The 70,485-nt window shown below is 48.7% G+C and overlaps 2 protein-coding genes across 4 annotated transcripts in view; one reads left to right on the forward strand and one right to left on the reverse strand.

Moving 5' to 3' along the window:
• Window positions 1-15,175: 15,175 nt before the first annotated feature.
• On the forward strand, window positions 15,176-49,063 carry Slc36a1 (solute carrier family 36 member 1). Of its 3 annotated transcripts, none has more exons than XM_050157699.1 (11): window positions 15,176-15,309; window positions 26,713-26,857; window positions 32,498-32,588; window positions 33,053-33,141; window positions 33,941-34,036; window positions 35,523-35,607; window positions 36,818-37,036; window positions 38,769-38,867; window positions 39,816-39,982; window positions 41,895-42,064; window positions 45,458-49,063. In XM_050157699.1, exons 2-11 carry the CDS (start codon window positions 26,718-26,720, stop codon window positions 45,727-45,729), a joined length of 1,428 nt encoding a protein of 475 aa, XP_050013656.1. In that variant the 5' UTR covers window positions 15,176-15,309; window positions 26,713-26,717; the 3' UTR covers window positions 45,730-49,063. The 3 variants fall into 3 exon arrangements, with proteins under 3 accessions (XP_050013656.1, XP_050013657.1, XP_050013658.1); XM_050157700.1 differs by having other exon boundaries at window positions 41,956-42,064; window positions 45,458-45,655; XM_050157701.1 differs by lacking the exons at window positions 15,176-15,309; window positions 26,713-26,857 and having other exon boundaries at window positions 32,498-32,647.
• Window positions 49,064-53,640: 4,577 nt separating this feature from the next.
• Window positions 53,641-70,485, reverse strand: part of Fat2 (FAT atypical cadherin 2) — a 55,981-nt gene continuing 39,136 nt past the window's right edge. Inside the window, exons 14-22 of the mRNA XM_050157670.1 lie at window positions 69,589-69,726; window positions 68,990-69,133; window positions 67,916-68,113; window positions 64,368-65,178; window positions 61,297-61,442; window positions 59,449-59,890; window positions 59,058-59,211; window positions 56,491-56,948; window positions 53,641-55,507 (exon numbers count right to left, since the gene is read on the reverse strand). Coding sequence (XP_050013627.1) covers window positions 54,975-55,507; window positions 56,491-56,948; window positions 59,058-59,211; window positions 59,449-59,890; window positions 61,297-61,442; window positions 64,368-65,178; window positions 67,916-68,113; window positions 68,990-69,133; window positions 69,589-69,726 — 3,024 coding nt within the window. The 3' untranslated portion in view covers window positions 53,641-54,974. The remainder of the gene's footprint in view (window positions 55,508-56,490; window positions 56,949-59,057; window positions 59,212-59,448; window positions 59,891-61,296; window positions 61,443-64,367; window positions 65,179-67,915; window positions 68,114-68,989; window positions 69,134-69,588; window positions 69,727-70,485) is intronic.

A 70,485-nucleotide genomic window follows, 5' to 3' on the forward strand; every position in this document is an offset into this window, starting at 1 on the left:
AGCCATAACTAAAACTCCTCCTGAAGGTATAGTCTATGCAGTCCAAAGCTTTGGGGCTTGGGGTATTACCCAATTCTCCAAATAAAGTTTAAGAACAGCATAAATGGCCAAGTTCTCATTGCTTTCTCTAAGAACCTTTTCATTTTTTTTTTTGTTCTTTCTCCTCCTCTCCTTTCTCCTCTTCCTCTTCTTCTTGGCAGGGTTTTGTGGAGCCCAGGCTGGCCTCCACCTTGCTATGTAGTCAATACTGGCCTTGAACTCCTGATGCTATCACCTCCAACCCCCGAGTGCTGAGATCACAGCCATATACCACTGTGCTGGGCTTATTATTTTATTTTTATGGCCATGGATGTATCTGTGTGTCTGCCATGTGCCGGAAGATTGCACTGGATCCCTTGGAACTGGAGCTTACAGGTGACAAGAGCTGCCCTTGGTGATGGTGTCTTAGCAAGAGTTCCTATTTCTGTGAAGAGACAACATGACCGTGGCAACTCTAATAAAGAAAAAGACATTTAATTGGGGTGGCTTACATTTTCAGAGGTTCAGACCATTATCACCATGGTGGGGAGCATGGCAGCATGCGGGCAAACATGGTGTTGGCTACATCTTGATATGTAGGCAACATGAAGGGATTTGAGACACTGAGTGTGGCTTGAGCATACATGAGACCTCAGAGCCTGCCCATGAGACCTCAGAGCCTGCCTCCACAGTGACACACTTCCTCCAGCGAGGCCACATCTCCTAATAGTGCCATTCCTTTTGGCACTATCTTCCTTCAAACCACCACGGCTGGGATCCGAACCCTGGAAGAGCAGCCAGAGTGCTCAGCTGCTGAGCCATCTCTCCAGTCTCACTGTTATTATTTCTTAAAAGGAAGGCTGTTTCAGTCTCCCAGAGCTGGGAGGAGCAGGGTAGAGGAGGGGCAGAGGGAGGGAGAAGTGACAGCAAAGAATGATACTCTCAGCCACTAGTGTCCTTCCTTTGGGGGTCACCACGTGCCATGCCAGTTATAAAATAATGATGGGCAAGCCTATCAGCAGGTGTGAGATGGGTGTGACATTGGTTTTCTGCCCAGAGAGGTCATCAGGGTTTGCGTGTTTGTTTTATGATTTGTTTTTCCATTTTCGCGTGTGTGTGTGTGTGAGAGAGAGAGAGAGTGTAATGTGAACGTGTGTATACATGTTTGCCTGTGTGTATGCATGCAGAGGGCTGAGACTGATGTTGAAATCAGTCTTGATCACTCTTCCGCCTTTTTCACTGAGTCAGGGTCTCTCCATCTAACCTAGAGCTGGTCAGTATGACCAGTCTCTACAGCCAGCTTGCTCTGGTGATTCCCCCATCTCTTCCCTTTTTAGCTGGAATCACAGGAGGGCCTCCATGCCCACTTGGCACTTACGTGGTTTCTGCAGCTCACGTCTCCAGTCTTCATGCTTATACAGCCAGGGCTTAGCCACTGAGCTGCATCCTCACCCAGCAACAACATATGTGTGGTCACTTTTGACTGGAGAGAACTTGGGGTCGTTTTGTTGAGTTGTACTGTGCTGGGGAAACTGAGGCCCAGAGACAGAAAGGGATGCAGTGGCTGAAGAGTGATTCTATGGTGTGTCAGAGGTGCTGGGATAACGACAGCTCACAGCAACAGTGGTCTGTTGTGTCCTTTTCAGAGACTGCCACACAGTTGAAATAGGTTTGTGTCTTCAACGAGAAGAGCTCCAAGGCTAGCCAAACAGAGCACAGTTTGGTTTTGTTAAGAATATAGAGAAAGGGCCTCAGAAAAGAAAAGAGGATCCGAGAACACAGGGGTCATGGCTGTGGTCTCTCAAGGGAGAGTTACAATGAGGTCTCACTCTTTTTAAAAATTATTTACTTTTATTTTATGTGCATTGGTGTCTTGCCTGCAAGTATATCTGTGTAAGGGTGTTGAGTCCCCTGGAACTGGAGTAATAGACAGCTGTGAACTGCCATGTGGGTTCTGGGGATTGAACCCAAGTCTTCTGAAAGAATAGCCAGTGCTCTCAACCACAGATCCCGCTCTCCAACCCCATGATGTCTCTATATAGAGGGTTTTTTGCAGCTCTTAAGTTGTATCTTCAGAGGTGGCTAAGTATCCCCCTCCTCCTCCTCCTCCTCCTCCTCCTCTTCCTCCTCCTCCTCCTCCTCCTCCTCCTCCTCCTCCTCCTCCTCCTCCTCCTCCTCCTCCTCCTCCTCCTCCTCTTCTTCTTCTTCTTCTTCTTCTTCTTCTTCTTCTTCTTCTTCTTCTTCTTCTTCTTCTTCTCTACTCCCTCTCTTAGTTGAAAATAGATTTTTTTCCCCATAAAATACATCCTGACTATAGTTCCCCTCCGTCTACTCCTCCCAGCAGATTCACTCCCCTTCCATTTCCCTTCAGAAAACAGCAGGCCTCCAAGAGAAAACAACCAAACATGATAAAACAAGATACAATAAAATGGGGCAAAAGCCCTCATATTGAGGCTGGACAAGGCAACCCAATAGGAAGAAAAGATTCCCAAAAGCAGGCAAAAGAGTCAGAGACACACCCACCCCCACAAAGGGAGCTAGGAGTTAGGAGTCCCACGAAACCATCTAGCTAACAGTCATAACATACATGCAGAGGACCTGGCGCAGACCTCTGTGGGCCCTGGGCTAGCTGTTTCAGTCTCCGTGAGCCCATGTGAGCCCTGCAGAGTTGATTCAGCGGGCCATGTTCTCCTGGTGTTCTCCATCTCCTCTAACTCCTACAATCTTCCCTCCCCCTTTTCCCTGGGGTTGCCCCGAGCTCTGAGCGGAGGGACCCGATGGAGACCTCCAATTTAGACTCTCTCTGCATAATGTCTGGCTGTGGGCTTCTGCATCTGCTCCCACCTGAAAGCATTTTCTTTTGTAGACAACATGTTAAGGTGCACTTAGGGGGGTATTGTTTAGGTTTTGGGAAAGGCTAGAAGCTCATTTGGGCACCAAGTGAGTTCAGATGTCTTCTGGGAAAGATACACTATCACCTTGTATAATTAGGGCATTATCATCAGTGTCAAAAATCTTCTGCCTTTCTCAACAGAAAAGCCCCACAGGGATGAAGGGCCATTCTCTTTCCCATGCTTTCCTTCACATGTCCATAGTGTTTTCTGTCTTTCTACCCTGGGAATTGTGACCCCGCCCTGGGCCCATTCCTACTACCCAAGCGAATGAGGATGCATGGTTGCCTTGTGACTTGCTGCAGGGATGAGAAGAGACATTCATCCATCTAGGACTGACCAAGTCTTCCTCAGCCTGGAGTAGGGGAAGGAGTCATGTGGCTGTCTCTTGCTTTCTTCAATTTAGCTTTCCATATTTCCATATTTAGCCTGATATCACCTGGATTCCTCAGGTCTGGTGGGGGTAGTTTGGGGTCTGGATAGGGTTCTGTGGGCAAAGATTGCTGGAGGAGCGGCTGGCGCTGTGCCCTCCTTGCTCTGTTTCTGCTTTTGTGTCGATGTGCCTTGTCTTCTCTCATGGGTAGACAGGCACCAAGGGTTACATCACAATTCTGCAACAACCACTGCTGAGGCAATGTCTGTGTGCTCAAGCCCAGGTACAAAAGCTCATCCCAGAGAAAAGCCAGTGCCCCAAAATCCAAGGGACAAACACTGGGGTCAAAAAGGCCTTTATTTGCTGGGCGGTGGTAGTGCGCACCTTTAATCCCAGCACTTGGGAGGCAGAAGCAGACGGATCTCTGTGAGTTCAAGACCAACCTGGTCTACAAGAGCTAGTTCCAGGGCAGGCTCCAAAGCTACAGAGAAACCCTGAAACCCTGTCAACAAAACAAAAAAACGTAGAGCAGGGGCGGGAGATGGGGATGGGGCTTGCTTAGGAGTTAACTTCTAAGCCAGCAGTTTGGGGAGTTACAGACAGGGTAAGAATAGGGTCAGGCCAGGCTAGTGAAGGGGAGGGATGGGTATGCTTGCTCCTTCTGGGAAAAGGTGGAGACCTTCCAGAAAGTGGACACTACCTTTCCTTGCTTTCCTCCTGGTGTTTACAGTCACAGTGGCCTATAAGTGGTTTGAGCCTTGGAGGGAAGGAGGTAAGAAGTTAGACAAGTCTAGGTGGAGTTAACCCTGTATTATACTTTGGGACAAAATATTTCTCAAATGGCCAACCTGTCTACAGGCAGGGCTGAGTGGGCGCTAATGTGACATTCAAGGAAGATGAGACAGATACAATATGATATGTGTTATTTTCTCGTTTTGTTTCCTCAGGCTTCTGCAGGCCAAAATATAAAGTTGTTATTTAAGCAAAAATGGCCTTCGAGACTCCAAAGAACAAACTAGATGATTGTTATTTCCATAAGCTACATGGCAGGGCTAGTGAGATGGCTCAGCGGATAAAGGTGTTTGTTGCCAAGCCCAAAGACCTCTGATTTGCAAGATGGCTCAGCAGATATATGGGCCCGCCATGCCCGTCCAACAACCTGAGTTTGGTCTCCAGAGTGGAAGGAAGAGAATCATTTCTGTAAAGCTGTCCTCTGGCTTGCGCATGTGCTCTGCAGCAAGCTCTTCTGCACACTCACACGCATGCACATGGGTGTGCGCACACACACATACAAATGAAAACTAAAAATAAGAAAAATCGTGCCTGTGAAGAATCACCAGCTTGATACAAATACACACGGGTGTATCAGTTATGCACATAAACACAGCAGTATATCAATTATGCACATATACACACCAGTGTATCAGTTACACACATAAACACACCGGTGTATCAATTACACACATACATATATGCCCTGAAGAAGCAGGAGACTTCGTGGAGAGCTAAGTTGAAATTTCACATTAACTTTGACACTTTCGACTTTTGAAGCCATGTGGAGTTTTTTGTTACACAACCAAAACCTTTAAAGGACAGATTGAGAATACAGGGAGGCCCAACAAAAGACTGTGGGAGAAAGAGAGGGGCTGGAAGGGCTTCTGTTCTCAGGCCCACCTGGGGGAACCACTGATGTTTGCAGGAGGTGAGATATGTTTTGATCACCTCCGCTTATTTCCTTTGCTACACACTCCTCCTCTCTAGTCCCCGCTTCTTTCCTACCCTTTACTTTTTGAGACTGAGTCTCATGTAGCCCAAGCTATCTTGAACTCCCCTGCAGCGGAAGATGGCTTAAGTTTTCGATCCTCCTGTCTCAGCCTCCCTGGTAGAAGGTCTTTAGGAAGCTGGGGATGTAACCCAGGGATTCATGTGTGCTAGGCAGACACTACCCACTGAGTTCCATCCCCAGTCCTCCTTTTCCTTCTCGGTGTTGTGTCTGGTGCACACTGGGTGCCTTTAATGTGCTGTATTATTCTCCTGAATTGATTCTTTCAAGAACTGGTTGTCGTTCTGAAGTCTACAAAGGAGAATGCCAAACACTGAAGCCCAGATTTGAGCCCCACCCTCCCACCCACTCCCAGAGACAAAGATGGAAGGAGTTCAGAAAATCCTCCCACATCTAAGTTCAAGGCTGAGAAGCATGTACTTGGACAGAGAGCTCCAAGAAGTTAAGCAAGGGATAGGCAGCTGGAGGCATTTTCCCCCTCACCTTTAAGCACAGACTGAATGTTTCCTTTTATTTTGAGTTTCTTTGTTCAAAGATGCAGACCAAATAAGGGAAGGGGGAAAAAGAGAGGTTATTTGGGATCTAAGGAAAACAGCAGACAGACTGTGCCTATAGGTGCTTGGCTACTTCGGTCCCCAGTGTCTCCAGGTGTGCAAGTCACCCAGAGTCCCATGGACATCCACCCTAGGAGGAAGACAGGTAGGGAGTGTGGTTTTCCCAATACAGATGAGGACCATGAAGCCAGAGAGGTGTGACGGCATGCCCAAGAGAGGTGGGGAAAACCTGGCAAACGGGTATGCTCAATGCTGGTCCATCTGACTCAGGATGCTGCCCAGGTATCGGGTGCTGTGTCTCTGCACTTATGACATCTTCAGCCAGAGTGCCAACATTCCTCTCAAGAAGCTGGCTCATTGAGCTGAAGCCTGGAAGGAAGCTAGCACTGGCCCAACAAACCATGGCCAGGTCAACCTCCCGCTAAGAAGTGTTTGAGACTAGAAAAGCAGAGGTGTTGGAACACACGCACACACACTCACACACTCATATATGCACACATATGTACACACAAACAAATAAACGTAAAAAAATAAAGGGAAAAGACAACTGCGATTGTGCAAGCCTCCTTGCAGGGGTTGCACTTTGTGCTCAGCCCAACAGAGGGCGCACCCTCAGGGTTAAGGCTGAAGGTGACTCGCAAGCATTGTGTGGAGAGACTATCTTAGCCACGAGACGATATAACGTCTCTCTATCAATGCATGGAAAAGCAGCAGAAGCTACCCTGACCCAAAGACTGATGCAAACCTTCCAGTCCTTATTTGTGATGTTGGCTGTTTAGAAAACTCACCATGCTCGTCTTTGTTCCTGGATGCCTGCTGTCTGCGCACAAGTTTCCAAGAGGTGATGTTGAGTATGAGTCTGGCTCACCTCCTGCTGCCAAAGGAGGACCAAAGGAAGCTGTTGAAAAGGAGCGTGAGGGGCGGACACTGCAGAGCACAGAGCACTTGCCATACATGCGTAGGATCCTAGGCCCAGCCCCCAGTCAGACCTTAGAAGGAGCAAGAGGAGGACAGGAGGACCTGCCAGGGCCAGCATGCGGCCTGCACCCAGACAGTGGGACTGTAATTCCTGGTTTTGGAACTGAACAGCTTTGTTGTCTTAGACAGTGCTTCACTTAGAGTTATTTATGCGTAGATGGGGCGGCCTCCAGGGGCCACGGTTCTGACACAGCGCTGGATCCTACATTCCCACTGTCAGCACTCAATAGTTTCTGTGGGTATGCATTTTAATGTACGTTGCTATTACATATGTTCATATATATTAATATATATTCTCACACATATTTTCTGTGCCTAGCATTTTTTTTCCTTTTTGTCTTGGTTTTTTTTTTTTTTTTTTTTTTTTTTTTTTTTTTTTTTTTTTTTTTTTTTTTTTTTTTTTTTTTTTTTTGAGACAGGGTTTTTCAGCGTAGCCTTGGCGGTCCTAGAACTTGCTTTGTAGACCAGGCTGGCCTTGAACTCACAGAAATCCGCCTGCCTCTGCCTCACATATGCACACATATGCTGGGATGAAAGGCATGCACCACCACCGCCTGGCGTGTCTAGTATTTTTTGAGTCATGTGAGAACACCTCTGATGAGTTTTATTACTTATTAATTTACTATTATTCTAAAACGTATTTGTATTTTTACTTGCATGTATGCGTGTGTGGATATGCACATGAGTGCGGGTGCCTGCAGAGGCAGGAGAGGGCATCAGATTCCCCTGGAGCTGGAGTTACAGACAGCGTGGACACTGATGTGGGTACTGGGAGCTGAGCTCAGGTCTCTAGAGAAGCTGAGAGCTCTCAACTACAGAATCAGTTCTCTAAGCTCCTCTCCACTGTTATTTTTAATCTTTTATTTATTCTTTGATAATTTCATATATGTAATACAATGTATTTTAATCATACTCCCACTCCTAACTCCTAAACCTCCTGACCCCTCAACATGATACTCCTTAATTTCCTGTTCTCCCCTCTCTCCCCTTTTTTTTTGTAATCCACTGAGTCCAGTTAGTGCTGCCTGCTGGAGTGTTGACTGAACTCATGCAGGTAGCCAGAGATGTAATGTGGTCATGGTGCAATGGCCTGTCATGTCCGGAAGGCAGGGTTTCACAGCACCCCTTCCCCCTCTGGCTCTTACATGCTTCCCATTGTGTTGACCAAGGTTTCTGTCCTGCCCCATTCTCACAGTTATTAAGTCCCAAAGAAATCACACAGAGGTCTACATTAGTTATAAACTGATTGGTCCATTAGCTCAGGCTTCTTATTAACTCTTATACCTTATATTAGTTCATAATCCTTGTCTGAGTTAGCCATGTGGCTTGGTACCTTATTCAGCAAGGCAGTCACATCTTGCTTCTTCTGTGGCTGGGTCATGACTGCAGAAAAACCTTTCCCCTTCCCAGAATTCTCCTGTTTTTGTCCCCCCCCCTCTACTTCCTGCCTGGTTGTCCCACCTCTACTTCCTGCCTGGCTACTACTGGCCAATCAGCATTTTTATTAAAATACGATTGACAAGGTACAAGCCATTGTCCCACAGCACCCTTGTACTTTCATTCAAAAGGTTTATAGATGAGAAAGACTTGAAGCCGATTTTGGACTGCCTTCCAGTGCTGACTTCTTAATTAACGTTCTCATGCCAGTGTCCACATATGCCAGTTGAAGATGTTCCAAAGTCTATAGAAACTTAGTTTGAATACCACGGTGCTGAAACTACCACACAAGGCCTTTCCTGTCTCCTGATCCACAAATGGATAAAAAGAAGACCACTAAGAGATGTTCCCAGCATCCCACAACTTTCTCTTACTTTATTATTAATGCCCCACTAATCATAAAAGTTATTAGGGTTCACTGTCTTCACACACACACACACACACACACACGCACAGCATGTGTGGATCCTGTCCATTCATTCTCCCACCCTCGTCTCCCCTTTCCCTCCCTCCCTGCCAGCATCCTCCCTAGTCTCTAGAAGTCTGTCCTAGTTACTTTGTGCTGTTGTGATAAAATGCCACAACACCTACACACGTGGCAGAGGGAAAGATAAGACCCACACAATGTGTAATAGTGCGTCCTGATTACTCAGCCAATGAGGAAATGGAGGGAGGGGCTTGGATTAGGGCTGTAGCTCTCTGTGCTAAATCAATGCCTATCATTCTGGCCTGACACCTGGCCTTGCTAAGATAAACAGCCCCAGTGTCGCTTTTCTGAGTCCTCAGTCACTTCTTATGAAGTCAATGTCTTTGTCACCATTGTGAGGTAATGCCAGGTCTGCCAAGCCCACAGCTGGGGATTTAGGGCTTGCTCTACGTTTCATAACCCACCTGGACACGACCCCTGGAATGGTCCTCTTCACCAGTATTTTTTTTTTTCTGCTAGTTGGCCCAGAAGACTGAGAGTCAGGAAGCCGTGGGCTGAGTAAGAGGTGAGGGAATTGGAGGGACAGAGGGAGGGACTAAGCGTGTGAACATTTTCAGCTACGGTGTGTCTAGACCAGGGGAGATCCTGAGACACACAATATGCTCTTGGAGATGTGCCCCAGCACAGCCTGACTTTAAAGACGTATTTTATTATTCAGGTGTCTGTGCACATGAAGTACAGGTGCCCTTGGAGGCAGAGGGGCAAGTTGGATCCCCTGGAGTTAAGTATGGATGATTGTGAGCCTTCGTACATGAGTTCTGGGAACTGATCGTGGGCCCTCTGCACACACACTTAAAAGCTGAGCTATCTCTCCAGTGCCCAAACTTGTAATAAATAGAACTTGTTTGAGTTTCCTATTCTCTCTATAATAACTACATGCAGATTTTGTTTATTTATTTATTTTTGAGGCAGGGTCTTTTTGTGATTTGTTTTTTTTATTGTTTTTATTGTGCTATACACTTTTCTCCACTCCCTTCCTCCCCTCTCCCCTTCTACCTCTCCCGTGACCCCCCACACTTCCAATTTACTCAGGAGATTTTGTCTTTTTCTCCTTCCTATTTAGATCCATGTACGTCTCTCTCAGGGTCCTGTTTGTTGTCTAGGTTCTCTGGGGTCGCTACACACAGATTTCTAAAACACAAGTTTATTCACTCACAGTGCCAGAAGTTGGGCATCCAAAAGCCATGGTGTCCTTGGGACTCAGTCATTCTGAGACTTTAAGGAAGATGGCACTGCTCTTCAGCTTTGAAGGCTCCCGTAGACACTAGGCTCATGGCTCCTCCTCCTAGCCTCCCAACTGGTAGGAGACCATCTTCCTATTCCACACTCCTCCCTCCTATACGCCTAGATAGTTATGGATAATCTCGCTACAAATTCTTTAATTGAGTCATGTCCACAAAGCCCCTTTGCCGTCTAAGAGAGAACCTAGAAGGTTCTGAGGTTAGGAGCCAACTCTGGAGGCCATCTTGTCTACGTTAGAGTTTCTTAAATTTCATGTCAACTCTGACCCTCTAACTGCTTTCTGCCCGTGAAAGTTTGTGTGTGTGTGTGTGTGTGTGTGTGAACTTGGGTATACAGGCATCTGAAGTAGATATAAGCATCAAATGTTTACTAGTAACAAATCATAAACACATAAAACTGTTCTGTCTCTGGGCATGGTGGCTCACGCCTTTAATCCCAGCACCCAGGAGGCAGTAGGTGAATCTCCATGGGTTTGAGGCCAGCCTGGGCTACAGAGTGAGTTCCAGGACAGTCAGGACTACGCAAAGCATTGCTTCTCAACCTGTGGGTCCCAACCCCTTTAGGGGCCCGAATAACCCTCTCACAGGGATTGCATATCAGATATCCTGCATATCAGACATTTACATTACAATTCATAACAGTAGCAAAATTACAGTTATGAAGTAGCAACAAAAAGAATTTTATGGTTGAGGGTCACCACAACATGAGGAACTGTATTCAATGTTTGAAGCATTAGCAAGGTTGAGAAATGACACAGAGAAACTGTTTCAAAAAACAAAACAAAACAAAAAAAATTGTTCTGCCAATCTTACAATTGTCAATTCTGAGAATGTTGCTTTGGATGAATCCGTAGTGTGAAATGGTAGAAGTATGTGTAGGGTCACTTCAGAAATTGTTAGAAAATTTGTTTTATCTCAAGATATTTAATACTTTTTTAAGATGACACTTATGTCAGCAACTAAATCAGTTTGAGAAGTTAGAAAGAATTACATGCATGTGTGTATCTGCTTGCCTATATATGGACCACACGTGTGTGCAGGAGCCATGGAGTGTTGCAGGCTTTCTTGGACCACCAGGCCCCAAACCATAACACAGAGGCTTATTATTAAATATGAATGCTTAGCCTTAGCTTAGGCTTGTTTTAGCTAGCTCTTAAAAAAAAACTTTAAATTAGCTCATTTCTATAATCTGTGTGCTGCCCTGAGGTTCATTTGCCTCATCTGTATACTGTCCATCCCGCCTTCCTGCTTCCTCGGTGTCTGTCTGTCTGGCCCTCACCTGGCTGGATGACTCCTTTCTCTCTGGTCACCAACCCTGCCTATCCCTCCTTTGCTTAGCTTTTGGCTGTTGAGCTTTTTATTAGACCAATCAGGTGCCATAGGCAGGCACGGTAAAACAGCAACACATCTTTACATAGTTCAACAAATGCAGCATCAACAAAAGCAGCACATCTTTACACAACGAAGCAAATATTCTATTCCACAACAATGGAGGGCAGAAAAGAGCATGGGGTCCCCTGGGACCGAAATTAGTGGTAGCTGTGAGCTGCTGTGGAGGTGTCGGGAACTGAGCCTGGGTTCCCTTCGAGAACAGCAAGAACTTTTCTTAGCTATTTCTCCAGTCCCGAAAACCCAATTCTAAAAATTAGATCTCCTAGTCCAATCCAATCCAAAGACAGACTGATCTGACACTCACATGCTGAGGAATGACCCTAGGAAAATATTAAAAGTCTTTTCTTTTTTTTACTGTTAGCATTTTTTATGGAGTTTTACATTTTTCTGTGCTCCTTCCCTGCCTCTCCCCTCTCCCCTTTAACCCTCTCCCAAGGTCCCCATGCTCCCAATTTACTCAAGAGATCTTGTCTTTTTCTACTTCCCATTTAGATTAGATCCATGTAAATCTCTCTTAGGGTCCTCATTGTTGTCTAGGTTTTCTGGGATTGTGATTTGTGGGCTGGTTTTCTTTGCTTTCTGTTTAAAAACCACTTATGAGTGAGTACATGTGATAATTGTCTTTCTGTGTCTGGGTTACCTCACTCAAAATGATGTTCTTTGCTTTTCATAATTCACCTTACGTTTCTATAAGAGTAGTAACTGAATGTACAGTAAGAACATTGCCATTCATGACATACGCCACAGACACGTGGGCTATAACTGAGCTGTTTCAGGCTATGTGCAGTGATGTTGTGTGCCATGACCAGGGACACGGCACGCATGTCACGTGCTCAGAGCTCATCCGTTCGATATAGCTATGGGGAGCACTCCCAGAAGTGATAGCTATGGGGAGCACTCCCAGAAGTGATAGCTATGGGGAGCACTCCCAGAAGTGATAGCTATGGGGAGCACTCCCAGAAGTGATAGCTATGGGGAGCACTCACAGAAATGATAGCTATGGGGAGCACTCACAGAAGTGCCCCAGATTCAGCATAAATTTGAATTTGAAGTACTTTTTTTTGTCATTGCACACTTAGAAACCTTTGACCAGTTCTAAGTTTTCACAACCCCCCACAGTTAGTTACATGATGTCATACAGGGCCGTAACCCACAGTTTAGGTAGCTGTGTTTCCCCCCATACATCCCTGATTACCTAGGACAATTCCATTATAATCCTGATGGTCACACAGCCTCTTTGATTCTCCTGTCGCCACTTGAACAAAACATACTTAGGATATTTCCTTTACACAGGGCTTTCCTGACTTGTCAACATCCCAGCAGGCAGAAAATGACAACGTTTTGAGAGCTCTTGATGTAAAAAAACAAGGCTGATGTTGGCTAGGCATAACTGTCTCAGGAGCTCCAGCTACCTTAGGACCTGTCAATTGTGCCAACCTTGGTTTGGTGCCAAGGACAGGATGGCGCCTCACCTAGGTCCACGTGCTCTGACATTCCTGTCATTTGATGCCTGCCCCTTGGCATTTTGGCATCATGCTCCCTACCCCAGGCCTCTGCTCCTACAGGATTCTTCTTCATATTAAGTGGGGGAGTGTTGGGGTTACTGCCAGGACAGGCTGATTTAACCCCAGAACAAATGGAATCTTGAATAGTTGGCATTTTTCCTAGGACCTTGATTGCTGTGTCTGTAACTTTAATAGCTTAAAAAGAAAAAAAAACAACCCGGCACTAGAACCCAGGTGCTTCTAGTGACACTCAGCTGTGTTTTATCACATGCCATGGTGCTGCACACACACACACACACACACACACACACGCACGCACACACCAGGCAGACTCTCAATCCTTGAGTGGCAGCCCCAGCCTTGACTGTGTCTTTTATACTTTGCCATAATGTATCCTCAAATACTTTGCTGCATTGTCTCCTTTCATGGTTCTCAAAAACCATAAGAAAAGAGTCAGAACAGGTTAGGGAGATGGCTCGGCTGAGAAAGTGCTTATTGTGCAAGCTTGAAGCCTCAGGTTTGATCCCCGGCCCCTGTGTGAAAAAGCTGGCCGTAGGGGCACTGGTTTGTAACCCAGTACTGGAAAGGTGAAGATGGTCTCACTGGACGCCCAATCTAGTTTACTTTGTGAGTTCCAGGCTGAGAGACCCTCTGAAGGCTGGTGGAAGGGTTGACCAGGTAACTGGGGGCAGACACCCCCCTCCCCCCGGTCCTGCCATGTCACCAGCTCACAACGTCCTCATGGTGCCTGGCCTTCTCCATGACCATTTTCTCTTTTCTCATTGTTGTTCCCAAATGAAAGTGTGTCTACTTCATTCACATCATGTAATGAGCTTTTCAACCGTGTTGTTGTGGCTTCCAAATATTTGAAACTCGAGCAGTGCTGAGTGCTCCTGCTATAGCAGAGGTCCACGAGTGTGAACAGTGACTCCGCTCTTGGGACTCTGACAAAGGGCCTGGACGTCTGTGTCCCGGCCACAGCGGTTACTGTCCTGCAATAGCAGCATAGCGTTCACTGCCGCCAGGGCCTGGGAGCTTGCTCTGGGAAAGTGGACGACGCTGGATTGACTGCTGCCAGTGTTCTGGCATGTATCATGAGGGTCCACACGGTGATCAAATCAGTTAATGTACAAGGAAACTTTGCATGGGCCCAGGCCACTGTGAGATACAAGACCTTCAGCGGAGAGGATGGAAGCTGAGTGTACCCAGATGGACCAGAGAACCGTGGACCTGAGAAGGAGAGCGGATCTGAGCAGAGTTCAAATGACATTTCAGGACGCATCGCCCTTGAGGGTGGGGTTTGGGGGAGAACAGAAGTGACCCCCTACTGTTAGGGGCAGAAGGGGTTATCTCCAAAATCTCTCTGTAGCATGACCCCTTTAGGTGACAGATCTTATGTGACCAGCAAACCACCAGGGGAGGGGAAGAACTGAGCAATGCTTCCATCTGAGCTTTCTAGATGGGGAACCCAAAGGGAGTTCTAAAGCCACCCAGCGGGAAGAGAAGGGGATCAGGCCTCGGGGTTACTCTCTGCCACACTGTAGGAAGTGCTAGACAACATATAACACATCAAGCCAGTCCTGTGATGTGGGGCTCTCAGCAGAAGGGGAATCCCAATCTCCCCATGTCTTTGCAGATATCACTCCTGGGTGATATCCAGCAAGTGTGGAGAGGGACTCTGGAAGTTGTATTGCTTTTTCTTTTCCTTTCTTAAAAATAGTCTTTCCCATTTATTTATTAAATACTGAGTGTGTAGGGAGTATATGCATGTGTGTATCTCTGTGTGGTATATGGAGCATATGCTTGTGTGTATGGTGTATGGAGTGTATGCTTGTGTGTGTATGGTGTGTATAGTATATGCATACATGTGTATGTGTGTGCATTTGTGTGTATGGTGTATGTAGTATATGCATGTGTGTGTATGTATCTCTGTGTATGGTGTATGGAGCATATGCTTGTGTGTGGTGTACAGAGTGTATGCTTGTGTGTATATGGTGTGTGGAGTATATGCATGCATGTGTATGTGTGTGTATCTCTATGTACGTGTGTGGTGCATGGAGTAAAAATGCATGCCTATGTGTGTGTCTGTATGGAGTAAATGTATGTGTGTGTACATAAGGGTGGGGCAGAGGGAAGTCAGACAGTGACATTCTTTGTCTCCTGGAGTCGCCCCCTCCATCTTATTGTTTTCAGACAAGCTCTCTCTCTCACTGAACCTGGAGCCCACTGTTTTGGCTAGATCAGTTAGTTGCTGAAGAGGCCCAGAGATCTTTCTGCCTCGGGTCCCAAACCCTGGTGTTATGGTATACATTGTCATGCCTGACTTTTTTTTTTTTAAATGTGGCTACTTTGCAAAAATGGGGACAGCCCATCCCAAGTCAAGGTCGCCTCTGCTGTGGCGGTCCCAGAGGGCAGCCTTTTCTGCAGCGGTGGCTGAAGGCCGCCAGGTGACGCTGCGGAACAAGGATCTGGGAGGAGGAGCGTGGAGCGCGACAGCACATGACTTGGGCTGGGGAGCCGGCGTCACGTGACGGGGTCCGGAAGCGGCTGTCCAGCAGACTTAAAAACGATGGCTAGGGGTCGGCGCTGAGGCTGCGCGGGGTGGGTTGAGCTGGAGCCGGAGCTTGGGCTGGACAGGGTCGAGCCACCGGTGAGTAGTGCACGCCCTGCGCTGCAGTCCAGAGACAAGTCCTGCTGTAGCGTCAGGCGCCCGGTCCTCCCGCTAAGCAAACGCTGCTGCTCAGGGACCGGTCACCTGTGGGGTGGGGTTTCCCGAGCCCTTTTGACAGGTGTGCAGTCGCGGTTTCCAGGTGGAGAGGGTCTCACGGATGCCCAGCTCTGGTCAACTCCATGTTTCCTAATGCGGCTGGACGAGCCATGCCCTTGCCTTGGGTCACAGGATACCAAACTGCAACTCCCCTCCTCCGATAGGAGGGGAAACTGAGGCTCGGAGCTATATGGGAGCTTCTGAGATATTCAGGGTGTCAGCTCCGGCAGCTGTTAGCCTCCTGCCACGTCGTCTTCTGCGGGGAAACTCGCCCTGCGAAGGGCCACTTGTCCCTTCCGCTGTGGGTCGCGTCCTTGTTTAGCTCTGCTCTGCCTGGGTTCTCCACGCCAGTCTTGGGCTCTGGGTGTGGTTCTGTTCGCTGATTTTTTTTTTTTTTTTTTTTTTTTTTTTTTTGCACNTTTTTTTTTTTTTTTTTTTTTTTTTTTTTTTTGCACACTCATCACTCTGTAGGCTTCGTTTCTAACCGTTCTCCTGTTTTGTGGAAGTCACACAGAAAAATGAAATAGGAGCTGGAATAGGCTAGAGGGGCCAGGGCGTGGAGAAGCCCTGATGTGAACGTGAAGACCATTTGCTTTGTTTTGTTTCCCATAATTAGATTTTGGTAGCGACTGCTTATGTGGATGGATTTTTTTTTGGCGCGGGGGTGTGTATGTGGGGACCAGGGGCGGGAGCTTGTTGGTACAGGATAGCAACATAGTGTCCTGTAAGGAACTGACTGACCCTTGGGAATCGTCTAGTGTTTTAGCTTTTGCCTCTTGCTTGACGCCTAAGGAGACCGGGAATCCTCAGCTGGGTTTACATTTTTCAGTGTATGGCAATAGGGCTGATTGAGTCCCCGGGCGTCCTTTTGTTCTGACATTCTCATCATTGGGGGTCTGTTTGCTGTTATTCAGAGAGATTTCTCACTCCTTGTGTACAAGGGCTAGATCTCGTTCTGGAAGGAGTTTTACCTATACTTATTCCTGATGGTCTTGAATGCACAAGCCCCGCCCCCCTACGCCCCCCATTATGGCTAAATAGACAACTGGCAACTTATCTTTCTCAGGACCAAGACCTCTTTTGGCTCTTGCTTGCATTCTAATTTACTAATTAACAGGTATATTTAGCATATAGGGTTTTTGTTTGGATGGATGGAACCCGGGCCCTTGGACGTGCTGAGCAAGCACTCTTCCAGTAGTCTGCAATCCCATCCCTTAATTTTCGCCCATGGACCATGTTTCTTTAAAGATGTTCTTGAGGTTGAAAGTAGGAGGTGCCGCTGGCTCTCAGCACTTAGCGCTAACTTGAGGCTGTGTGATGTATGTGCTCGCTGCAGCCTCTTTGTTTTTATGTCTCTACATTCTCTTTAACCCCGTGGCTGTTCATTTGGCCTCATCCATGTTTCGCTGTCTTTGTCTAGCCCTGAGTCTAGGAGAGAGGGCCTTTGTTTATTTTATTATTCTGGAGACTACAGTTGAGATCAGTGCAGTCAGGGAAGTGGTTTTGAGCATGAAAACTTTCAAGGAATCAGTTCTCTTTTGTGTTAGACACAGTGTGGAGTTCCTTGTCGCCACATGGAATTATCATTGGGCATTTAATTGATTACCTTGGTTTCTTTGCAGGTGAATCTCTAGTTGGCTAGAGAACTGACCTAAATACAGCTGTGTTTTCCTTCTTTCTCCTCCCCTCTCCTTTTCCCTCTTCCTCAATCCCTTTTCCCCTCATGCCCTCTCCCTTTCCCTTTTCTCCCATCCTTCCCTCTTCCTTTCTCTGTGTGTTTGTGCACATGCAAGAGTGTGTGCTTGTGTGTGTGTGTGTGTGTGTGTGTGTGTGTGAATCAGAGCACAACCTGAAGTGATGTTCCCCAGGTGCTATCTACCTTTGCTGAGACAGTCTCCTTGGCCTGTAGCTGGCTGATTGTTTAGGTTGGGTTGGCCGTGAGCCCGGTGGATTCACCTGTCTCCATCTCCCAAGCACCTGGATTATGAGGGAATCATTGTGCTGGCTTTTCCCCTTGGATTCGGGAATTGAACTCAGGCCCCTGTGTTTGCAAGGCAAGATTTTACTGACAGCTAACTTGCCAGCACCTCATTTCCTTCCTTTTTTTTTTTTTTTTTTTTTTTTTTTTTTTTTTTTTTTTTTTGCTCCCACTTCATGAGGGTCTCGGCTCTTTAGAGCTGGCTTCTTGTTGCTCCTTCCCTGTCTTGAAACCAGACCTTGGGCTGGGCTGGTGATTTTTTTTTTCTGCTTTCACCGGCCCCAAAGCTGCTGCTAACCGTTTCTAGAACCATGTTCCTGAAGTGAGTTTTTTTCTTTTTCCTGTGAAGGAGAGTCCCATTAGTCTGTTGACCTGAGCCCAGGCCTTAGGGGTCTCATGCCTCCTTCCTTTGGCCAGATGCAAAATGCAGACCTCCGCCTCATGGATTGGCATGTAAGCTGCTTAGCATGGAAGCCACAGGATGCTGTTTGTGAGGCTACCCCAAACACATTGCTCTTGGAAGCCTAGACATCCAAGCCAGGACTCAATGACCTGCTCATGTGTGTGTGTGTGTGTGTGTGTGTGTGTGTGTGTGTCTGTATGCGTGGCAGGGTCTCCTCTGTGCCGCCTTTCTCCGTGAATTCAGCAGTCTGTCTGTGCGGGGCATTGCAGGCCTTAGGTATTAGCTCAACATTTTCAAATTAGGGACCCATCTCAGTCCTTGTCCTTGTTTGCTCTCTGTTGCTGTGATAAACATCACGGCCCAAAGCAACTTGGGGAGGAAAGGCTTTATACATCTTATAGCTTATGATGAAGGGCATCTGGGCAGGAACTCAGCAAGGGAGGACCTGAAGCCGAGGCCATGGAGGAACACTGCTTATGGGCTTGCTCCCCATGATTGCCCAGCCTGCTTCCTTACACCAACCAGGACCACTGCTCATGGGTGGCACCACCTCCAGTGACCTGGGCCCTCCCACATCAATCATTAATCAAGGAACTGCTTCACATTCACAGATTTGCCTGCAGGAATCAGATGTAGGCATTTTCTCCATTGAGAATCCCTTCTCCCGGCGGTGTGCTGGCCATTCTTGGTTGTCTACGTGACTACAATGGAAATTAACCAGAACTAAGCAGCTGGGTACACCCGTGAGGGATTTTCTTCTCTTAATTAAATCATTTGAAATGGCAAGCCCCACTTTTCACCCAGATCTTTTGAGATGGGAAGATCCGCCTTTAATCTGGGCCACACCTGCTGGCAGCCTGTATAAAGGACGCGAAGAAGGAAGAGCTCCCTGCCTGCTTGCTCTTGCTAGCAAGTCCATTCCTTCACTGTAATGAGAGCCTTCTTCGGCATATACCGAAGACCAGCCGAGACACCCTAACTTGTGGGCTGAACAATGACTGGATCCTTGCCAGTTCTGCCCCTCTAGAGAATTCCAGCTAATACAGTGACCCTGGCTTGAGGTGCCAAGTTGACAGAAACCTGGCCAATCCTTAGAGTGTTAACCAGCACTACAAAGTTTGTGTAAAGAATCTTTCTCTGGTCCAGGGTGTCTCCATGGTAACAGTCACTACCATCACTGAGGGTCCACTGTGTGCCAGGCAACACACCTGGGCTTTATCTTATCTTCCTAACAGTACTACAGCTTGGCGTACTGGGACTGTCTCTCAGGTGAAGGAGTTCAGATAGAAGCAGAGAGAGTAACTTTGCTGGAGTTCCTGATGCCAGCCTGTATATATCATGCTCTGGGACCAGTTTGGGGCTAGGCATTTTAGAGCCTGTACCATCTGGTGGTAGAAGGGTATTGGTCCGGAACTGTGGTTTGCTGACCTGGAATCGCAGGTGACCTTTCTGCATCTGGCAGTTGGATGGGGCCTTCTCTGCATAGGCTGTGGTTTGCCTCTGGATGTTGGCTCTTGTGAAGTCACGCCTGGCCCTGGCACTTGGTGTGTGTGGGTAAAAACTAACCAAGCTTGCCTGTCCCTTAGTCACCGTGCACTGCTGACAACAGCAGCTGTCCTGTGGCTGCCCCAGCATGGGACTCCTTCAGGCACGAGGCTGGATTGCAGAATACACCGTGGTGGCTTTGGTGGAGCGCCTCCCGATGCTGTTTCTAACTGTTCTTGTAGATGGAAGAAATTTTCACTTCCCTTCCTCTAGACCACATTGGGCAACCCAGCCTGTGTCTTCTGTGTTTGTCTATAGCATTCTCGTACCAGAGAAAAGAATGCACTGCTTGCTCTGGGTTCTAGAATCCAACTCATGGCCTTAAAATAATAGACTCTACTCTTAGTTTGCAAGTACTCACCGCAGTGGACTGGAGAGATGGCTCAGAGGTTAAGTGCATTTGCTCCTCTGCCCAGAGGGCCAAGCTTGGTTCCCAGCCCCCATGCAGGAGGGACATAGCTGCGTGTAACTCCAGCTCCAGGGACTCTGATGCCCTTTTCTGACATATATTCACACAAAATGCACACGCATACACATCCAGGGACTCTGATGCCATTTTCTGACATATATTCACACAAAATGCACACGCATACACATCAGTAAAATAAGTCTTAAAAGCTGTTTTTTAAAAATTAACTACCGGTTCCTGACTGTGGTGGGAGGTGACCCCGGAAGTATAGGCATCATGATAAGATTATATATTTTGAAGTGCTTTGTGTAAATGATTGTGATCAGGGTCACTCGGGAAGCCCAATAAAACCAAACCTGCTGAGTGTTGGGGTGCACCCCTGTAACCCAGCACTCGGGTGGCTGACACAGTGGAGAGAGACCAGTCTGAGTTACAGACAGAGGAGAGCCTGAGTCCAAAAGAAAAAAATAAAAATAAGGCTTCCTAGCCTTGGCTGAGCAGAGCCAATAGATAGCATGCACATTCTCTCTGCCTTCTAAATATAATGTAATAGCATTAAAATCTAGAAAAAACCTTTTTTTTTGCAGTTTCTACATCTGATCTTAGCCAAAAGACCAAATAGCATTTTTTTGCCTTTTAATATTTAGCCGAATATATTCCAAAGTAATATCACTGTAACACATAGACCACATAAAAACTTAAATTCACAAAGGTATTGCGTCATTTTTATTCTAGTGTGTTCAGGGTTCAGCTTTGATCCCTGGGTTTGTTTTGTCTCACTTTGTAGCCCATCCTGGTAATTCTGCCTTAACTTCCCTATGGGTCCTGTTGAGTGGAGACTTCGCCTTGTGTTGACGGACCACACATAATCCATAAACTGTTGCTGTCCTCAAGAACCTGAAAGACAAGCCTGCTTCAACTTTCTCACATTACATAACCCCCATTTCACGTTAACAGGTCCCATTAAATCTCCCAAGGGGGCAGGGGTTGGCAGTTGCTGGAGTTGACTTGGGTGCCAGGCTTCCTCAAGGGAGCCTAGGGGGTGGGTGGCACAGCAGGGGAGCAGGAAAAGGAAGAGGAAGGAGAGGCCCTGTGTAGAATGGGGTGACTGTGTTCGCCCTCCCCAGTGTGCCAGCTAAGAGTGGGGTATTGCCTAGCCTTGCCAGAGATGAATCTCTCTGTCCTCCCTCCCTTTCTCTAAAACAGGGTCTCTTGTAGCCCAGGCCAGCCTTGGAGGACCTTGAGTTTGTGAGCCTTCTTGTCTGCATCTCCTGAGTGCTGGATTACAGACCTGCACTCCATACTGGTGCTGAAGAGGGAGCCAGGGCCTTGTGCATGCTATGCTAGGCAAGCTGCCTGCCAGCTGGGCCCCATCCTGAGCCCTGGGAAACATGCCTTCTCCCAGACTGGTCTTGTCTGTTTGGACAACTGTGCAAATATAATAGAAGGTTCTTCCTGAACAACCAAGTGTTTGTTGGTTGGTTTTCTCTCTCTCTCTCTTTGGGCTCTTTGCTCTTTTGACAGCCCACCACCCACCTCCCAAATAAGCACATGGAAGCTTATTATTACTTATAAATGCCTGACCTTAGCTTGGCTTAGTTCTAGCCAGCTTTCCTTAACTTAAATTATCCCATCCACCTTTTGCCTCTGGGCCTTTTCCTTTTTTTACTTCTGTGTTTCTGACTTTCACTCTTACTCTATGACTGCCTGGGTGGCTGGCCCCTAGCGTCCCCCTCTCCTTGTTCTTTTGCTCCTTGATCCTCCTCCTCTTTATTCTCTCTGCCTGCCAACCCCACCTATCTTCTCTCTGCCTTGCTATTGGCCTTTTAGCTCTTTATTAGACCAGTCAGGTGTTTTATACAGGCAAAGTAACGCAGCTTCACAGAGTTAAGCAAATGCAACATAAAAGAACGCAACACATCTTTGCATCATTAAACAACTGTTCCACGGCATGAACACATCTTAATTCTACAATAACCAGGTACCTCCCTCCTTCTTCCCAACTGTCAGTCTCTGCTCTAAAGGATCCTCAAGGTTCCAAAAAAAAGTCTAATGCTTGTGGCAGCCCTTTGACTTTCAGTGGCCTGGCCTGAGGGTATAGGCCTGTAATCCCAGCTACTTGGGAGGCTGAGGCCAGAAGATCTCCAGAGTGAGTTCAAAGGCAAGACTGTCTCAACAACAGCAACAACAAAATGGGGGTAAGAGGGATGCTTGTGCTACAACCCAGTGGTAGAGCGCTTCTTAGCCTGTGTGATTCTGCCACTTTGATCCCCACCCCCAAAACAAAAACAAGCCAAACACAAGTGTTGTAGTTCTTAAGTCATAAGGGTGGATATTCTCACTGCCTCCTTCTTCATCAGATTTCCACCCCTTTCCTGCTCCTGGCCCTGAGCCCTGGATATATATATACAGTGTGTTCTAACTTCATGATTCTTTCAGTGTGTTACCTGGTACACAATGCAATGCCCAAGCCTCTGCAACTCTTTGCCTGTAGCCTGGAATCACCTGCTTCTGTAGCATGTATTATTATGTTATTCATTTAAGTTTATCATTAACCAATGCCTATAAACGGCATCTCCCCCATCATCACTATGCACACCGTTGCTAAGCCACATCCCCCGTATCGGTAGCCACCCATTAGACCTCAGATCTAGAGATTTCAGTTTAGTTTTGAGCAGTTGCCTTCGCTTCATTCTGCTGTGGGGAACTTCATTTTGACACACGGCATAGAGAAACCTCTTTACAGTGTCAGGGACAAACTGAGAATCTGTGCCACAGCAGACTCTTTAACATATATTTCCTGTATTTTATTATTAAATGAAATTAATTTTTTTTGACAATGTCTCAGTATGTACCCCTGGCTAGCCTGGAACTTGCTGAGATCCATCTGCCTTTGTCTCCCAAGTGCTGGGATTAAAGGCGTAAGTCACCATATCTAGTTTAATTAGGTTTGAGACAGGGTCTTACTGTATTGCCCAGGCTGGCCTTGAATTTGTAATTTGTCTCCTGACTGCTGGGATTATAGGTTGAGTCACCATACCCTGGCCACAGTCGGTTTGTGCTGGGTTGGTCTTGGGGGATTTATCGTCATCCTGCTTTGCCTCTGCCTTCAGTAATATTTACAGCTCACATACAAGGTTCTATTTAGATGCGTGGGGTGTGCTGGAAGAGACTAAAAATAAGTTGCTATTCACATAGGCAATTCCATCCTTTGATTGGCACCTCAGAGCTACAGGGGGGCCTGGTCTGCGTGTCCCACTCTCCTTTTTATGTTTGCAAACTAAGATCATAGGGGAGAAAATCGTTCGGTTACCAAGCAAATCGGTGGCAGAGGCCAGCTTCACAGCCAGGCCTCCTGGGTGCACATTGACTCATTATTAGCTTTTGCTCGTATGACAAAGAGGGTTTCCGCTTTCTACATCAATGTAGGCTTTTGCTTCCCCCAGATGTGCTTGAGTCTGTGTCCCACGAGTCAATGCAATCCTTGGGCTCTCAGTGGGAGCCGGTGACAGTAAGTAGAGCAGGAGGTTCCTCCCTGGGGTTACAGGCACTGTGTGGAGTCAATGTGCTTTATCCACACCAAACGTCATGTTGAGGCTCCGTCCCCAAGGTGATGGTGTTGAGGAATGTTGGGGTCTCTAACGGACCCACAGGACACTACTGTCATGGAGGGGTTGATGTAGTTGCCCAGTGGGTTAGTAACCTTGGGAACAGTTACGAAGTGAGCATGGCTCTTCCCTTTGGTCTCTTTTCACCTTGTGATCTTGCCTCCTCACTCTTGTGGCCGTTCTTCCTCACTTCCCATGGGTTTCTGGTTTTCTGCCATGAATAAAGCAGGGTGAGACCCTTGAGGGAAGCAATAGATACTTGAACACTCAGAACTGTGAGCTCTTTCCTTTCTCCCTCCCTCCCTCCCTCCTTCCCTGCCTCCCTCCCTTCCCTCCCTCTCTTCCTTCTTTTTTTTTTTTTTTTACCAGATTTCTTTTTTTTTAATTTATTTTTTATTAAAGATTTCTGTCTCTTCCCCGCCACCGCCTCCCATACCCCTCCCCCTCCCCCAATCAACTCCCCCTCTCTCATCAGCCCCAGCAGACTGGGTTCCCTGCCCTGTGGGGAGTCCAAGGACCTCCCACCTCCTTCCAGGTCTAGTAAGGTGAACATCCAAACAGCCTAGGCTCCCACAAAGCCAGTACGTGCAGTAGGATCAAAACCCAGTGCCATTGTTCTTGACTTAGATTTATTTATTTTATGCATGTGTGCTCTATCTGTATGTACACCTTTATGCCAGAAGAGGGCAGATGGTTGTGAGCCCCAATGTGGTTGCTGGGAATTGAACTCAGGACCTCTGGAAGATCAGCCAGTGCTCTCAACCACTGAGCCATCTCTCCAGCCCCTGTTCATTTATTAATAAATCACCTAGCTTCAGATAGTTTGTTAAAACAGCAGAAAGTGGAGTAAGAGCCCTTCACTGGCTTTCCACTATGCAGTTGCCTAGTGAGGATGCGCAGCTCCTTTCCTGGCTCACAGTTGGTAGAAGATGATGTGTCCCTGGATCACTCTTGTGCTGGAGGTAGGGCTGGTTTTCAGGCGTCCACAGAGGGGATCCCTGAGCAGAGAGACATCCTCTGGGCAGCTGGTGTTGGGGTGGCAGTTGGAGAGCCAGCTTCTCACCCTGAGGTAGCATCTCAGAGCCAGGCTGGTGTCTCCTTGCTGGGGGAGAGCCTGGTGGAGAAGAAATGGGTTTTCTTGGTCATTTTTTATTGCTAATGTACTTTCCCACCCTTATCAGACTGCGGATCCTTGAAGAATAGGGACCTGACTGTTTTCTGTTTAGATCCCACAGCACCTGGTACTGTCACCAGGACACATTTCCACACCAACAGGCAGCCAGGAGGGAGATATGCTTCTGGCCTTGCTACTGCTTGGCAGTTTGGGGGAGAACCTTCCTCTGTGCAATGAGTAGTTTAAGGTGAAGGCTTCTTAGCACCAGGCTAGGGTTCTGGGGGCTTCCACGACTTTCCCCTGGCTGATAAAAGCCCTTCCCTCTGCACTTCTCCCCTCCTCTCTTCCCCAGAGCCATGTGGAGAGGACACAGCCTCACCATCCCTCATCAGCACACAGCAGGGAGGGTTACTTCTTTCACCAGCCATTAAACATGAGCAAATTCATAAACATTTAAGAGAAGGCATGGGGCTGGAAAGGTGTGACACCGTCCTCCCCATCATGAAGGTCATGATCAATGTTCCTATAAGAAGACGGCTTTAATGAGGGTGCGAGTGTTTATTTAGTCAACATTTTATGTGACATGGGAGCCTTCTGAGGAAAATATGGAAGGGCCCAGGGGGTTCCGTTCACTTTGAGCTCACATTCCTGATGCTCCAATTTGCTGAAGTGTGGGCAGTTGTGTGGAAAAACTGGCCACAGTGTGTGGTAGAGGAAGCCAACTGAGCTATACCCCACCCGTCTGTCATTCAGATACTGTCTGCCTCTGTGTGGAACTTTCCCTCCTTCCAGGACAGGACAAAGACAACAGAAGGGGTAGAATGGCCATTTTAGGTCTCATGGCTGCTTGGCAGAGAGGGGAAGAATTCTGGTGTCTGAGATCACTTCAGGGACAGAGGTTGGGAGGAAGGCATAGAGCAGGAGGTCAGTGGATTTGCTGTTGGGGCAGCTCCTGTGGCCTTCGGGCCTCCTTTAGTTCACACTGCTTGGTTGCAAAAGCTGTGCTTTTTGTACTGGACTTTGGGAACCATTTTATGAGCCCCCAACATAGCATCATGGAGAGGAGCTCCTGAGACAAAGATGGGGTATCTCATGGTCTTTCCTGCTTACATTCCTCTTCCTCTGAGCTGTGGTCAGCCACCATATTCCAGCACTCAGGTTGGTGGCAAGAAGAGCCCAGGGTGAGGCGATGAGTCTTTCTGATCACCCCGACCTAGTTTCATCCCCGTTGCTCTGATGAAGGCCCCATGAGAATAAACTGGAGGAGAAAGGGTTAATTTTAGCTCAGAATTTCAGGTTCTAGTCATTTGTTTCAGGGATGTCAAGGTGGCAGAAACTTGAAACAGTTAACTGTATCCACAGTCAAGAGCAAAGAGAAATGAATGCGGACACGCTCCCACACTTGTTTGTGCTCAGCTTGATTTTCCTAGGGAATGGTGTTGCCCATAGTGGGTGGTGTCTTCCCACATCAGTTAACTTAAGACGGTTCCCCTATAGACGTGCCCCGCAGGCCAACCTGACCTAGACAGACCTTCACTAAGATTCTCTTTTTAAGGGGATTGTAGGATGTGTCAAGGTGTCGATTAAAATTAACCATTACAGCTTCCAAAGAGTAGGAGATGGGCGGAGCTCATGGTGGGAAAGAGGGAGTTGTTTGTGGTCTGGGACCCTGTGGATCTGGAGGAGAATTGGGTGGCCCTGAGGGATCTCATGACTAACACAGCGCTGTCTGCTGAAGGCAGAGGATTAAAAAGGACACCCGAAGAAACATCTTTGTTTATGTCATCTGAGAGCTTGCTCTTGGGGAAGGCATGTGATTTAACTACTGTTTGAGGTCCAAGAGATAAGCTCAGAGGAGGGTGGGGGTGAGCCCAGCCAGAAGACCAGGGAAGGCTCCTTGGAAGTGCACACTTGCATTACCCCGCCCTGCCCAGCGACCTTACTTATTCGTTGCCCAGGTGCCCTAGAATTAATTTAGAAATTTATGAGCATGGCACCATGTGGGAAGGTGGGGAGGCAGAGGCCACACAGGCCCAGCCTGCCCTGTGGACTTCGTGCCCCTTGCGTTCTCCTTGGTTGCGACTGGCCACTCCAGTCAGACTCACTCTGTGGTGCATCTGTCACTGGGAACAGCTGTGACAATGGCTACCACTGTGTCTGAGCCCACCCCACACCTGGAGATGAAGGCCCCAGCTACTGGAGGTCTTAACGCCACCTCTGTTCCCACAGCTACCATGTCCACGCAGAGACTTCGGAATGAAGACTATCACGACTATAGTTCCACAGACGTGAGCCCTGAGGAGACCCCATCTGAAGGCCTTGGTAACTTCTCCCCTGGCTCCTACCAGCGCTTAGGGGAGAGCAATACCACAACGTGAGTACTTGTGACCCCTGCCATGGAGTGGGCTTTCCTGTCCCCAAGTCTCCCCGGGAACTGATTGTGCCTCCATCTTCCCGTTTGACATCATACCCAGCTTGACAGAGGAAAGGGCTCTGCCCTTCCTGGTCATTTCTCATTCCTTGTTAGTTCTAGAAGGCTGGTGGCCAGGAAGAGCGTTGACTTAAAAGCCTCTAGAGGCATAATCTCTTGGGCTAGAACCAAGTGTCAGATGCGCCTGGCCCCATTAACGCCTCCTTGGCAGAGCCTCATGGGACCCCTGTCCCATCACCAGGCGGCAGACGTGGGGAAAGGGAGTGGCAGCGGTTTTTAAGAACCCTCCAGAGTAGGTAGGGAAGAGAGATCCACTTTGCCTTCCTTAAGGAGGCTGCAGTCTTGAGCCTGGAAGCTGTACTGCTCTCATCGGGGCCAAATTTGGCCCTCTTTGGTCCTTAGTTTCTCCAGATATAAGGACCGGTTGAGAAGCGCACTGGGCAACTGGGCTGGCTGTGTGAGGTTCGAACTGCAAACTTCAGAGGGAGGGGTTCTGTTCTAAGTTTCCCAGCATGCCCCTGGCCCTTTTCAAAGTCCCAGGACCCTGTCCTTGGCAGCCCTGTCACTTATCCCCAATCTCAGCTGTCACCCTTCCTGGGTTCCATTGTGGGTTGGATGTGACTTACCGAGGGCTGCTTGTGCCTACATGCTCCGTGACTGCTCAAGAGGATGTGGACGTTGTGGGGACATGCCCTCTGTCTGCACTCTCTCCTGGGAGGGATGATTTCCGCTGAGAACTGAGGTGGGCATGGAAAATAGCCTGTTCACATGGCTGGCTCCTTGCCACCGCTAACACAAAGGTTCTGGCTTTTAGCTTATCACCCATTTAACATACTGCTTATAGATTCCCAATTGATTTGCAATTTAGCTGGTGGAAAAGATTGCCTAAGGTGCTGCTGCTGGCAGCCAGGACCTCCTTTCTGCCTTTCCTCTGACCTCATCCACCCCATCAGTGTCTCCCAGGGAGGAGGAAGTCCCTTCAGGAGTTGTGAAATGCTTCCAATCCTCAACTTGTTTGCACAGAGCTTTCTGTGCTCACTCTAAATTTTCACTTTTAGAGAGACCTTTCTGAAACTCGACCTGTGGCCGGCCTTTCCAGGTCACCATTCAAGGGTGCATGCCTGGCCTCCATGCTGCTTTTATCACTGTCCGTGGTTTCTTGGATGAAGCCAAGCAGATAGCACCTTCCATTGGCTTGTGTTAGGACATCTTCTAAGGGGAAAGTATTTATTTGGTCACTCCAGCCTGGGGACAGGACCTACCCAGGCATTTATTCAGGAAGCATGCCAGGTGGGCCAAGGCTGACTGGGGACTCTTGTTAATCTCTCTCCTAGGTAGTGTGAGGGAGTGATTTAAAGCCTTTTACCCTTCCTCGTTATCTACTTTAGTAGGGAGCAAAGGACCTTGGAAGAGCTGCTTAACCACACCCGGCTCTTCTAGCATTTAAAAGATCAGTTAAAAGCCCAAAATATTGAGGGCAGTAAAGTAGAGATCTTAGGCATTTCTTTGACAGAGTAGGGCACATTTCCCTCCTTTTTGCCCCATTGAGTAGTAGTAACCGCTCTCTACCCCACCTCAGTGGTGCTTCCCTAGACCAGCAGGCTGAGCACCAGCTAGCTACCTGCTGGCCTTTGTTAACTTGGAACAGACATTTGCCAAATATGGTCTGCAGAGCTTTTGGGGTCCCAAGAACCTTTCTCTTCCTAAGTGCTAAGATGTCATTTGCCTTTCATTCTGTTCACGTGTGCATGAGGATGCAGGAACAGTGTGTGTGCAGCTTCCTCCCCTCAACCCCCCCACATCTGCATTATCCCAGTCACTTGTGAGTAGCAGGAAGAGGCTGTTTCCACTTAAGATTGTCCTTGGCAATGGCTGGGGCTGAGTGCTTGCCTAGCATGCTCTGGGCCCTGGGTCTCATTCCCAGAAACACACATACTCAGTGTGCTGGCACTTGGGAGTTGGAGGCCAGAGGATCAGAAGTTCAGAGTCATCCTGGACTACATAGGGAGTTCAAGGCCAGCCTGGGATGCATGAGAGCCTATCTCCAATAACCAAAAAGTCCTTGATGAGATAGTGAGACCATTAATTCTTATTAAATTGCAACCTTTAGCATGGGTTTCTCAGTTGTCACTATAAAAAAAATACCAGATACCATAGTGTGAGTATTGGCAGTTGTCAACTGAACTAACTGGAGTTTTTGTTCATTATTTTTTTTAATAGAAAAGGTTTGCTTTACTAGAAAGAGCAACCAGCTAACTAGGTTTTCAGACCCTAGTGTTTGCATTTCCTTTGAAAATGAAAGAAACAGACTTATTAATTCAAGAAAAACCACCAGCAGTGTTTTTGTGGCTCACATGAAATTTGAGCTTTCAAGCAAAATTAAAGAAAAACAAAAAACAAAAAGCCAAACAAACAAGCCGAACATCCAACCCACTCTCATGTCTAGCACCGTGTGCTCACAAATACTTTCTGGTGAGGTCAAAGCTTTGCTTTGAGCTGATATAATGCAAGAGGTTAGTATTCAGATCCTCCACGTATGTGAGGAATTGTGCGTGAGGGACAGGTCCCTGCCCGACAGTTGCAACAGTGGTTAAGGGAACGGGGCATGGGAGGGTCAGAGACCATGCTGCATCTAACAGATGCATTTTGGAGTGATGTTAGAGAATTGCCACAGTTGAAATGTTCCTTCTTTTTCCAGTATATGTCTAGGGAGAGCACACTTTCTCATAGTCTTTCACCAAAGCAATGCATGTAGACTGAATGTTGAAACAGAGATGCAGCTGGCTTCTGTAGGATGAGACATTTAGGAGCTATTTTAAACAGTGATGGAGGAGGCAGTGCTGGAGCCTGGATCGCAGGCTCTGTGGTAATGGAGGAGGTGGTGCTGGAATGCAGGCCCTGTGGTGATGGAGGAGGTGGTGCTGGAGCCCAGGCTCTGTGGTGAAGAGCATTTGTTGCCCTTGCAGAGGACCTGAGCTCTGGTTCCTGCACCCACACTGGGCAGCTCACAACTACCTATAACTCCAGCTTTAGGGGATCCCATACCTTCTTCTGGCCTTTGAGGGTATTCTCACTCATACACACACACACACACACACACACACACACACACACACACACACACACACGAGGGGGGAATACAAGCACACATGCGCACACATGTGTGCAAAAAAAATTTTTTTTAAATGAGTGGCTGGAGATCTAGATGGTTGCTGCTCCTTCAGGGGACCAGGTTTGATACTCAACACCCACATGGTGGCTCAAACGTCCATAACTCCAGTCCCAGGAGAGCCAACACTCTCTCTGGTCTCTGAGGGCAGTACACTTCTGTGGGTCAAAGACATGCATGCTAAAAAACACCCATACACATAAAAAAAATTAATTCCCATATTTAACTTCAATCATTAAACTATTAGTATCTATTAAACTTACTGTTATTTTAAATTGTAAATTGTAAAATTTGAGTTTTAGTAATACAACTTTTCTACAGATAGACCCTACATAAGCAAAGATATTAGGGCCCTTAATTCATCAGAGAATAAAAGAAGACCTGGGCGGGCAGGGGAGCCTAAGAGCTACTGATAGCACAAATGAAAACTAGATGGGTCCGGTTGGTGTCTCTCCCTTCTGTCTTCAGAAACTAACCCACCCTGTGGTGTGGCTAAAATGTCACAGCCATGGGTGATACTGTGATGCCTACCTGGTGTTGAGGTGACATCACCTTGGGTAATTTTGACCCTGGGCCTAGAAGCCTGATGTTTCTGCACTGAAGGGACTTGAGGATCACCTGCCCTGGTCCCGTTACTTCACAGTTCAGGTGAGATAACAGTTCCCAGAACGGAAGGGAATGGCCACGCAGAGTGACAGTCAGCCGAGTCGGGGCCAGGAAGCCCAGCATCGGGGCATTTTGGGAAGACTTTGGGAAGGAGGGAGGATGTAATACAAGCTTACCTTTGCACTTTAGTGGGTTAAACATTTGTTTGCCAAGGTAGAGATTTAACAGGCCCGTTGTCCTCCTGGCTACTGGCTGCTGATAATGTGGTTGGACCCTTGCAGGACTCTGGGCTGTGGCTTGGAGCACAGGCACACGTCTCTCCTGGGAGTCAAAGGCCTTTTTCTTGATGGTCCATCCTACAGATCCAGAATGGCAAACAGATCCGATGACCTTCCTGGTAGACTGGAGGGAATGGCCTTTGCGGGCAGCAAGTGCTGTTGGCTTTCGGTTTCTGCCAAATGCAGTTTTGTGTGCAAGCGCCAGTTTGGAGGGATCCTGAGGGCTGTTTGTGCAAAAGGATTTTTATGTCCAGGGTCAAGTCTTGAGTGATTGAAGGCCCCTCACTTGAGCTGTTTCTTACTCTGTCACGGGGAACAAAAGACAAAGAGAGGCCACAACAGCACACTCCTCTGTAGTCTGGGATGAATCTGCTGCCTTCCTGTGGCAGTGGCATCCCCCTCACCTTCTGGCCTCACGTCTCTGCCCTCCACTCCCATGCCTCAGTTCTCCCTGGCTGTGTCCCCCACCCTTCATCTTGTGTTTCCCTCGAGATAGTACACGTCCGCAGAGGCTGGCATCCATGTCTGACTCATCCAGACCCGCCCAAGTATTTGTTGAGTGAAAAAAAAATGAATGAGAACATATGAGAGGCTTTATATGAAGTCATGAAACCGTGGGGACAATCCATACAAATTTAGAGGGACTGCTGTCCTTAAGGCATGGGGTAAACCAGGGACCCCCTGAAGAGGGCTTCTCTAGTCCCGGGCCCGCAGAAGCAGCTGGCTTCTATTTTTTCAAACACAAAATCCAATAGCAACTTTTTGTTGTTGCTGTTTTGAGACAGGGTCTCTCTATTTAACCTTGGCCCTCCTGGAACTTCTGCAGACCAGGGCTGGCCCTGAACTCACAGAGATTCTTTTGCCTCTGTCTTCCAAGTGCCGGGATTAAAGGCATGCACCACCATGCCTGGCCTAGTAAGAATGTTGAGACCCACTGGGTATTGTGTAGTAGAGGGGTTGGACTTTATTTTATTCATTTATTTAGTGGGTTTTTTGTTTGTTTATTTGGTTTTTGAGTTTAAGACAGAGACTCACTATATTGTTAGTCCTGGCTGGCCTGGCACTGGGTGTGTGAATCAGGCTAGCCTTGAACTCTTGAAGATTGACCTATTTCTGCCTCCTAGGTGCTGGGATTAAGTGTTACCACCACACCTAGCTTGGACTTTATTTTTTGGTTGCCCCTGTTTTCCCACACATCGTACAACTTGTCATCCTCTGTATCATTTCGGGAGACATCAGTCATCACTCAGTGATCTAATCTAGCCCTGAATGAAGCCGGGAAAGATGGAACACCTAGAGAGAGCCTCCATCATCCCTCTGTACTGACTTCTAAGAGAGGAGGGGTCAGGAAGTGCTGTCATTGAGCACACATTCAAAGTGTGCTCTTTGAACTATTTGGTCTCTCATCTATGAAATAAAATGTCATACGGTTGTTTGGGAAATTAGGTAAGATAATTCATGTTGGGGCCTTGCAGATATGCATTGGCCCACATTGTAACTAATGCTTCCCGCTTGGCCTTCCTACCTCAGATGGTTCCAGACCTTGATCCACCTACTAAAAGGCAACATTGGCACCGGACTCCTGGGGCTGCCACTGGCAGTGAAGAATGCAGGCCTCTTGGTAAGGGTTTCAGACATCCATGCATTGAAAGTTATACATTAGGGCCCTCTGTGTGCCAGGCACTTCCTAGGCCCTGAGATTGGCTCGGTGACTTTAGCTGGCAGTCCTGCCCTCCCTTTGACTCTCCACACATAATCTGCTTGCCCAGCACCATCATGGATTCAGTGATGTTGACCGTCCAAGTGTTGACCTTGCTGATCACCAGCAGGATAACTTCCCTCCTACATCCCAGAGCCCGCCGGGAACTTCTGCTCTGTGTATTCATTGTCTGCAAGATTAACTGTCTGGAATAGGTCTGAGGGCACACACAGATCCAATCTCCTGAACCATCTCTCTCTGTCAGCTGGAACTGTGTCTCTAGAAGTGCCTCAGTAGCATTTTATCACCTGTGCATCCGATCCCTCTTGGACTTTCTCCTAATTCTGCCTGCTTCTCTTTCTTTTGTCTGCAACCTTGGTCCCTAGCTGGGTCCTCTCAGCCTGCTGGTGATTGGCATCGTGGCCGTGCACTGCATGGGGATTCTGGTGAAGTGTGCTCATCACTTATGCCGCAGGTAAGAGCCCTGAGCCATTTCCTGAGGGGCGTAGCTTGCCAGCATGGGTCCTTCATCAGTCTGAAAGTGGGCTGTACAGCTCCTCTGGGTTCGTCACCTAGCTGGGGATGGCTGCTGTCACTGTGGTGTTACCTTCCCCTGCTTATTATTATTATTTATTATTATTATCATTTTTGGGTTCATCTATTAGATTTACACTTGTCCAACAAACAGAGACCGCATCCTAATTTCTGTGCTTGCTCGTTATTGCCCTGAAATACTTACTCTACCAGGTGCTTCTGATTGCGATGAGGATTCCCTGTCATTTGCTTAATACCTGTGACCCAGGAGTTGGAAGAGGGCTCATTTGGTAAAATGCTTAATGTGTAGGAAGGACATCTGAGTTCAGAAACCCAGTAAGCACATTAAAACAAACAAACAAAACAAAAATGACACTGGGTGTAGAGGTGAGCTCCTGCAGCGCTGCACTGGAGAAGCAGAGACATGAAGTTCCTGAGGCTTCCTGGACAGCCATTCTAATAGTGGGCAAACTCCAAGCCCAGGAAGAGCCCCTGTCTCAAAAGCAAATGGGAGAGAGTGATTGGGGAAGACACCCAGTCTTCCTCGTCTGGCTTTCATGTATGTGCACCTGTACATACATACGTGAACATGTATGCATGTGTGTACACAAATGTACATGCACCCCACATGTGGACCTTGCAGGGCTCAAAAGTCCCCTAGGGTGTCTCCATTTGTTCTTTTACTGTCATTGTCTAACCCATCCATTCTGCTTTTCCTGTATCCCACCCCCACCCCCCAGACTGAACAAACCCTTTTTGGACTATGGGGACACAGTGATGTATGGACTGGAATGCAGCCCCAGCGCCTGGGTCCGGAGCCACTCCCACTGGGGAAGGTAACTGACTGCCCTTGTTCCTCTTGGCCACAGCTCCCAATGTGGGGACCAGAGACAAGTGGGCATGATGTGGGGACAGTGCCACGAGTGGAGGGTAGCGTTGGGGTTGGCTACCCCAACAAATGGTAGGCTGTGAGCCCAGCCTTCTCTGGGCCTCAGTTTCCTCATCTTTAACATATGGAGCCTGATCTACAGGACCAACCCTGAAAGCCTCAGGCTGCGAGGGCTCTGGTTTGTTTAACAAATGTATTTCATGTCATCTCTTGTAAATGGCACAAAAGTATTTCTAGCTTAGAAAAGGAGCTTCTCTGGTGTGAACTGTGTTGTCCCCACACTGCAGGGACTTGTGGTCTTTGTAGGGTGAAAGATGCATGGGAAGAGAAGAGAAGCTGGGACCAGGGAAGAGGTCAGCAATGGAATGTGGCTAAGAGGCCCCAGGATGGAGTCTGGCTGTGTGGGATGAAGGGCATGGGATGAGCAAGGGCAGTGTCCAAAGCAGGTGGGGAACCTAGGAGAATTTCTCCCGACTTTTCAGGTGACCAGAGAGAAACAACCCACTTTTCGTTCCTGTCTGTAATGTAAAGAATTCACACTGTCAGGGGTCTGTGTACCTTTCTTCTCCTTCCCTCTTTCCTTCCTTTATTCTCTCTCTCTCTTCTTTGGCAAAATCAGCTGTTGAGGAACAGCCAGGCTGCCAAGTGTCTACCATAGTTTATCTGTTCCTCCCTCCCTCCCTCCTTTCCTTCCATTTTCCCGCACACCCTTCCTTATTCTCATAGGAAGAACATTGTTTGCACTTGGCAAGAGGACACAGTTTGAAAAATAGAATTAAATGCTGGTCATAGTCCAGCGGCACGGGTGCCCTTCTGTTTTTTTCTGGAACTTTCTGTGTTCATATACACATGCAGATGCTCTTGCATTCACCCCTTTTTGGCAAGCGGCTCTTCCTGCGTGTGCCATTTGGAAACTTGCTTTGTCTCCTTTGATGCCTTGGGTAAGGTTCCTCCAGAACCAGTTCCAGGTCTGACCCATTCTTTCTCACTGCTGTGCCCTGTTCCATCAAGAAGGGTCTGTAACCCTGTTCCTTTTGCTGGGGCTTCAGATCGTCACCAGCGGTGGCCGAGTGCTTCAGCCAGCAGTCTGCCTTGGTACCTCGGCGTATTTACCTGCAGCTCAATGTAGGAGGAGGCTGAGAAGGGCCTGCTTCCTGGTCTTTCACGCCAGGGGCTCTCTGTAGCTTTAGGAAGGAAGACTTGCGCTTGGTGGATGGGCAGGAGAAGGCCAGACTGGCTGTACTCTGGCGATGCCGTGAGCTCATGCAGAAAGGCAAGGGAAGGGACGTGCAGCGTATAGATAGCCCCTCCACACCCTCCTCCCTAGAATCTGGACAGGTGACACCACAGCTCGTCCTGACCACCTGCTCAGATGGTCGTCTCCCCGGAAGCCTTCGGATCTGACGGCCTTTGTTCCTCTCGCCCCTCTGCAGGCGCATCGTGGACTTCTTCCTCATTGTCACTCAGCTGGGATTCTGCTGCGTCTACTTTGTGTTTCTGGCTGACAATTTTAAACAGGTAGAGTTCTTCTGCAGGGAAGGGCGAGAACGGAGTGATTTTGTTCAAGGCCCCTCCCAAGCCAAATTGGTTTGGGTTTGACCCTTTGGTGTCTGATTCTCATCTGAAAACCTGTCGTGGAAAGAGACCTTGACTTTCCTCGCCTGTGTTGCCATCAGCTGTCTTGAGGTCCTTTGACTCTACCTGGCTGAAGTCTTCCCTACCTAAGGAGAAGCTCCTCCAGGGCTGGTCTTTTGTAATCCTAGGCAACAGGCGGAGGAAGCCGCAGTATGTGGCACCCCCTAGTGTTACTTCTGTGGAAGTCTTTAGTAAAGGAGACTTTTTTTCTGGAGAAGTGCTCAGCTTTGTAGAGGCTGCTGGGCAGGCCTAGGGGCCAGGGGCCATTAGCTCTTGACAGAAGCCGGGCTTGTATCTCTCAGACATAGGGTGTCTGAGACCCATGGCCCTAAAGACTGTGTTAATGAGTTAGGGTCAGAGCCTGTGTCCCAGCTCTCTGATAAGCCAGGTTCAGCCACCTGTCCTGAATCAGTCAATTAACAGAGTAGACTTGATAGTGAAGAACAGAAAAGGACGTATTCCATATGGCCTCTCTGAGAGGAAGGGCCCGTGGATCCCCACCAAGTGCATCTTCAGGGTCCTAACAGGAGATTAAGGTTCAAATAGAAGAAAGGAGATAGGAATAATTACTAGCCCTGGTCAAGGTGCCCCTGGCCCATCATTGTCTGTGCTTCCCTCCCTCCTGCAAGGTGGTTTTACAAGTTGTCTTGTTGGCACAGTGTGGAATCCCTTCCATTTTCCAGGAGACCAGTTCCCCATCCGGCTGGCACCAGGTCCTCCTGTTCTCAGTGGGGGGGTTCCTGGGGGGGGAATTCCAGCTGTCTAAGATTCCAGAGTCCAGATAGCCAGAACAAGGACTCACGTGTTTCTTTCGCGTGTTCCCTTTCATTTCAGGCGTGCTAGTTACAGCTGGATCAGGGCCTGCAGGCTTTCCCCTCTGTTTCCTGAGCACCAGCAGCAGGAATGCTTAGGATCAAGAACTCAACACTGACTTTCTGTCTGTCTCCCACACCCTTCTGCCTTTTATGAGACATGATCAATCCAGACTTAGCTGGTTCTCGCAACAATGAAGACTCCCAGAGAGGTTCCTCAGTCATAGGTGCCCACATAAAGACCCTTCACTGAGGACTTTCCTCTTTTCTTCTCATCCCAGGTGATAGAGGCGGCCAACGGGACCACCACCAACTGTCACAACAACGAGACTGTGGTCCTGGTGCCCACCATGGACTCTCGACTCTACATGCTCGTCTTCCTGCCCTTCCTGGTGCTGCTGACTCTCATCAGGGACCTGCGCATCCTGTCCATCTTCTCCCTGCTGGCCAATGTCAGCATGCTGGTCAGTCTGGTGACAATCTACCAGTTCCTCGTCCAGGTACGGCCCCAGGCTCTTCCTCACCCTGTGGACTAGGGAAATCAAATGGAGTGGTCATACCCTACTTACTTGTGGCGTATGTAGTCCGGATGTGGCACAGTTTCCTGGGGAGGTGGGAGCGGATGTTTCCTCCAGTGACAGACCAAAGAAATTATCCCACCTCGGATTTTTGTTCTATATGTTTTATGACATTTTTCTTGGGCTTTTATTTTGTTGGTATTGTTGTAGAGTTAAGCTTGTGTTTATAATTGGCAAGCTCCTCTGTATAGGGAACTTTCTCCGCTTCCTTAGTTGGGTTGTAGATGGGCGTCACCAGCATCAGCCACTCAGCTGATGGAATGATGGCTGTCCTTTTCACCTGTCTCAGTCACACAGCACCCATAGCTGGGAACCGTGACACTCCCTACCCGCAGCTCCATCTGACGATAGATGAACCTGGTAGCTGTCTGTCACTAGCCCACGGTAGCACTGGTTTCTAGTTTCTTTTCATCTGCGACTCAGGAATAGTTTCTAGATGATCTTGTGCTCAGGTCTCATCTTAGAGCAGAGATACCTATTTGTCTATATCCTGCATACTCAAATGCTTCTCTTTTTCCTGAGAGTCGAAATTTTAAAAATTAAAATGATAGATTTACATGTGGGTATATGAACATGAGTACAGGTGCCGTAGAGGCCACAAGAGGGCGCCAGGTCTTCCTGGTGTCACATAATAGTAGTGAGACATTCAGTGTAGGTGCTGGGAATTGCACTTGGGCCTTCTGCAAGAGTAGTATGTGCTCTTAACGATGGAGCCACCCTCACCCTCAGCTTTGACTTATGTTTTTAAAAAAATCATTTTGCTGCCTTTGCTCAGCATTCCTCAACATTCTTCCCTTATGCTTCTTGATAGTTGGAAGTGCTCAGCCTAGCGGATGAAAAAAATAAGGTGGGGGAGGAAGAGACTAATCTAGAAATCATGTCTTCCAGGTTTATCTCTGTGGATGTTTGCAGAGTTGCATGGCCATTATTATATAACTGTGTGGTAGTAATCGATTTGTTTTTTAGACCAGGTAGCCCAGGCTGGCCTCAAACTCACTATAAACCGTAGGTTGACCTTGAACTCTTGATCCTCCTGCCTCAGCCTCCTAAGGACTAGGATTACAGATAATGCATTAATAATGTTTCCTCGATATTATTTCATAGTCAATTTTTCATGTTCTTCTTTACTATCTCACGTACACAGTCCAAGCTGATTTTGAACTCCTGATCTTCCTGCCTCGGCCTCCTAAAGTGCTGGGTTTACAAGCATGTACTCCAATGTCTGCCTTTAACTTTTACTTTTTGTATAGTGTGTAATATTCTGTGATATGTTCGGCATGTGGCTAATCGATCTCTTCTCTTGGAGTGTTTAAGATGGTTTTCCTTTTCTTTGCTAGGTAGCTTTGACAGTTTCTTTATCTCTTGAGTTTCTTCTTTTGTATCAGATGTCTGGGGATGGGTGGGGATGTCTCACCGAGTGAGAGTGGGGCTTTATGCAGGTGTCAGCATGTGGGCAGTTGTGCTATACTGGGCAGATCTTTCTTTATCCAGAGCAAGCAGGGGCTTCCCAGTCTGAAGAGAGAGAACGCTTGACTGTTTGTTAGCTTCTTCCTTTATATATATATATATATATATCTTGGATTTAGGAGTGCTCTGACTTTCGATTCAAAGCCCCAATCTCTGAGTAGCCCTTGGCTTTGTTCATCTTTTTCAGAGTATCCCGGACCCCAGCCACCTCCCCTTGGTGGCTCCATGGAAGACCTACCCTCTGTTCTTCGGCACAGCAATTTTTGCTTTTGAAGGCATCGGCGTGGTAAGAGGGGCACCATGGTGTGGGCCTGAGTGCTTGCTAGCACCCCAGTCTCCCCACTGTCTGCTTTAGTGCTTAGGAACCCCCATTGGAAATCATCTTTTGAGCTGGATGTGGTGGCACGTGCCCTTTGTCCCAGCACTCGGGAAGTGGGGATGAGAGGATCAGGAGTTTGGGTCATCACTGGCTACATAGCTAGTTTGAGAACAGTCTAGGTACAGGAGACCCTCCCCTACCCCCACAAAAAGCAAGGTAGGGAAGCTCATGCTTAGGAAAATTGGCTGGAGGCAGCAAGCTCAGGACAAGTGTCAGAGTCTTGCTGGGGGCCATGCTGCTGTGAGGTGAAGGACACCCCCAGCCTCTGACGTCTCACCTCTCCCCACTCCTCGTTAGACAGTGGGTTCTGAAGCCCTTTGTGTGCCTGAGAGTGGAGCTGCTGATTGATTAGCTGATTCACTGTGCACTAAAGGAGAGTGTACTTGGGGGTCTGGCAATAAAGATTCTATTTTCTTTCAAGATGTCCTGTGTGTGTGTGTGTTTTCATGTGCATGTGTTCACCTGTGCGTGTGTGTGTGTGTTTGTGCACACACACGAGTGTGTATGCTTTTGTGTTTGGAGGTCAGAAGTCAACATCAAGTGTTTCCATCTTGCATGTCCATTTTGGGACCTAACCTGTGTCACTGAACTTAGGATTTCCTGCGTTGCCTAGACTGTTGTCAGGCCAGCGAGCTCCACTGATCAGCCTGTCCTCCTCCTCCACCCTCCCTCTGCCAGGTGCTGGGGTCACAGATTCATGCCACCACACCTGGCTCTTTTGTGGGTTCTGGGCATCTGAACTCAGGGTCTCGTGCATGCACAGCAAAGCTCCCCAGGCCCCCGATGATGCTAGTTTTGTCGTGTGCCCACTTTTCTTTCTCACGTGCTTTCTTTCCCCTTACGACTTTTTTGTAGGTGCTACCCCTTGAGAACAAAATGAAGGACTCACAGAAGTTTCCGTTCATCCTGTATTTCGGGATGGCCATTGTCACTGCACTCTACATCAGCCTGGGGAGCCTGGGGTACCTGCAGTTTGGAGCTAGTATCAAGGGCAGCATCACACTCAACCTGCCCAACTGCTGGTATGTGGTGGGGGAGGGGACTGGAGGCTTCTAGAAGGTGATGGGTCAGAATGTTGCATTTCTTTGTCACTTGGCTACCCTGACCTTGTGATTCCTGCAGCAGCTTGTACCGAATTCATGTGTGGATCATCTGTCTGATGAGGCTTTCTCCTGGGAAATATGGAGCCCCAAAGAACTGAGTATCTATACTTGGTCATTTCAGACACCTGTGGAAGAGGGCAGGCCTGTCTGGGAGTCACAGACTGCTGTGTCGGTGGGCTGCTGATTCTTGGGAGTCCTTTCTCGAGTGTCTTTCCTAGGTGGACATGCTATCGGGAAACCCTAAGACCTGCAGAAGTGTCTGGATGTCCCAGAGCGTGGGCTAAGCAGTCTCTGGTTGGAAGTTGAAAACCCCATTTTAGAGAGCAGCTGTTCTGCTCACACTGAGAAACACCCAGGGACCGAGAGCAGCCTTTCCTTCCATACAGCCGATTTGATGGCACTCTGAGTGGAGAGACTGGGTGAGGACAAATAGAGAAAATTGCTGACTCAATAGGGCCAGTGTGTAGCCCAGGATCCTAGGCAGCAGGCATCTGAGGGTCCCCCCAGCTGTCTTCGCCACGCTCAGCTGCCTTCAACTCACCCTGTGCTTCTGTAAGGTGCATTTACGTGGATATGCCTGCAGGGGACGCTCCTGACTCCGGATTTAGCAGCTCTCTGGAGGGCTCAGGGTCTTAACTCAAGGCACTGCCCTATGACTGTTTTCCCCCCCTCAAAGAGTTTGTATTGCTTACACTTAGCAAGAGAGACTTTTTTACCCACCCTAGTCTTTTCCAGGGTGTCTTCACAGCTTAAGAGCCTCATCTAGGCGTTTAGTTCAATTGCAGCAATGACTTGTTCACATTACACAATAAGACATTTAAATCAAGCCCAGAGCGGCCAGTGGCTCTTGCTGCTCTATGCTCCGGTCTTGATGAAGGTGGGTTTCTGCTGAAGACAGAGTGGCCCTTCCTGTGTGTACTGAGTCAGGTTCAAAAGCACTGTGCTCTGGGGTGCTAAGTTGGAGTGTCCCATGGTATGTCAGTGACCTCCGTGGAGAGTTTCTGAGGTCTGTGGTAAAAGGCATCTCTGTTGGGATGGGGAGGGGCCTATGCTCCTTTCCGCCCCCCACCCCCCACGAGCTGATTCTAAGATGCGCTGAATTGCATGGGAAGGGCAAAAGTGCTTGTTGGAGTCCAGTAGTTGTTTTTGAAAGGTATTTGCTCGTGCCCACAAGGCAAAGATTCCAGATATACAGAAGGTGTAAAGAGAATGTTTTACTACACCATGGGGCACAGTCTCCGCATTCACAGTGTGTCACTCAGCGGTGTGTAAGTGTGTGTGTATTGTGTGTGTAGGTTCTTTCTTTTCCTCCCTCCTTCCTTTCTTCCTTCCTTCCTTTTTTTTTTTTTTTTTTTGAAAGTTCTCATGCAGCCCAGACTTGTCATGTAGCCGAGACTGATCTTGGACTCTTAATCTCCCTGCTTCCTTCTCCAGAGTGCTAGGGTTATGATGTACCTGGCTCGCCTCCTCATTTTGAAGAGTACTGTGATTTAGTCAGTTTTCTGTGAATTAATGTTTCATTTTTTTTATAGTCTTTCCTTACACAAAAGCTATGGAGGACTAATTTTTAAAAATTAATTTGCATTTAGTCTGTGTATGTGTGTGTGTGTGTGTGTGTGTGTGTGTGTGTGCATGGGAGAGGGAGAGAGGGAGGGAGAGAAAGAGGAGAGAGAGAAGAGAGAAGAGAAAGCCAGGCCTAAAGCTTCTGAGTCTGAAGACCCTGTGGGTTGGTGATCTTTCCAGTTGTCTCCAGGGTGCAGGGTGGCTTTGGCCTCTGTCCAGGACTGTCAGAGTGCGCCGCCATGCTCCTGAGAGCACCCACTCTCTGCAGGTTGTACCAGTCTGTGAAGCTGCTGTACTCCATAGGCATCTTCTTCACATATGCTCTCCAGTTCTACGTCGCGGCTGAGATCGTCATCCCTGTCATTGAGTCCCGAGTGCCTGAGCATTGCAGGATGGTGGTGGACCTTTGTGTACGCACTGCGATGGTCTGCATCACATGTGAGTAGAAGACATTATTTCTGCATTTATTTAAAGCGGTAGTTCTCAACCTGTGGGCTGTGACCTCCTCAGGGGTCACCTATTGGATATCCTGCATATCAGATGCTTACATTCTGATTCATAACAGTAGCAAAATTACAGTTAGGAAGTAACAACAAAATAATTTTATGGTTGCAGTCATCACAACATGAATTACTGTATTAAAGGGTCACAGCATTAGGAAGGTTGAGAACCACCTACTTAAAGCCTAGAGGACATCTGAATTGTTCCCCATTGAGAGCCTGGCACACAGCCACGCTACTGAAGTTGACGCATGAAGAATTGGTTTTCAGCGATCCCCAGAGATTTCTGAAGTAGGGACGGTAGTTTATAGATGAGGTCTAAAGTACAATAGAGAACAAAGACACACTGCTATTGTTCCAGCTGAAATGGGTAACAATCTAAAAGCCTCTTCAGAGGGCTGGGGATGTAGCTCAGTTTGCAGCATGAAGCCCTGGGGTTCCATCATGAGCACCACTGATGTGTGGTGCACACCTGCAAGTCCAGCACTGAGGAGGTAGAGGCAGGAGGATTAGAGGTTTGAGGTCAACCTGGGATATATGAGACCCTATTTCAATAGATGATAGACAGACAGACAGAAGATCAAGGGTTTGAGTTCAGCCTGGGATATATGAGACTCTGTTTCAGTAGATGATAGATAGGTAGGTAGGTAGGTAGGTAGGTAGGTAGGTAGATAGATAGATAGATAGATAGATAGATAGATAGATAGATGACAGCTAGGTAGATAGATGATGGATAAATGGATAGATGGCTGGGTGGCTGGATAGGTAGATGAATGGATGGGCAGATGGATAGATAGATAACTGGATAAAAGGATGGATAGATGGATGGATGATGAGTTGACAGATAGATGAATAACTGCTTCAATCACATCCACTAGGATGTCTAGACAGGAGGGTCAAGAGCTCAGGGCTAGCCTGGGATACACAAAACCTTGTCTCTCTCTCTGTCAATCAATAGCTAGCCACTTTACCTTCTCTGCAATGAAGACTCATTAGTTTGATTGAAGGTATGTGTTTGTTGTTTTAAATAGCTGTCCATCTTGAGCTGGGGAAATGATCCTAGATTTTTTTTTTATATATTCATCTTTGAACATCTGTCAATTAACCTGGTTGTTTACCTCTGTTTTTTTAATTTCCCCTATACCCTATCCTGAGCCAAGTAGTATAAGTTAAACATTAAAATCAGAATATAACCTATGTTCTGTTTGTTGAAAGCAAGGTCAATTTTTAAAAATTAACTTTTCCTCATTGCTTCTGTGAGTTAAAATGGGGAATTCATAACCAACTGGCCCCTAATTTCCGGTTTGAATTTTCAGGAGATTTGCAGTTTTTCAAATTAAGCTTTTGTGTTAGTTTTATTGTTTTGGGTCGTACATCTCATTACTTACTATATCAAGACTTCCCCTTAAATGTCCTTAAATTACTTAACCCTAACCTCTACCTTTGAAATAAAGACAGGCCTATATGATTTTTCTTCTCCCTCTTCAGGCTCATCCACACATACATACATACATACATACATACATACATACATACATATATATATATATGTACATACACACACACATATATGTTTGTAAACTGAACCGAAGTTAAATTGGTTTTGTTATTGTTGTTGTCTTATTTACTATTATATGCACACATGGTGGTGGGACCCATGTAGAGGGCAGAGGACAGCTTGTGTTGAATGACCTAGAACCTCTGACCTTACTGACCCCCATATTTGACTCACCATTGTTTTCCTGCAAGGACAGTGGGTAGAAAGCCAGCCTTCTTGACGTCTATCTAGAAAGAACTCTCTAGAACTAAGGGGGTGACCTTGATCCTCTAACTTAACCTTGGGCAGCTGCTCTCCTGAGGATTTCTTGCAAACTGAGTCTGATCATCGTGGGTCCCCCAGCTTTTTGGAGTATGCCTAACCCTGAGAACTCTGTTTTCTCCTGCTCTTTGGCAGACTCCAGGCTGTCTCCTGGCAGAAACAGCCCTGGAGACAGATAAACTAAGGAGCAACCAATCACACAGACCGTGATCTTACCCTCTGCAGCGGCTCCTGGTGCCCACTCTGTGTGTCCTCCATGGTTTAGCTCAAGTGTTGAGGAGACTGCTTCTGTGTGCACAGTGGCTTGTCTCATCAGCTCTGAGGGCCTGCTTCTTGAATCTATAGGGTATGGAGCATTCAAATAACTTGCCTTCCCAATGCAGATCCTCCAGAAAAAAATAGGTTTGTCTCTGTAAAATGTCCCGAAGCATAGGGTTTACTTCCCGAAAGGCTTATTCCTACGCCATCCTGCAGGAACTGGCAATCCCTGGCTCTAGACCTCATCCTGTCCTTAGATTCTCTCAGTTTTTCTGCTGTGTTTTTCCTGGCTCTGTCTGGGCCTCACTGTCCTTTGTACTGAAGGGCACTCACAGGGACGGGCTGTGTTTGATCTTTGAGAGCATATTCTGCACTCCCATCTCCTGTGATCTGTTTGGGTCCTTTGTGCTATGAAAGGAGGCAGCCCCTTCATCTTTGCCAGCTCCATAGCTTTTCCCCACTTCCCTGGAGACTTTGAAGTAATTGTGGGAGGCAGAAGAGAGGCCTCTCAGGGCAGCACCAACTCAAATGTACTTGTGTGGGTTCATTTTGTTCTTTCTTCTCTGTGTATTCAATTCTTGTGGTAAAGTTGATTGGTGAGTCACTTTGCATCTTGATGTGGCTATTTTCAGTTATATCCGCGTACTTTATGGGCAGCTTTTTATTTTATTGCTGTCTCTAATGTTTTATTTTTCCTTCACTTCATCAACTTATATATCCAAGAAAAAATAGGGAGATTTCAGCCCAATCTCTTATTATTTCAATCTTATGTGTTTGGATGTTTTACCACATGTGTGTCTGGTGCCTGGGCATCAGATCTTCTAGAACTGGAGTTATAAACACCTTGTGGGATCCATCAGTGTAAGGAAGTGAGTAGTCCCTCAGGAAGGCCCACCCACTTTTCTCTACCCCTGCCCTCCCCTTTGGGAGAGACTCAATAGAAGACCAGCTTGGAGAGTGGCACACAGCTGTAGTCCCAGCGTTTGGAGGCTGAGGCAGGAAGATCTCCAGTTCAGTGGTAATCTAGAATGCATACTAAGGCAATCGTGACGTAGTAACTTGTGATGGTGCTGTCACAAGCCAGGAGAGCATAGTAATTCTACATCTCTGGTCACGTATTGCCCAGAGATTGGACTAGATAGCATCTTGATCTCCTTTGAGCCCTATCTTCCAAATGTGGACCCAGGCTGAATTTTCTGGCCAGTGAGCATAGTCCCAGACATTCTTCACCAAAGATGTCCCCTCTCTCTGCAGGTGTTCTGGCCATCCTCATCCCACGCCTGGACCTGGTCATCTCCCTGGTGGGCTCTGTAAGCAGCAGCGCCCTGGCCCTCATCATCCCACCCCTGCTGGAGGTGACCACCTACTATGGGGAGGGCATGAGCCCCCTGACCATCATCAAGGATGCCCTCATCAGCATCCTGGGCTTCGTGGGCTTTGTGGTGGGGACCTATGAGTCTCTGTGTGAGCTGATCCAGCCAAGCCATGGCGAGATCTCCACCAATTCCACCAGTGCCTTCCTATAAGGATCTGGGTGTGTTCCCTGCACCTGCCAAGCCCCCACTCTCGTGTGTCTCCCAGTAGTGTCCCCACAGCCTCAGGTATGGTTCAGCCTCTGGAGAAAGGCAAGGTTGCTGCCTGGGTACTCCTCCACCTGGCATTGGACCCTGGGGTACCTTGAGTTTGGGAGAAGGGAGAGGAGCAGACATTCCACTTGTGATGGTGCAGTCCCTGCTTTCCTCTTCACGCCTCCTCCCTCAGCCCGGCCGGCCTCCCCCATCTGACCGCCACACCTAAATTCCCCTTAGCACAGCTCACTTTATTTACAAGGTAATGTCCTGCTCCTGGCATTTCCTCCTTCCCAGGGCCAGGGCTAGATTAAATAAGGGGGGGGGGGGGGGAATCTGATGTTTCACAAAGCCAGGCCTCTTTGTCATCGGGCTCCCAAATGCTGTGTACCTCACTCTCCCACCCAGCTGAGTCCTGAGAGGCTTCTGGACCCCCAAACCCTCAGACCATACCACCATAGCTCTCACTTCCCCTGCGTAGGTCACAATACTGCCCCCTTCATTCCTTTAGCTCTTAAAGATAATGAGATGCTGCCCAGATTGGAGGTATTTATAACTTACTTAAGCTTACATTTGGGGATCTGACTTCAGACCCGGCATCATGTTGGGTTACTTCTTCAGCAGCTTGCACTTGGCTTCTCCTGCCACAAAGAAACCTGCTCCAGGGGACCATGGTACAAGTCCTTCACTCTCTTGGCTGTGTGGCCTATGGGCCATTCTTTTTGTTTGTTTGTTTGTTTTGTTTTGTTTTTTTGTTTTCTGAGACGTGGTCTCACGGCACCAAAGTTGGCTTTGAACTTGCTGTGTCAAGGATAACCTTGAGCTCTTGGTCCTCCTACCCCTGCCTCAAGTATTGAGATTACTAGCATGTGCTGCCCCACCCAGCTGGCTCAGAGACCTTAAGTGTGAGCCTGCACCACCTCTAGGCGATCCATGCATACATGGACTTCCGTTTATGAGTGAATCCATATGGGCATTTGGAAGTACTTGTGGTGTGTTGGCTGAGACAGGGGTGTGGGTTCTGACGTTCTCTTCGTGACACTACGCACAAGGGTCATTGTTTACAGTTTCCTGGGGAGAGAGCAGAAGCCCCATCTTGTCCCAAGCTGCCTCTGTATCCTAGGCTTCCAAGAAACCACTAAACACTATTTGTGATCTGTATGTCCCCCATCACACCTCCTATAGAGTCACGTGGCTTTTAGGTCTGTCACCTCCGGGTGGGACAGGATTTGCCTTGAACCTCAGTTTAGAGAAAGGAGCAAGAATTGAACAGGGTCTTGCTTTTGTGTTTGACAGAAGCTAGAAGGGCTGTGGGCCCGACCTTGCAGCCAAGTCTTTTCCTGCTGTTCTGTCCAGGGCCTGCTGAGTGACTTCCAGGTCTAAGCATGGGAAGGGTGGCCTCTGACTTACAGCAGCATCTGGCCCAAGCAGTGATGCTAAGTGGAAGCATTGCAGTCTCGCTGGCCCTTAGCCCTTAGGAGAGCAGTGCCTTTCACATCGTCCTTTCTGCTCATTTGCATCTCCACAGGTGCTTCTGCGGCTAGGTGCCAGCCGGGTTTCACAGATGCCTTGCTTTCTGAAGTCTCAGGCTGGAAAATGGCCAAGTAGGTTCAGACGCTGACCTGGTATTTCTGGGCTTGGGCTCCAGCAGCCCAGCTGTGGGCCAGGCTCTCTTCTAGAAGTCAGCTGAGCATGGCTCCCCGGATGGAGGAACAGTGTATTCAGAATTGTTAAGAGGTTTTAGAAGTCAAGACCCAGTGCACAAGTCCAACAGTCATTTCAGGGCCCTTGGCCTGAGACCGTGTGGAGTGCCTTCTTTATTTAGCACTAGGCTAGGGGCAGCTTCCCTGGTGTGACCTCTTGCTGTGCTCCTAAGGCACTGCCAGTTTGGTGGCTGGACTCTTTCAGGAAGATCAGGGCCTTTCTGGATGACGCCAGGCAGCTGCTCAGCATGTGGTTCCAGGGGGAAGAGGAGGCGGGTCCTCGGCTGCACACAGCCTACGGTTCCCAGGAGCCCTGAGTCAGGCCTCTCCTGCTGTCACTGGGGAACCAGATGGCCCCTGGTGAGGAAACACTCAGATAAATGGAAGGTTGAGGGGAAGAACAGGCAAGGCCAGATGCCCCAAGGGCAGACAGGCTGCCTGATCCTATCAGCCTGGTCCTTGCCTGTACCCACAGTTCAGAGACCCATTATCCCAGACTTGAATGTGAGCACTGCCTGGGAAGAGTGTGATCCAGCCTGTGCCGCTCACCCTGCCCCAACTAGAGCGGCATCATTTGTAATGTGCTGATGTCTGGGGTCAGGAGAGGTATGGGTTAGCTTAGCCCCGCCCACCTCCCCTCTCTAGCCACACCTATGGGCAGGTGCTCACTGTCTGCCGGTCACCCATGGAAGTCATGGCTTGAGAGTGGTCGGTGGTCTGAAGGCAGATCCCAGGGCCTGTCCTTAGGCTCGCTCATCCTCAGATTTCTTCCCCTATTCGGTGGCATGTCTTTGGACACTGCCGTTTCTCCTGGTCTTCCCGGGAAGTACGGAGCTCCACTCATGTTTACAGCACTCTCTGTCCTCTATACATGGAGGACAGGGCTTTGCTCTCCCTACTGGCCAGCCCCAGCCACCGCTCCCACTGGGACACTGAGGCTTGCAGAGACCTGATATGGGAACCAGACAGGATGGTGGGACCTGGCAATCAGGAGGGTGGCGCCGAGTGGACTTTAGAATTTCATTTTCTAAAGTGCATTACAAATCAGATACCATTAGGGGGAAGCGAGCCGTCTGGCTGCCTTGGAAACTGTGGTCAATATTGAAGGCACTTTAGCCCTGCTGGAGGCGCCGGCTTCCACCTGGCCGGTTCCTTCCCTTTCTGTGTATCCTGAGTCATTCCCTGGCCAGGGACATTAAGCCGTGCTCAGAGGCAATTATCAGAAAGAAAAAATAAAAGTGGAAAATGAGACTGGAAGGTGGCTGGTGTTCGCCCCGTGCTTTGGTTTAAATCAAGGTGATGTTGAAGAAGCTATTTTCTTTCTTTCTTTTTTTTTTGTAATGAACAATAAAATCCCATGTTTCTATTGTAACTGTCAGTGAATGTATGAATCAAGGACCGAGAGCGCTGCCGTGCAGGGTGCGATAGCCAGACAGCACCGTGTGTCCTGTACCTCCCTGGATGTGATTTCAGTATGGTAAGCACACACATGTGGCTCATGTCAGAACGTCTAGGTCTCAGTTGGGTTGAACACATGGATCTTGTGTTAAATTTCCACTTCAATAAATGAATTTATTTTTTATTTTTGAGAGGTTGCAATTTGTGTCTTTGTTTTCACACTCCAAAAAATAAATCACTTGGGATAGGTCCATCTGTTGGAGGGAGAGGGGATCTGAGAAAGGGTCTGGAGATTTTTTTTTTTTTTTCTGTTAAACAATCCTGCCTCCCTAAACCAACTTAGCATTCATTCCCTTGGAATCCTGCGTAGAAATTTCCAATGCCTTCTGCATATGCCAGGAGGTAGTTTTAGGTGTCAGCTTGGTTTTGGGGGCACATAAGAGCCTAGGTGTTTGCAAATGTTAGCATCTACAGCGGTTGACTGAGTACAGATTGCCCCTTCCTAGTAGGTAGCTTCATCTCAACTCTTGAACAGTGGCTTCCCTAAGGAGGAATCCTGTCTTAGGCCACAGTGTCAACTTCTGACCTTCCACAATTGACTGAGACCAGCCCGCCTTGGGAATTTTATTTCTGTCTGCCACAGCCAAGGCAGTTCTCTGAAATCTGTGTTTATGCATGCACGCTATCTGTATACATGAAGAGTTTGCTTACCCTAACTGAGGTGGCTCCTAATTCACTGTTGTGTGTGTGCCCCATCACTGATGGCTCTATGTGTGCACATAGACTGAGTCAACCCCAAGGCCTCGAGACCCACACAGGCCACCTGCTGGTACAAGGAACTGCAACACGGTGGGTTTTGGTGCCAGAATTCAAGCGCTGCTCAAGGTACCTGCCTCTTCTCTTTGCTTCCAGCCTGGGGGGGAGGGTGTTTTGAGGGTAAAGTAAGTAGCAAAAAAAGATGAAAAGGTCTAGAAATATTTTTGGAAATATTAGTTGGAAGAAGTCAAAGCACTTTACATGATGCACATCAAGGTGTCATTTGTGTCTTGTGGCTCCCAGATCTCCAGGTCCCTCAAGCTAAGCCTGTTGCTCTGATAGAGGCATACATGTGGGTGACAGTGAGCTGACCCTGGTTTTCTAGGTAGACAGCTACCCCTTTGTGGATGCGCTTGGAGACTGGGAACCTTGAGTGGTGCACTTTCCTAGACCATGGCCGCCAGTCTCCTTCACCTTTCTGGAAAAACAAAACAAAACAAACAAAAAAAACCTCCCATGGATTCTAATCTACAGTAAGAAAAATTTGCCAGTTTTTCAGTGTACAACTTGATGAATTGAGACCATCAATAAAAATGTATAACATTGCCTTGGTCTTAAATGTTCACTTATTTGTCTATTGCGTGTGTGTGTGTGTGTGTGTGTGTGTGTGTGTGCGCGTGCAAGTGTGCATGCCTGGATGTTGGGCATCCTGCCTACTCCCTAGAGACAGGGTCTCTCACTGAACCTGGAGCTGGGCGGGCAGCTAGACAGATCCAGGGATCCTCTTGTCTCTGCCCTGTGACGCTGTGGTTAAAAGCATGTACATGGCTACCTCAGGTTTTTACGTGGGCTCTGGGGATCTGAACTCAGATCCTCTTCCTTGTGCAGCAAGTGTTCTTACCCACTGAGCCCGCTCCCCAGGTCCAGCATTTTGTAACCTCCCCCCTCCCCACAACACTCTGTCCTTGACCTTGGAACAAAGGTGTGTGGCTGTGGGGACCACACAGAGTTTGCCTTTTCAGTGGTAAGGGTAGAATAGTGGGTTGGGAATTTTTTTTTTTTTTAGTCAATGACAGTCAACAGTTTTCTATACAGCATCTCATTTAATATTCAGAGCCAGTGAAAGAAACTTCTGGCAATATGCCCTTTGCAAACAGAAACATTAAGAGGTTTTATAAAATCTTACCCAAGATCCACATTTTCTGACTAGCCAGGTCTCTCACCTCGCGTCTTTGCCCTGGAGAACTGAGGCTCCTGCTTTCATCCCTTCTTATCTGCCCTCCCTCAGTGAGCACAGAGAAGTCTCCCTGTCTGCCCCCCACAGACATGCTGGGTACCTAGGCCACCCGCACTGTGCTCTGTTCCCATCCTGTTAGTCCTCCATGGTCTGTGAGAATGAATGACCCTGCTGGCCACCTTCCCAGTCTCTGTGCCTTCTCATTGCTGGCTCCTGACCTAGCCGGCTGCCCTTGTCTCTGCTCAACCTGGGCCTCAACTCTTACCACCCAGACCAGCTGGCTGCTTGTCTCTGGAATCTTCCCTGGCTAGTTTGGTGGGGATTTATGGCTCCTTCCCCAGCTACGTGTTATTATCTGATGCGCCTTATAACTTACCTGTGCTAGGGAGATGTGACTCCATCAACCCTTCATGGTCTGTAGGTGTCTCAGCTGTAGATTCAACCAACTCAACGTAAGAAACACTAGGAAAAATTATACTTAATATTGAACATGTATAGATTTTATGGTTCTCTCACCTCTCATCCGCATGATCTTAGGTATGAGAAACAGTCTAGAGAGGGTGTAGAGTATGTAGGAAGACCTGTGTAGGTTACAGGCAAATAGCACACTGTTTTATGCAAGGCACTAAAGCTTCCAAAGTTGGGTATCGTTGGTGGGCCCTAGAACCAATGCCCCAGGGATAATGAGGGTCTCTGCTCTTGGCCCCTTGCCTAAATCCTAAGCTTCTAAGGAGCATTAACTAAAAGAGACTGCCTCCCTTCCTCATCATATGCCCCAGGGGTGAGCTTGTCCCTGAATTGGTTTGGGGACTCAGTGTAACCTATAGTGAGTGGTGTCCTGGACAGGTAAGTTGCTTTTATTATGTCTTTTAGTTTCATTGTAATCTCACCCAGCAGTTTCCTTGGCTGGGACCTTAGAGGTTGTTTGGAGAATTTGAGACAATACTAGACTTGTCTTTGCTGACCTGGGTCCCAGAGAGCACTCCTGCATCTCAGGAGGCAGCCCAGGCTGTCAGTCAACACCAGATCATTGCCCCCAGTGTGGCAGCTTAACAACTCTCTGTGTCCTACAGTGACAAATGACTGTCCTTTTGCCCTGAAGCAGCTGTGGGCCCAAGTGTGACGGGAGGATTGGTTCTGAAGGCCAGAGAGCCCTCTGGTGGCCAATCTGGGGAGGTGCATGAAGGAAGGGAGGGGTTTGGGTCTTTGGGTTAGGAGGTAGCCATAGTGCTACTCTGTGGACTTTGGAGTAAGGTCCAAGGCTTCAGTGTTTCCCAAACACAGCTCTTTTTATCCAAATAGGAATTTTGCTTGTGTTAGAAGAAAGTAACTGGTGGCCGGGATGTAGCTTTCCTGATGGACTGCTGACCTGACATTTGACCCCCGGTACTGTGTGAACCTGGTGTGGTGGTAAAAGTAGGAAGGCCAGAAGTTCAAGGTCATCTTCAGCTACATAGCACATTCAAGGCCAGCCTAGGCTGCACGAGGCCTTGTCTAAAACACACTTAAAAAAAGAAAAACAAAAATAATAACTCTCGGTGTCCTTCTTTGACAGTTGCTATGAACTAGCTACCATTGCTGTTTGACAAGAACTGGGGATGTGGCTCAGTTGGTAGAGTGTTTGCCTAGCATTCATGCAGGCCTGGGTTCTATTCCAGGACTGCATAAACTGGGCATAATGACCTACACCAAGTACTCAGGAAATGGAGGCAGGAGGATGGGAAGTTTGAGGCCGTCCTTGGCTGCATACTGAACTGGGCTGCATATAGCCTGGGCAACCTGGGGGCTAAAAAGACATTCTCAAAACATGTCTTTAAAACGAGAGTCAAGTGAAGCTGCTCAGGAATACGTTATTGTGCAATGGAGCAGGGCAAGAAGCCTACCTGCCTGACTCTAGAGACCCAGTCCACTTGGATGTCTCACACCAGCAATCTCTGGGCTTTCCAGTCTCAGATCATGACAGCTCCCAAGAGAAGTACCATAAAGCAGTGGGGCAGTAGTTGTTGGCTCCCCAAAACTGTGATAGTGGGGCTCCTACTGTGGCCATCCCATGTGGTGCTGGGAATCGAACTCGAGCCTTGGGCTTTTGGCATGCCTATTGCTTACAGCCTATGCCCCAGAACCTTAGTTTCCTCATCTTTAAATGCGCCTGGAGCTGGTAAAATAGCTCAGCTGGTAGGGGCGCTCGCCATCAAGCCTGACAACCTGAGTTCAATTCCTGGCAGCTGCAAGACGGAAGGAGAGAATTAACTCCCATGAGTTGCCCTCTGACCTCCAAACACACGTGCAAATAGATTATAAATAATAATAGTGGGAATCTGGGCTGGAGAGATGGCTCAGAGGTTAAGAGCATTGCCTGCTCTTCCAAAGGTCCTGAGTTCAATTCCCAGCAACCACATGGTGGCTCACAACCATCTGTAATGGGGTCTGGTGCCCTCTTCTGGCCTGCAGGCATACATACATAGGGGAATATTGTATACATAATAAATAAATATTTAAAAAAAATAGTGGGGATCTTTTTTTAATTGAAGAACTTGAGAAGGCACTTCTCCAAAATAGTGTCCTGGGCCCTACTCAGACCTCTGACTGCATGTCTGGTTAAGCTCAAGAGTCTGGCTTAGCAGGTATCAGGTGAAGAGCCCTTCCAGCTCCTAAATTCTTTATGAACCTGGACTTGGACCTGACCCTGACCCAGCCTGAAGCAATTCTAAGTGACACAGAAAATAACAGTAAAAAAGATATTTATTGTTAAAAAAAAATCAAATGGCCAACAAAGCCACTCGTGCAATCAATCACTCACACCCACAGTCACACGGGGCACACTAGTGCATCCTCCCCACACAGCTGTCTTCGTGGACAGCCCCGTGGGTAAGAGTCTCTGCGACTCTTCCTTTTGACTTCTGACTTGAAAACCACACACGTGAAAAGGCAGTGGACCAGAGAGGGACTGGCAGAGGACGGAGTTGCTCAGGCCACCACAGGTCTCCCTGGCTTCCGGTCTCTGCTACTCCGAGCTACATAACTTTCTACACCTGTGCACATACACACTGTCCATGGGTACGCAAGTGTGTAGACATGTGCCCACCCTGACCCTCCATGCATAGGCTCGAGTCAGTGTGGGTAACACTTGATTGGCAGACATCTGTGAGGAAGAAGAGGGAGGGGGCAGGGTGTCTGGCCTGGATCTGCTGGCTGGCTCTCCACCTTCACCTGGCCCTGAATAAGTTGAGTTCCTTGTGTCCAGACAAGAAGAACCCCTTTGGGAAAACACATCCAGACAGCAAGGCTGAAAAGTGCCTAAGAGTTTTTCAAATGAACTTCTTCCTTCTTGCTTTTGGCCAAAAGTGCCTGGGAAACTTGGGACAATTAACTCAGCATTACACAAGATCTGAATTCTTCAACGCAGAAGGTTCTGGGCAAGATCCCACTAGCAGAGGTGGGACAAGTCCTTCTGAAGCTTCAGCAACAAGACTTCCAGGAGTTGGAGGTCTAAGTGACTCATCTCCCAAGGACGCTATTGCTCCCAGTGCCCAGGACGGCGCTGACTTGAGACACTTGGCATAGATGGCCCAAACGTACACACCAAGCTGATAGTCAGGTGATGGAGTACCTGCTGGAAGGCTGATCGCCCTTCAGCTCCTTCAGAGGTCACCGCATGGATCTCAGAAGACCCTGGGTCTTCCATCCACAGCAGATGCAGGCATGGTTGCCTGTTGGGCACAAACCTGGCTCCTGCACTATGGGCCTGAGAGCAGCTCCGAGGATGTGGCCCAAATATGCTGAGCCAGTAGTTGGCGCTCTTTCTTGTTGGGGCTGGGAGACCATCCACCTGAGGGATTGCCCTCCTAGGTCTCACCCCAGAGTGCACCTGTCTGGGCATCCCCTCTTCCCTGGGGCCCCACCGCTCTTTTTACAGCTCTACCCTCAGCTTCCCTCCACCCTCCAGGACAAGCTGCGGATCCGAAGAGCACATTTGAAGAGATGGCCTTCTGGACTGGGGATGTAGTGGCTTCCTTCTCTCTCCTAGTCACACCCAACTTAACTCCCCATGAGACTAGAAGACAGTGCAGGGCCTGGGACTCCCCGTGCCTTCCTCTGAGAGCCGGAAGCTAGAACATGACTTCCTCACAGCTCCCATAGTCACTCTCTACCATGTCCGAGCCCTCATAATTGGGGGGTGCACGAGGTTGGCTCCGACCTGTCGCGGGTCCACCGTTCACTTCACAGTCAGCATAGGAGGGCCCGGCTCTGCTGAGGCGCATGCTCACTCCCTTATAGCCCCCCTCGGCCAGGCAGGGCCCACCCCCTCCTTGGCGGAACTGGGAGTGGTAGTAGCTGATGGCTGTGTACTCGTTGAGACAGGGGGCAAGCAGGTGTTCACGGGGACTTGGAGGTCGTGGAGGCATCAGGTCCTCCAGGTTCTGGTTGCTGTAACGGGGTGGGAGGGGTGCCCGCTTGTTTTCCAGTTCCAGCGGGAAAGGGAAGCCACCATAGAGACCCGTGGGATCTGGCATCACTGCAGGGCTGACATGGCGGTGAGGAGAGGGTGGCAGAGGACCCTGCATTGCTTCGGGGTGTGGGTATTCCCAATGCTCCTTCCGGGAGTAAGTTGGGGGCCAGACCGCAGCTCCGCTTGGGTATACTGAAAGAGAACAGTAAGACTTGGTGAGTCTGTGTTTCCATGGTAGTCATTCCAGCAAGCTGGACAGACGCAATCAATGACTTAACATTTGGTGGGGATTGCCCAGCGAGCTATTGGACTCATGACCGCTCTGTGCATATTGTCTGTGAAAGCTTGGATGAATCTACAATGCATTGAGGACAAGTGGAAACCCCGAGGTTAGACTCAAAGCCAGCCCACCTTGCAGATAGATCTCTACTGCCAACCTGTGCCAGGGAGCAGGGAGGGTTAGAGAGAACCGCGGACAATTCTAAGCTATTCACACTGCTACCAGACAGATGCAACTCTTCCCAAGACTGACTGGGGAGTTTCATTTCTGAACTGAAGGAAAAAGATGCACAGTGTGGACTTGGTGGCGGCACCGTGTCTGTCCCAGGGGGTGGTGGAATGAGGGGAGGCTTGGAAGGAGTCCCCATCTCTGCCACTGAGAGCAACTCATTTCATTTATGACCTCAGTGATGTATACCATGACCGGACCTGTTGTAACTGCTGGGGAGCACAGCAGATGAACAGAAAGTGCTTCACAAATCTACCTCCTTCTCAGCCAAAGACGAGAGTGGCTTTGGTTCCCTACTCTTGGCCAGCCAAGTCTCACTTCCAGATTGGATGTCCAGAACCTTTTCCATTTTCAGAACAGCACAAAGGTGCAGACGCTCCCCCTTCATCCCCAAGTCTACCCTAGACCATTCAAGTCTACCTTTCATGACATGAACACCAGTCCCATGGTATGCTTTGGAATTAAGAGAAGTTGGTCATGGAACAGGCATGATGAGCCAAGTCAGCTGTGCACGGTCACCTGGCATGCATCCCTTCATATCCCATACCCAGTGATTGGTTTGACCAGTGGCTGTTCCACTGTATGCCAATGTGTATACCAACAGAATGTTTTGGGGCTCCCACCTTTCCATCCATCCCTGAGCTACAGGGCTTCTGGTTATACTGACCCAGTTCCTCGCGTGACCAGGTTCTCTTGATGATGGGCTCATGGCCAGGGTGTGAGGAGACAGCGGCTGGTGGGAGCCTGGGCGGCACGCTGCACACCATCGGCCGCTGTTTAGAGCTAGTTCCGAAGGTGACAAGTTCACTTGGAACTGAGGTCTTGCTGGGCTCTTGTTGGTTCAAGTTGTTGCAGGAGCTGGTGCTCAGGGGGTCGAGCTCAATGGCAGGTGAAGCTTGGGTGTCGACGCCAATGCTCCTGGCTAGGAGGTCTGGGTCCTCCATGGCCACCGGCTTGTGAGACTTGCAGCGACGGCAGTAGAGGAGGAGCCCCACGGTGACAATGATGATGAGAGGTAGAGCTACTATGATGATCAGAAGCTCCTGCTGTCCCCAGTCCCCGCTCTTAATCTCGGGAGTAATGAGGCAGTGTCCTCCGGAGCAACCCCGCGCTTCCATCTCGCACCTGCAGAGACGGGGAAGTACTTAGCAGACATTTGAAGGTCCCCCTTTAGAGAGCTATTTGTTGAATGTAGGAATATTTTGTCTGCATGTATGCTTGTGTATCATGTGTGTGCCTGATGCCTTCTGGGGCCTGAAGAGGGAAGAAGATCCTGCAGATTGCTTGTGAGCCACCATGTGGGTGCTAGGAATCAAACCCAGGTCTTCTAGAAGACCAATGAATGCTCTTAACCACTGAGCTATTTTTCCAGCCCCCTAACAGTCCTATGGGATAGGGTCCTCACCCCCATTTTACGTGACTTCCTACCAAAAGTCAAAGGGAATTGTCGAACATACCAACACATCGTTAACAGAACCAGCCCCACTAGTGAGTCTGTGTGTGCAGCCTGGGGCTGAGTACATAGCTCAGTGAGTAAGGGCACTTATTGTTCAAGTATGAGGAACTGGGTTTGAATCACCAACACCCACATACAAAGCTGCTGTGTTGGCCCCAAACTGTGAGGGGCCGAGATAGGCAGATCGCTGAGACTTATTGATGCCTCTCCGCCCCCAATCCAGTGGGACCGTCTCTTGAGAATTAGGTAGAGAGTGATGATAGAGTAGAACACTAGGCATCCTCCTCTGGACCATTTCATGTTACTGGGTGCACGTATCCCTTGATACACAAAACTGTGTGCAAGTATATGTGTGGGATGGGGCGGGTACATGTGCCAGGATGGTCCTGCACTGCTTAGCTGCGTTACCTGCTACATCCGCTTGGAGAAAGTATTAATTGTCAAACTGACAGAATCTTGAATCATCCCTGAGACCGAGGCTATGTGGGCATACCTGTGTGAAATTACTATGATTGCGTTCACTGAGGTGGGAAGACATGCTCACTGTGGGTGGCACCATTCCCTGGCTAGGATGTTGGGCTGTACCAATGGAGAAACAGAACTGAGCAGCAGCATGCATGCATGCATCTCTCTCTGCATCCTGACTCGGGAAGTCATATGACCAGCCACTTCATGACAGACTGTACCTGTGAACTGTGGGCCCAAATAAGCCCCTTTTCCTTTAAGTTGCTTTAGTCAGAATATTTTATCAGCAACAGGAAAAGAAACTAAGACACTGTGCGGCCTCCCAGTCTAGCTTCAACTTGGCATTGACATAAGGCCCTTAGAGAACATCTATTGCAAGGTTTCTACTTTGGAGGATCTGGGGGGAAAGTTCCCCCCGACCCCAGCTGAGTCCCAAATACGTCTCAGTGCTAAGAATTTCACCACATGCAGCTTGCTCTGAAAGTGTGATGCTGCATTCCCCCCAAGTTCCTCTTCTAAAACACAAATGCCACTTTCCTGGCTTGTTCCCACACACCCTCCAATGACCTTGATGAGTGACATCCTTACATCCAAGCAGGCAGTGATCAGAGCAAGACCAATGGCTGCTGAGAAGGACTTGAGTCATTAGCACATTGCGTGATCTTGGGTAAGCCCTTTCCCTCTCTGGGTCTCAGTTTCCCCCATCTACCAAATGGTGGCAGGGCTATGTTATTGAGGGGTTTTGTTTGTTTGAATTCGTTTGTTTGTTTTTAAGACAGGGTATGTTGTAATCCACGTTCCCAAGCTTTGGTGCTCCAACACTAGACACTGGTTCAAATGCCTTGCTTCTAGGTTTCTAGAATGTTTCTCCTTTGCCAGCACCCTCATGACCTAGCCTAGTCAGCGGCAGGGTGCAGAGATTTGCAGGGCGGGAGTCTGAGACGTAGCTGTTCCTAGGCCCAGGAGAATCAGTTTCCCCAAGTGTGTCTGGGACACACGGAAGAAAGCAAATGCAGTCATTTCTCTGCCAATGTCATCCAGGGTTGATATGCCCTAAGAGCTGGTAAGATGTGTGGCTTCCTGGCCCCTTATTTGTGGGTCTGGTTCAGAAGGTTGGGGATTGGGTTTGGGAAATGACCCTTTCCATGAGCGCATTCCTTCCCGCAGTATCCTGACGCCAGGAAGTCACAGGAGGAAAGGCCCAGAGGCCTGGCTTCTGAACTCACGCTGACCTCTCTAGAGGTCAGGAAGCAAAGCTCACTCCCCCATGCTCCATGGTAAGGAGCCAGAGCACGTGGCCTCTCTGGGCTTACCTGTCACCTGTGTAAGGGTGAGGACAGTTACAGGAAGTGCCTTCTGGGGAGGAGACACATGTGCCACCTTCCTGGCAGGGCACAGAAGTGCAGTTCTCCCTTCCATGTTCACAGTTCCTGCCAGAGAACGGAGGGGGGCATCTGCACAGGTAGCCTGGGGGAGAGAGGAAGCTGAGTGAGTGACCAGCTACTGAGCGGGGCCCCAGGGACACCTGCACCTCTGTGCTGCAGTTCAAGAACCATTTGTCTGCTAGATACCTGTGGCTGACCCAAGATCACCCTGGGCTGTGGTGAGAGACCCTACCCTGTCGATGCTACAGTGAGACACAAGGGCTACATCACAATCAGGGGTCTTTGGAATAAACCTTGGGGTCACCATTTCAGTCTTTACCTGATCCAAGGGCAGGGGAGCAGCTCCCGCCGTTGAGGCATGGGTTCTGGCTGCAGGCAGTGCTGGGCCAGCAGCATTGGGTGAGGGCCTGTCTTTCCAGCCAGCCCACCATCTTCTTTCCGTGGCCAAGTGGCTCTAACCTCTCACCATTGACCACAACAGCATCCAGGCAGCCTTCAAATCCCAAGGAAACATTCAAGGAAGGATTTGAGGGGACAAGGCCACCCAGCAGTAGTTGTCTTTCTGTCCTCAGACTCTGACATTCCTCTGGGATGACAAGGGAGGTGTTGTCTGTGGTGTCGACCAACAGATGAACGGAAGTGTCCCTCTCCTCCAACAGCATGGAGTGCCACTGTCCATTATTCACAGGATGCTGGGAAGAAAGGTTTCCATAGAAACCACCTGGACAGCCATATTCCAGCTGGAGGAAGCCATTGGCCAGCTGCAAAGAGAGCACAGGCAGCTGTCAGCAAAACAAGAAATCTGTAATTCTGCTGATCGGCCTCCAGTTGCCAGAGTGCGACTGTTGTTTTCTTATCCCTTTTTGCTATGGAGCCAAGGATGACCTTGAACTCCTGATCCTCGCGCCTCTACCTCCTAATTTGCTGGCATTACAGTTGTTCACCACCATATCTCATTTACACTGTGCTGGGGGTTGAATCTAAGTCTTCCTGCATGCCAGACACGTGTTCTACCAATTGAGAGCCACGTCCCCATTCTCAAGCATTTCCAAATGCTTCTGACATTGCCTCTGAAGAATCCAAACACCCTCAGAATCCCAACCCAGTCCTCACCATATTCTCTGGGTTGATCAAGATCCCATTTGACAGCTGAGAAACCTGAGGCCCAAAGAAAGCTTACTGATGGGACTCTGTGGTTTTGATCATTCGAGAAACTGTGCATGGATCAGCTAGCCTAGTCTAGGTGTTGAGCTCCAGACTTGTGAGAAACTGAAACGACCAAGGTGGATGGTACCCAAGGAGCAACACCCAAGGTTGCCCTGTGGCCTCTGAACATGTGCTTGCACACACAGAACTTTCTTCATCCCCCTCGAATTACTGCTCATCACCACCTCCCTGACCACCTCTTTGCCCCGCACCTCCCATCTCCTGCGTCCTCAGGATTTCCCACATCCAAACAAACTCTGAAATCTCTGTGCTTTATCACCAGTCTCCTTTGTGCTTAACAAAAACTCCAAGAGGGATTTCAGTCCCGTACACCAATGAGATTCAAGTGCACAGAACAAAGTCTGTCACCCTGTCACCCAGTGCCCGTGCTTAGCAGATATGTGTTGAGCAAACTGAATTCACGGAAATAGTTGCCCGGTGGTTGCGATGGAATGTTAATCCAGGCAGCGAGCAACGTCACTTTCATAGGAAGCACCGAGGGACTGGGCATAAATTAGTATGTCTTCCTTGTGATTCCATGGGGCTTTGCCTTGGGATTGTCATCTGAGTACTCCCAGTGGAAACCACCCTCCACCCACCCCCACCAACACACACCTACTGTGAGACATACTGCCTCTTCCTGTACACAGACTAAAAACATTCTCACAGGGCCAGAGTTGTGTGGGCTCACATTTCTCTCGCTATCTTCCAGCGATCTCTCATCCCACTGAGCAAGCAGCCCCATCCCCAGATGACCTGGGATGTGTATCTCCAGGTAGAATGGCTGTGGCAGAGAGTCCCGTGCCCTGTGTGTTCTGGCTGATAGTCACACCCAACACCCTTGAAAGCCACGAAGGGGATTCTTTGCCAGGAATTGGCTCAGCAGACATCCTCAGAGCACCCCCCCCCTCTTCCCAGTACAGAGTGCCCATGGCAGCTCCTCTGGTGGGAAGCGCCTTACCTTCAGGGAAAGAGAGATTGTTTCGTTGGTGAACATTAGAACAGCCCATGGCTGGAGCGTTTTCAGATAGAAGTGGACCTGCCAGTTCTGAGCCTCTAGGGGCCTGTACCGCACGTAGCTCTGGCCACTGAACCTCAAGGTGGTACCTGCAAAGGAACCCGAGGTATCACCATCCTTGAACTGTCCCGGATCCCTTAGATTGATTTCGTTGCATTTGACCCTTGGGTGACAAACAGGCCACTTCTCACATCTGTTACATGAAGAGCCCAGGCTGGGTGGCGTGGATGACTTTTCCAGAGCCACACATAAAGAAAAGGGGCCAGCGATGGATGGAGGAATCCAGGCTTCTGTCAAGTCCAGCATCCCCAAGCCTGGTTACTGATTTCTAATGCCGAGTTCCTCAGACAAGTCTGAGAGTTTATCTGGGCAAGGGGGTGGGGTGCGGGACCCCAGCTTGGCTTGTTTGACCACAATGCATGCTTAGGTGGTGATCTTTGGAAATGTGTGCTTTGGGAAATGTGACATCATATAAACACCCCCTTCCCTAGTCCTGGACTCAACTATGATGCTCCCAGTCCCCCAGTGTGAAGAAGCTGCCTGTTCATCCTCAGGACAAAGAATGAATGATGTAGGCTCCTGATATCCAGGGAAGAGAGACTGTTGAAGAGGGGAATAAAGGAAGGGATTGGGCTGCAGCTTGAGGTACAAGGAATCCCAAGGCACAAAAATTCTATCACACATGAAATTTAATCCCCCGCAACCTGGTCGTTCCATTGTAGTGGGTGCTAATGGACGGGAGACGGAAATTGATTCAGACCGAGAATTCGCAAATGTGGCTGGACTGGCTGGGGACTTACTTAAGACATAGCATCCCAGATGCCCTTTCGGTACAGTCTGCTTCAAATGCTCAAGGTGGGCGGGGGTGTGGCTCAGTTGGTAGAGTATCTGGAGGGCTCCATTCCCAGGACTACAAAACTGAGCATGGTGGCCCGTGCCCATAATCCCAGCACTTAGGAGGTGGGGGCAGGAGGATCAGGAGTTCACGGTCATGCTTGGCTACTCAGCCAGCTGAAGGCCAGCCAAAATTAAAAAAAAAAATCTTCCCATGGTGGGTGTTGAGGAAGGGAGCCTCCTTTCAAGACGCTGGATACATTCTAAGCCTTGACTGAGGTTCGAGCTACGCTGATACATTGGATTTTGGAAAACACATGGAGGTGCTTGCATACAAAACATATATTAATTTTGGGGATGTCCTACTTTTCTAAAACGTTAACAAAACAGCCTTCTCCCAAGTGATTCTGGCAGTCAGCATGCCCAGCTAGGGTTTCTCAAAGTGCAGCCCTGGGACCACGTGTTTCCAGTTGAATGCCCAAGGAAGGCTTTACAATGAAAACATCTAGCAACAAGCGCAGAGCAGTCTCTGAGCACCCCCCCCCCGTGCTGTGCACAGTAGGACTACCTTTTACAACTTTTGCTGTCTGCTGCCAGATGGCCCAGAGAGAGCCTTCAGCTGGCCTTGGGGCAGAAGGCAGAGAGGAGACTCGCTTACCCTCTAGCCTAGGCCCGCTGTTCCCTGGCAGTCTCTAAATCTGAACCACAGTCTCCCTAATGCAAGCTGGATGGGTCCCTCAAAGGAAGGTCAGGCCATGTCACTTTCGTGAGAGAGAGAGTGTGTGTGTGTGTGCTCACATGTGTGTGCATGTGTGTGTGTGTGCATGTGAGGGCCAGAGGTTGACATTCGCTCTCTTCCTCAATTGCTCTCCTATTTATTTTTTGTGCCAGTGTCCCTGACTGAACTAGAGCTGGTTGATCTGGCTGGGCTGTCTGGCCAGTGAGTCCCGGAGATCCTCCTGTCTCCACCCCTGCCCCAAGCAGGGCATTACAGATACATGCTTCTGTATATGAAGCCAGGCTTCCAAACTCACAACCCCATACTGGAATATGAGCAATTTACCAACTGAACCATTTCCCAGCTTCCGTCAGTTTCCTTTTGACAAAGCCGAGCTGACCCAGGGTGTGGGTCTTCATGCCGGGGGTACTGGGTGAGTCTTTTCAGAAAGCTGAATTCCTGGGTTCGCTTAGTGCAGAGTTTAGGCTCTGAATAGGACACACTGGGGCTTGAATAACCTGGCTTCTATTGGAGGCTGGAGAGTGTCAGGCAAAACAGCACCCGGCTTTCACACAGAAGGAACTGATGATCCGCATGGAGCCTGCACACAGTGGACTGTCCATAGCACTGTCTACTCCCCTGTGAGTGACAGCCAGTACCTCACCGGACTTACTGCGGCCAGCCATGGGCTACGCGCTATTACATCTATATGTAATTTATTCCCTAAACTGAAGGGGAGGAGTGATCTTTATAGATGGGCAGCGGGAGACAGTGGACTTTACAGACTTTATACCCAAGGACACACCACTAGTAAGCGGTGGGGCTGGGGTGTGAACCTATATTGGGTCTACTTTTTAAGCTGAGAGCAGCAGACTGTGGGGTTGGCAGCAGGGGCATCAGTAACTGACATGTCTGCAGTAGCTATCCTCTGTCAGGCTTTTTCCATGAGTACCTGATATGTTAAACTCAGTCCTTATAACAGCAAAGCCCATAGGCATAGAGAGGTTCAAAGAATTCCCTCCAGTCATCTGGCTGGACAGCGGCAGAGCAGAGAGGCGGACTGTGGCAGCCTGATGCCCCAGTCTATGCTTTTAGCTACTGTGTCTTTTGTAATTGACTGTTACTTTCAAAATACCAGAAAGTTGATGGGCAGTGGTGGCGCCTTTAATCCCAGCACTCGGGAGGCAGAGGCAGGCGGATCTCCGTAAATTCAAGGCCAGCCTGGTCTGCAAGAGCTAGTTCCAAGATAGGCTCCAAAGCTGTCTCGAAAAACAAAACAAAACAAAAATCCAGAAAGTGGAGAGAACTTGGTTAGTGTCCCACAACTAAACTTTGGGGCATCACTCCCAATGTTATGCTGGCCTGTGGCATTTAGTTTGATTATAGCCATGCTTGTGAACCTCTGTGGGAGTTCACACATAGGCCGGCAGCCATGGCCCAGCAACACAGCCCCAGGCCTTACCATTGCAGGAGCAGTTCCTCCCCAGATGGTGTCGTGGTGTCAGGATGCTGAGCCGGGCTGTGCTGTAAGACGGCCCAATCCTGGGCTCCAGGGACACTGTCTCTCGGCAGGTTTGATCAGGGCAGCTTGGCCCTTGGCATGGTACCACGGGTAGAACGGACCTCATCTGAATTCCCACCAAGTGTTCCATCTCTTTGGCTGAATGAACTATGGCAGAGGCCAACTCCTCGAGGTCATAGGAGGTTCCGGAATGCCCCTCAAAGACCAGAAGCACATCCACGCCAGCCGTGGCCTCTGCAGGCTGCAGGCTGGCCAGGTGGATGTTGGCTCGTTTGATGTCCAGGGTATTGCTGAGGAATCTCTGCAGGTTGCGCCAGTGGTCGCTCACCAGTTCTTCAGGGGTGACCTGATGAAAACCCAGCCACACGGCTTGCGGAGGAGCCTCCTGCCCCATGTGCCACACGTGGACGTGGACCCCAGTGGTGGTGGTGAAGGTCCCGTCACTGACTGTGACGTTGAGGGAGTATCGGCCACGAGGCAGTCCTTGGGAGGCGATAATCTTGCCATCTGATGCACCCACTGAGAAGTACCTGCCCAGGCTTTCCTTTAGCTCCAGGCTGTAGGTCAGTGTGTCCTGTGGGTCTCGGTCTGTGGCATGGATTTTACCTACCATGCCACCCTGGAATTCCTCCTCTGCCACTGTGATGAAGATCTCCAGTGGGAGTGTGAAGGGTGGGTAGCGGCTCTGCTCTGTCACGTGTACTCTGACCAGTGTGGAAGATGACAAGGGCGGGAGGCCACTGTCTGAGGCCTGTAGGTAAGACGAATGGTGTTGGTACCCAACAGACTGCAGTGCCTCTATGCCCAGCTGAGGCTGTTCCCCCTACCAACCTAGTCTCCCTTCCCCACACCCACTGACACGGGTGATGTACACTGCCATGCTTGGGGAAAAAATGAACTCCAAAGCCCAAGGATGCGCTAGAGATTTTCTTAAGGTTTTGTAGAAAACAGGGAAACAGTAAAACAGCTCAACTTCCCCAAGCCTCATGGGCCCTGAGCTTCTTCCTAAATCGCTCCAACCAAACCTCCATGTGTGTGCACACACATGTATGTGCTTATTTGTGTGTGCATGCATGTGCTGACTGAGCCAGCTCTCCAGCACAGGGCCATCTTTTCATGTCTCTTCCCTTCTGAGCCCTCTACCCCCCATCTCCGGCCCAGACTTGGCTAAGTCAGCAGGCACCTCCAAGAGGTCTTCACGCCCCTCCACGGCTGCTGCCTCGCTGAAGGAGAGCCCCTCTGGGACTCGCTTTCCTACACACTGGAGTGGGAGTGAGAACTCGCTTTCTGGGGCCAGATGAATACTTTCTGGGCGGGGCCTCTGCTGCAATTGGGACAGGCAGGGTGAGTGATCAAACATGCAAGAGGCTATGGGCTTGGACGCAGTGAAGAAAACAGACAGACAGGGTGAGAAGACAGACAGTGAGGGGTCTGACTTAGATCAGGTGAAAGGGATGCTGTCTCTGAAGGGGGATAGTGTGGCAGGGCCCCCCAAAGTGGGCAAGAAGTGGCATGCCCAATTAAACAACAAGTAACTGGAGCAGATGTGGGGGAATGCTGGCTCCACAATGGGCTGAGGAGCACAAGGCTGGGGCTCATGTCACAGTTGTGAAAAGCTCGTGGAGACTTTAAACAAGGGTGGAATGATCTCCTTAAATCAGAAAATCGGGGCTAGAGAGACGATGCAGGGCTTAGGGCTTGCTGCTCTTATGGAGGCCCCAAGCTTTGTTCTCAGCGCCCACAGTGGAAGGCTCATAACCGCCTGCAACTCCAGTTCCAGGGAAGCCAAACAAGTATGTAAACAAATGTAAACACACACACACACACACACACACACACACACACACTAGAGTGCCTATTCAACTTGGCTTGCCAAGGCTAGCTTGGAGTGTTCTTGGCTGTGGTTCAGTTGTCAACAATGCTTAGTATTTCTGCCCATTCAAAATTAAAATGTTAAAATACAATTCCCATTGCTTGTAAGTAAAGCCTTTGGGAAATAAGAGCAGAGCCATGGGGCCTTTGTGAAGATGATCAATGCCTTTAAACAAACAAACAAAAACCTTTTTGTCTGATCTTTTTTTTAATATTTTTATGGTTTAAACTTTATTTTATGTGAATTGATGTGAATTTGTCAGATTCCCCTGCAACTGGATCTTCAGACAGTTGTGAGCTGCCATGTGGGTGCTGGGAATTGAACCTGGGTCCTCTGGAAGAGCAGTCAGTGCTCTCAACCACTGAGCCATATCTCCAGCCCCACAAAAACCTTTTTTAAAAAATTTTACAAGACACGATCTGGCTCTATAACTCAGGTTGGCCTCAGGACTTACAATCCATTCCTCCTGTCTCAGCCTTCCAAGTCATGGAATTATAGGTCTGTACAACTCCTTTGCTTTGTTTTAACACATGGTCTAGACATGTAACCCAGACTGCCCTAGAAATCTATTTGTATCTCAGATTGATCTCATACTTATAATTCTCCTGCCTCAGCCCGCCCAGTACTAGGATTACAGGTATGTAACACTCCTCTGGCTAAAGGGACATCAGTGCCTTTATAAGCAGTTGACACCGGCTTGCTGTCTTCCTGCCATGTTAGAAAGAGGTCCCTCACCTGGCTCTGCTCACAACTTCATTCTGATCTTGGCTTTCAGCCCCCAGAACTGTGAAAGGTCTGATCGTTAGCATATATCTGTAGCATATATATCTGCTATAGTAGCCAGTTGAACTAGTCAGCACTTCTGACACTCAAAATATCACAGTTTGGACCTCAGCTATCAGTCGTCCATAAAATGAACAATCTTCCTGCCTCACCATGACTGATCAGCCTTATCTATGCTTCAGTTTCCTTCCTGACATCACTTCCTATTTTTTGATCACAGGTCACTTCAATGCTTACCCAACTCGAGTCCTTGTCCATCTCACTCTTCCTGCCTGGAAAGCTCTCCTGCCCACTGTCCTTCAGGCCCCCTCAGGACTCCACTCAGATGTCACACATGTGACATATCTGTGTGTACCTTGCCTTGAGTCTCTTGTTACCTTATTGACTTAAGTCCTAAGGTGTGACTCTCCCATTTATCTACTCAGTGTTTATCTTCATACTCAGAATGGAACGCCCTCATGTAAAGGAGCAATCCCCTTCGCATCCCATGCTAAGGATGTCCCTGGGCCTCCACATGCATGTACACACATGGATAGTCAAGCACATGTATGCACATACACACAGATACATATACACAAGCACATACAGACATATATACACATTCACATACAGACACATATACACATGCACATACACACAAATACACACAAACTTACAGACATATGCACACACAGGATGAGAAAAAGTATTCCTGTAGGGCTCAGTGTGAAGTCCCTAGTCCACTGGCAGGTCCACACACACGAGCAGAAACACCACCAAAGTGTCTACCAGCAGGTGTCCTGTCTCCAAGGCTATCACCACACACACTAGCTCAGATTCACCCAGCACCCACCTCGATGTGAAGCTGATACCACTCCTGGGCCCTCCTGCTCAGGCCCGCAGCTGTCACTAGCCATCCATCGGGCGTCACTCGGAACACAGACCCAGTGTTCCCCTTAGTGATCCGGAAGGAGTAAGGGGGCCCATTCTGTGGAGAGTCAGGATCATCCAGGATCAGCTGCAGGACTTTGACGCCAATGGGGGAGTTCTCCTGTGACCGAGAATGACAGGAAGCCAGAGAGTGGTGTAAGTCATGGCCACTCAGATCCCTTCTTTGTGGTCCCACTTTCCAGGGACCAGTCCTTATCCCTCTGCCCACAGACTGGGCCTAGGCTGAATGCTGGCCAGGTAGTTTTCCCTCCATGTCCCTGAGCACAGCACCGGGTCTTATAAGGGCTCTTAAACACTGACGGTCAAACCCTTATCCTATAGAGGAGGCCAGTGCCTGACCTTACAGCCGACAGACTGCTAGTACTTAGAATCCATGGGTGCATGGTGGCGGCACTTCTATTTTTTAATCATTAATTTTTTAGCTAGAAAACAAAATAATGTGTTTCTTTATGATATTATATATATGCACATATGCATGTGAGTGTGTGTGCACACATATAATTTTATCTTATTTTCAATACACCTCCTCACTACCCTTCTACTTCTTCCTTCTTCCCCGTCTCACTGTTCTTCCTTCTTCCCAAATAGTCTCCTCTCTGCTTTCATTATATGTGTGAACATATGCACACAAATCTACATATATGTACATATTTAAAGCTAGATTCACATATGAAAATTAACATGAAGTATGCCGCCTTTCTTGCCCCATGTACCTTCATGTCTGAAATCTCTGAGGTGGACTCTCTGGACTCTACCCACTTCAACGACTGTGGCGAACCCCAAATAGGACAGGATAATAGTCCTATAAAAGCCTAACAAGGGCCCTGTTTCTTTTCTGTCCCTTAACCATAGCCACCTTTGGTTCTCTGTATTCCCTTTAGGGATAGCAGAGGGAAAAAAAATCAGTGGTTTTGTGGACTGAAGCTCCTTTCACTGAGAGGGACACAAGAGGAGGGTAGGTTCAGGATGCCCTTACCTGGACAGCGGTGCTGTAGTTGAGCTGGAAGAACCTGGGTGGGTTGTCATTGACATCAACCACCTCAACAGCCACTTCTGTGTCCTCATGCAATGGGGGCTGCCCACTGTCTGTGGCTCGGAGCCTCAGGGAATAGCTGGGTGTCTGTGGCAAGATGTACAGCTGGGGAATTAGAGATAAAGCCCCTGGTGTCTGTCCCTTGGGGTATTGCCTACTCCGAGGGGTCTCCCATAGCACTAGAGTTCAGGTGTCAGAATCGGACAGATAGAGAGTGGTTTGCAACCCAGCAGCTCCTCACTATGGGGCCCTGGGAAGGGGACTGAGCTGGGGAAGAGGGTAAAGTCAGGTCATACTTCCTAGAAAGGCTGTGGGCATCAAATAGTGAGATTCTCTAAAGGTATCCAACAAGTGCCTGAGGCCAGGAACTGATCTCAGTCCATGGTAGCGGTCACTGCATTGATGCCTTGTCAGCCTGCCTCTTGCCTCAGAGTTCACAGAGGAATCACTCTAGGGACTGTCTGGACATCAGGATGGGGTGTGTTTGCCCTTTACCCTCTGGACCTGCCACAGGGCCACGCTTCTGCTTAGCCTGGATTCACCTGTTCCCAGTCCAGTGCCTTGGCCACCTGAAGCTTCCCCTTCTTTGGGTTTATGGTGAAGTGTCCAAGCTGGTTCCCTTCAACCAGACTGTAGGTAATGGCACTATTTACAGGGCCATCGTCATCAGATGCTGATACCTGTAGCAGGGGAGAGATTGTGAATTCAGGCACAAGAGTGACCAGAAAGAGCTCTTAGTCCTGAGCGTGATGGCGATGTTCCTACCCCAGCCGCTACCACTGAGTTGGTAGTGCCCAACCCAAAAGAATCTCTTGTGATCTCAGTATACCATGGATTCACTTATTGGCCCATTCTCTCCAGGGACAGGGTACACAAGGGCTGGTTCCAGGAGGCCAGAATGTAAGGAACATATAAAATGGTGCACCCTTAGAAAGTGTTGTGGCTGATTTTCATCACGGTGGTCCTCATGGGAGTATAGTGGACTGATATCCAGGAAGGTTATAAGAGGATTCAGGAAATTCTGGAGGATGGGGGAGGGTCTGGGCATAGAAAGAACACCCAGGCATAGGAAAGGGTACGGCCAAGGAAGTGTGCAGGTGTGTTCAGGAAGGAAGGAACAGTACAGCCAAGGAAGTGTGCAGGTGTGTTCAGAAATGAATGGTACAGCCAAAGAAATGGAAGGCAAATCCTGATTTGCATTTAGTGCCCAGGATGCGTATGGAGGCAGAAGGAGAGATCAGACAGGAGATGGAGAGGAGTCCTGAAGAACTAAACGTGAACATGTTTCATGGAAGGAGGGAGCAACTGTATATTTAAAAGCAAAGAAATACAATGTGGTATGCCCTCTGTTCCTATCTCCCACCCACTGGCTCTTCATGCCACTCCCTGCATAGACTGCCATAGGCATTGGGCAAATTTCTGGAGTCAACCTCTTTTGG

This window comes from Alexandromys fortis, unplaced genomic scaffold (assembly GCF_014885135.2).
Source record: "Alexandromys fortis isolate MF-2015 unplaced genomic scaffold, M_Fortis_MF-2015_v1.1 scaffold_103, whole genome shotgun sequence".
Classification (NCBI taxonomy): Eukaryota; Metazoa; Chordata; class Mammalia; order Rodentia; family Cricetidae; genus Alexandromys; species Alexandromys fortis.

Coding starts and splice junctions, on each gene's coding strand:
- Slc36a1 (XM_050157699.1), top strand. CDS start 26,718: ATGTCCACGCAGAGACTTCGGAATGAAGACTATCACGACTATAGTTCC. Junction 26,858..32,497: donor GGGGAGAGCAATACCACAAC/GTGAGTACTTGT, acceptor TTCCTACCTCAG/ATGGTTCCAGACCTTGATCC. Junction 37,037..38,768: donor TCTACCAGTTCCTCGTCCAG/GTACGGCCCCAG, acceptor CATCTTTTTCAG/AGTATCCCGGACCCCAGCCA.